The 63,456-nt window shown below is 42.6% G+C and overlaps 1 protein-coding gene across 2 annotated transcripts; it reads right to left on the reverse strand.

Moving 5' to 3' along the window:
• Positions 1 to 1,519: 1,519 nt before the first annotated feature.
• LOC115461133 (alcohol dehydrogenase 1-like) lies at positions 1,520 to 56,576 on the reverse strand. Of its 2 annotated transcripts, none has more exons than XM_030190728.1 (9): positions 56,375 to 56,576; positions 36,304 to 36,405; positions 33,846 to 33,987; positions 28,119 to 28,206; positions 27,816 to 28,032; positions 26,770 to 27,030; positions 21,719 to 21,854; positions 5,264 to 5,402; positions 1,520 to 2,149 (listed from the first exon to the last, which is right to left on the reverse strand). In XM_030190728.1, the coding sequence occupies exons 1-9, from the start codon at positions 56,405 to 56,407 to the stop codon at positions 2,125 to 2,127; spliced, it is 1,143 nt and encodes a 380-aa protein (XP_030046588.1). In that variant the 5' UTR covers positions 56,408 to 56,576; the 3' UTR covers positions 1,520 to 2,124. The 2 variants fall into 2 exon arrangements, with proteins under 2 accessions (XP_030046588.1, XP_030046589.1); XM_030190729.1 differs by lacking the exon at positions 56,375 to 56,576 and adding an exon at positions 54,910 to 55,050.
• Positions 56,577 to 63,456: the final 6,880 nt, after the last annotated feature.

A 63,456-nucleotide genomic window follows, 5' to 3' on the forward strand; every position in this document is an offset into this window, starting at 1 on the left:
CTGTGGGAAATGGAAACACCTGTATTGACTGTTAATCATTACCAGAGTAACAATGCACAGAATAGTAAAAGCCTGGAATGATCAACCAGAGTGACTGAATGGCCTCCAATTCTTTACATTGAAACCATTACTGCCGAAGCGGCAATACAGGGCATTCCAACTCCAATCCATCACATCTGCTCTTTCAACACAAGCATCAGAAAAAATGGCAACAGTTAATTTATTGTGGCAGATGAGGTGTGGTAGCCATGTTAGTCCACTCTTAAAGGTTATCAATAGAAATCAAACAAAATAAAACATGGAAAAGAAAATAAGATGATACCTTTTTTATTGGACATAACTTAATATATTTCTTGATTAGCTTTCAAAGGTTGCCCTTCTTCCTCCCCATACAATTTTGGGGTAAGCTTACAGCTACAATGAGCACTGTAGAATCATGAGCACAAGTCAGTACCCCAGCACAGATTTCCGATCTGAGGAAGAAGGGCAACCTTTGAAAGCTAACCAAGAAATGTATTAAGTTATGTCCAATAAAAAAGGTATCATCTTATTTTCTTTTCCATGTTTTATTTTGTTTGATTTCTTGTGGCAGATGGAATGATCTGTATTAACAGTGCAGCGCAGTTGTCATTAACTTGTCAAACACAAATTGTTCAAGTGACAGTACAACACAGCTGTTGCTGGAGAGGTGCCGATGCAAGTCGCAGTTCTCGAAGATAACATAAACACAGCGAATGCAAGGGACGTTATTTTAATCAACATAAATTAACACAAGAAGGTCTTCAATCTCAGTCTGAGCAATTTGTTTTCCTGGCCTAATTTTGTCAGTGGATATTTTAAAGTAGCTATCCTGACCCATGCTGTTAACATGAGTTCTGCAGGTCAAAAGTTTTAGAAACCAAGAAGATGACAGTTCAGTTGGTGATGTTTTAATGTCACTATGATGGTTACAGGGGCAAAACAAACATAAGTATAAGCTTTGGGCTCTTCTTTCTTTCTTTTTTTCAGTCTGTAAAAAGCAGCTTTAAGCAATACATGAATACAACTGTGAATCCTTTTAGTGTGATGCAACTTCAAAAGGTTAGAGACTGGAGAGCAGTGGCATTATCAAATAGGTATACCTAGGAAATATCCAGGTATGGCCTCTACACTCTTGTTTTCTGCAGGCTAGCTAGAAGGGGGCTAGAAACAAAAGGAAGAGGGGGCTGGAATAGTGTGGCTCTTTCCTACTGTCGGCTTCAGACTCACCCTCATTCTTTCCCCTCCTGTACCTTGAAGCTGCCTGGGAGAGGATGGAAGGGACAGGAGCAGAAAGCTGGTCTCAGCTAAATGAGATTTTGGGGCATGAGCCCTGTGTACCCGGGACCAATGAGGAGGAGACTACTGGGGGTTAGCAAGGGAGGAAGGGGAGGAATGCTGGAGTTGGCACTGAGGAGTACTGTGGTCATCCCTAGAGGGGAGAAGATAAAGAGAGGTGTTAAAAGAATTTACCAATACTCACGAACACCACGAGACCAAGTCAGGCTTAAAGCAGCTTTATTACTTGCAAGGAGACAACAACCAGGAGATTAATCCAGCACACAAGCAGGAGGTTGTTGTCTGACTCTATACAAATTCCCCTGTTATTTTATACCTTCTTTCACCATTAGATCAATTCCCATCCTGTTTGTCCAATTATCTATTCCCTTATATGGTCTATCTGCTTAATTTCCCATCTACATTTCTCCATGTCTTACCTCATCCTGCACCTGCATCATTACTTTTCATTTTCCCAGTAACCTCTTTTTAGATGAACTTCATGATCCATACAATTAGTACATTCTTGTACTTCTACCTTCTAAGCTTGGATAAACATGTGTTGTAAGCTAGCCAAAAGCATATCTAAGAACAAACTAGTGTTTCTTGTCCAAAAGCTGTATATATAAAAAATGATTAACCCAATACTTTCCCCTTTAATAAACATAATTCTCATATTTGTTTCATTTTTTCAATTTAGATATGCTGTACAGCTCTGGGGATGATGAGGTATCCAGCTCTTCAGAAAGATGAATCTGTATTCCAATTCGTGAAACTCTAAGGATGTAGACTACTCCAGAGGAGAAGCAATCGGATTCTGAAGGCACCTTAAAATGTCAAGATGGTACGAATACTGAAACAAATATGAAGCAAAATAAATAAGTTAGCAAGCAATGATTCAAGAAAGGATTTACATATTAGTTAACATATAACTACAGAAACCCATGAGATCAAAACTATACTTCATACTGTAGCTAATAACCTCATGGTTATGTGACAGAAGACCCACTAATTCTCTTCCTCCCTATAAAAAGAATACGGCATGTCTAAATATGTTCAATATCCTTATCAACAAAAATGTGTTAAAGGAATATTGTGATTGATAAATATACAAAAATCAGGAAATTAATTTATTTTGATTTTAGCTCACACCTTTTCCTTGGTAGTTCAAAGAGAGTAACATTCAGTCATGTCCCTATCTGGAGAAGGCTTACAGTCTATAGGCTACATTTACTTACACAAATAAATGCACTTTCCTCCTAATTTTATAAAGTCACTAAAAATTGCACTCACAATTTAATTGAATAATGAGCTAATCAACTTAACAGGCAATTATTGGCACTAATTATTTAATTGAAGTGTACGTGCATAAATGTAGGCACAGGATCCGTGTCTACATTTTACATGCAAGTCAAAAAAGGGGGTGTAGAAATGGGAGGCTCATGTCATGGGTGGATCAGGGTATTCCTTTTTAAGTTATGCATGTAATTAGATAATACGGGTATGTGTGCCTAAATTTATGCATGGGTACTTGCACCACATTTTAGTTGGTGCAAATGACCATGCTTAAATTTAGGTGCAATTCCCAGGTATAAGCATTATTCTATAAACCCCACTTACCTTTATGCAAATTTTATATAATAGCACTTTTTTGGCACAGATTCTTTTAGTGCCATATATAGGGGCAGATATTCAGACCATGGGAGGTAGGGGCAGATATTCAGACCATGGGAGTTAGACCGGCTAACTCATGTGGTCTGCGCTAAGCCTGAATATTCAATGCTGTTGAGTGGAGGAGTTTGCCTAGTGGTTAGAGTGGTGGACTTTGGTCCTGGGGAACTGGGTTCAATTCCCACTGCAGGCACAGGCAGCTCCTTGTGATTCTGGGCAAGTCACTTAAACCTCCATTGCCCCATGTAAGCCGCATTGAGCCTGCCATGAGTGGGAAAGCGCGGGATACAAATAAAACAAAATGCTGGGCTGTTTCCGGCATTGGACAGAGGAGTGATGACTATACACAGGGGGAGAGGATAGGGACATAGAGTGGTGAAGATGATTGCAGGGAGATGGACATAGGGGAGATGCTGGATAGGGAAGTATAGAGGACACAGAGAAGGGAGATGCTGAACAGAGATAGAAGATGAGCATGGAGAAAGAAGAAATGTCAAATGGGCAGCAGACCCTAGCAAGTGAGTTGAGAAGACAGAAGGAAACAGAAACCAGAGCCTGGGACCAACATGATTTGAAAAATAAAATGACCAGACAACAAAAGATAGAAAAAAATGTTTATTTTCTAATTTGTGATAAGAATATATCAAATTGAAATGTGTATCCTGCCAGAGCTGGTGTTAGTCGTGGCTAGGGCCCAGTGCAGAAACTTCGGAGGTAGAGTTACCACATGGCTCCAGAAAAAGGAGGACACATCGATCCAGTCTGGCTCAATCTGTCCTCCTTTTTCTGGAGCCATATGGCAACCCTATTGGGAGGGGACCTCAAAGCCCACTACCAGGCCATACCTTCTTCAGCTTCCAGCAGGCTTAGGGCTCTCTCTAGCCAGGGGGCAGTTGTCCTAGTTGCATGCCCCTAACACCATCCCTAGCATGTGTGATTTTTATATTGTGCGCGGTATAGGAGGGAATTCATCTCTTTCTATTTATATGGTGTGGCTTCATGGGGTTTGGGTTTAATATATGTTTATCATTTCTGGTCAGATATTATGTGTTTGGCATTGGTGTCTGTCTGTGTGACCGAGGTATTCTGTTAGCATGAATTTATATGTAGCATTCTGTAGTAATTTGGCTTGTTCGGTTTTCAAAATAGTGGAAAGGATATTTGTGAGAGGGGAGGGAAGACAGGGTTTAAAAAAAATCTGTGTTCTGTATTGGTGGTGATCTATAAAACGACAGCTGTACAGAATATTATTTCTTTTTATACTTTAATAAAATGATTCAAATATAAAATCATAATGGTTTGAGGCTTCTGCAGATGGGATCAGACAGAGCTCGTGGGGATGTGGACAGAGCTCATGGGGATGGGGACAAACTTTGTCCCCACATCATTCTCTATATGTGCCATGTAAAATATGCACGTTTACAGTATGTTGTTGAGGCACTTATTTGGCATTATCATACCTATGTGCACACAGGTCAGACCTGTTTCAACACATACAAACATACATGCCAGTATTCTAACCATTTATGTATATAACAGGGGTGTAGATGTTGTTCACTGAGTCCCATCCTCGAGGAAATAGGAAGTTATATCAGAGGGTGGGACTCAGTGAGTGAAGGGCCAACGACGAGATGGTTTTCTTCATTTAAAGTCAGCAGTGCTGCAGATTGGAGGTGCCGGCCGGAGCTCAGCTGGTAGGCAGGTGGGGACTGTCGGGGGGAGTGAGAGGTGCTGCGCCGGGGGGGGGGGGGGGGTTAGGGTCCATACCAGGGGTGGTGCCGACGCCAGGGGGGGGTGCAGTTCCACGCCGGGGGGGGGGGGGCGCTGTGTTGCACTGCACCCGAGAGTGGTGCGCGCAGCGGCGATCCGCCCCGGGTGTCAGCCAAGCACGGAACACCACTGCTCAGATACTGTGATTTGACAATCTGAATTCACAGATGGTACAGTCTACCTCTTGCTCAGTTATAAATGCTCGTGGGCCCACTATTATTTGTCTTTACCAATTTTCACCTTGGCACCCATAGAAGATCTTGAATATTAACTCAATGAGAAAGCTGCAACAGTGGGGGAAGTGTAGAGCTTGCAAGAGGGACTTCTTAGTGCAAATGAAATATTCTAGGACTGTAGCGTCACAGTTCTTGTATTCCCATCTGAGAAGCTGATTTACGGAACAAGCTTTCTCTTTCTAGCATCTTTTCTGAGTACACCAGGAAAGTACTGATATAAGGGCAATTCATTGCAAGTGGAGGCTTACAGAAGAAGGCCTCAAACTTTGGGAATATAGATACATTCTCACCTTTTTCCAGCACGCAGAAGTTCAAACCCTTCATTGATTTTTTCAAAAGGTAACGTGTGGGTCACCAGTTCGTCCAGGCTAAATTTCTTTGCTATGCTATCGGAAACCAGTTTAGGGATCCAATCTTTGCTCTTCCAGCCTGAAAAACAAACAGTGCACAAGCAACAGCTAACGTATCATGCCTTCATTTTATATCAAAAGACAAAGCTGAAGTACAATGAAATATTTTTGCATGCAGCTGTTAGAAAACCCCAGGACATGAACCCAATGTGTCAGGGCATCAAAAACAGGAGATATAGTCATATTGAATGCTTAATAGATCTGATAATGCACCTTTCTAATTCCAGCAGCAAGAAGGTGTTCAATAACAAATAAAAACAATTCAAGACAAAAGCCTAGAAGCCCCAATACTCCCACAACCATAAGACCACAAAGGCAGTGAAAGGAAAGCTCTAGGAAAAAGAGATTGTAGCAAGAGTATAGTTTTGTCTGGGATGCCATTGAAATTGCCCCTTAAGGTTATTTGTGTTTGGAGAACATCCAAGGTCTACTGCGAAACTCTTGGGTAAGACCGCTCGGAGACTGCATCCAGTCTCATTCACAGGAGTTTTGGATAGCCGTTCTGCACTTGGGTTCAGATCGACTGGTACATTGGGTGGTAAGTAACATAATTACTCTCTATCCTAGCCACCGTACCTCACAATTATAGTACACTAGTGTCTCTCCTATTTACTATCCACCAATTGCACCTCATGCAATTGCCTAGCCATAACGGGTAAGTCAGGACCGAGTCTCTTCCCCCTACTACGGAATTCTCAGACCTGCAACCTAAGACAGCCTGGAATTGCAGCACAAATCATCTGCTTGCTGAAAACACACAGATCTTGAGGTGTGAATATTCACCTAGAAGTAGGACTAGGTGTCATATAAAAAACACTGGTAACTCCCATCTTTGGTGAAGGTCTTGCTTACGAAGACCTTCAAGGGAGGAACTGTTTATATGGGACATGCAGGTCATGAACCATAAAATAACTTTACAACAGTAACTGAGAATTATGAGCAAAGCTAGGCCTCTGTGAACAGGCTATGGACAGGTTAAGAGTCACTGAGAAGCTAAATAATAAGAATTACACAGAATGTGAATCTCATGTCAGCTTTCCCTTCTGTTGGAGAGACGGGCAGATATGGAGTCATAACAGAGATATGTGTGGCAGGAGAATACTGTGCATGAATGTAGTAATGTAAAGGAAAATTTGCTGCTGACCATGAAAGCAGATAATGAAGAGCTCCTTGTGACTCTGGGCAAGTCACTTAACCCTCCATTGCCCGCCGCATTGAGCCTGCCATGAATGGGAAAGTGCGGGGTACAAATGTAACAAAAATAAAATAAAAGAGACACAACTTTGGTTGCTGGGAATATGGTTTTTGCAAAGTAGGATAACCTTACTGACATTACTTATGATAAGCAAATATGTTATGAAGAACTTTGCTTCTGTAAGATAGAATTTACTAGAATATGCTGGAATATGTTAGAATATGCTGACTTTGTACTTCCAATACTAGCCTATGAGAGAAAAGGGTATAAAAGGAGAATCATGGACAGAGGCAATCAGAGAGCTAAATTAGTCAGAGGCCACGTTTGTGTCCTGGTTGCTGTCTCATATGATAATTAATTAATTATATTACATATTCTAATTGTATTCCTGATTGGTAAGTGTAATAAACAATTAATGATTATTCTCATATTACTATAACCTTCTGTGTCTTTCTGTCTCTCCACCTGGTGGCATCAGGACCTTAATCCCTGGAGTCCTGGACATTCCAGGTTACAGGTAACTAGTACCTTTATACCTGGGAGAGAGCAGAAAGATAAACAAGCCTTAACAAGTAACAGGATAAAGGGCTCAAAGGAACAAATAGGTCTTTGTGATACAATGACTCACTTGCTTGGTTCCTGACTTCTGAATCTCCTCACCTAGATCCTGAGCCATAGACTACCATATTCAGTCCCTGAGTTCGGTCTCCATTCTTTCAACTTTAGTACTGTATGATCCGTGTGGATGTACATGGTGCCTCTGCCTCATGGGTACTTTGGCAAATTTTAAGGGCCACCACTCTCTACAATCCTTCAGCCGTAGAAGGAACTGATACCAGTGTTCGCAAGGTGCCATCATTCCTTAAGCTGGCCCTGCAACCTTCGGTACATCTAGTTTGTTGATGGCTGTGTTCCTTCTTCACCCTCCCAGCCACCCATTTCTACTGGACCTTGAAGTTGAAGCCATTTTGTGGAAGTAGGGTATAAGGAAATCTTGCTCTGAGACCACCTACAGCTCAGTGGAACCTGAGGGAATCTTGAATGGAAAGAAGAGCTCAGACTATTGGAAGATATTTGTGATCCTGGCATAATGGACGAGTCATAAGATTTCCAAGGCACACTGTGCTAGAAGGCATAATAGGCCCTCAAGAAAACTGGATTCCTTGTAGACCAACATCCTGCTTACTGGACCAATATAAGAATTATCCATGGATGTACTTGTACACAAGCTTTGGAGAGCAGCTGCCCCTTTCCAGATGTCCTTTGCTAGATCTGAAGAGTGGAACTACATGGTCTCACAACATCTTAGGATAATTCTTACACTAACCTGCAAATAAGTCCTTACTAGATTTCTTGCTGCACTGTGGAAGTGTTCCAAAAATACAACTGGTCCATTTCCTTATAATAAATACAGAAGCAAAAGTATCTTCCTGGAGAAGTAAAAGAAGCAGCTGGAGGTACCATGGATAGATTGGTGGCTCTAGTAAACTCATTCTTAGAGTAGGGTGTGCTGGCCTGGTCTAAAGAGGTCAATAATTAAACCACAGTTGAAGAAGTTGTCCTCCACAGTTGCAATGAGGTGGAAGTAGCAGCCTGCATGGACCCTAGGAAGGAGGAAGACACAGTATGGCTTATTTAGGTAGCGGAGAGAATAAAAGCACAAGAGGTGAGATGGTGGAAAGGAGAAGGGTGCTGGAATTGGGTTTGGGATGGAGTAAGAGTGTGCTGGCAAAAGTGGAGGGAGGAGTGTATTCATAGTGTCAGGGAAGAGGAGAAGGCTAAGGGGAGGGGGAAGAATGCTGCAAAGAAGCAAAAAAAAGGAGAGCTGTCTGGGATTGGGAACAGGAGAATGTTGATTGGGCTGGGGAAGGTGGGGGAGAGACAATATGTTTCTAATTCGATAAGGAGATGCCTAATTTCAGGCAGCAATTACCTATATACTCAACTATAAGCTGAGATTTTTGGGCCCCAAAAAAGGCTAAAAATTGGGATCTTGGCTTATAATTAAGTTGAAGGAAATTTCTGTGCTTCCTGAGGTGACTGACACTTCTCTCTCACTCCTCCCTCCCCACTCACACACACATTGACTGACATTTCTTACCGCTCCCTCCTAAATGCTGCTGCTGACAGGGAAATGAATGCAAGCTGGCCTGTGTGGAGCCTTGAGCATCTGCATATGCTCAAGGCCTCACGGTTTCCCTTGAGCATGCGCAGATGCTCAAGGCCCCATACTGGCCCAGTTTTATTTCATTTCTGTGTCCCAGGAGGATGTGGCAAGATATGTTGGTTACCGTGAAGGGGAGGGGGGGTGGAAGTGAGAGAGAAGTGCCAGTCAAAGGGAGAGAAGTGGTGGTCACTTTGGACAGACGGGGAGGGAGAGGGCAAAAATGCTGCACATCAAGGGGGAAGGGGAAACGGAGAAATGCAGGATACCACAGGGGAGAAAGGAATATACTTGAATATAAATCTCCCTGGCTTATACTCGAGTTAACAGTTCTCCTTCTTTTCAATGAGGAAAACCGTTAACTCGGCCTATACTCGGATAAGCTTATATTCGAGTATATACGGTAAGTGCCTGAATGGAAGTATTCTAGTCATATATACATGTAAATAATCTCTGATAAACTAACAATTAGTGGAAAAATACACACTGTGATTCGATGGCATGAACTTTGCTGGCAGGTTTGCACATGGGTGGAGTTGGAATGAACTGTGAGCAGAGCGCACAAGTACATGTGTAAATTACAGAACTTTGTCATTTGCATGCATTCTTACTAACATCTAAGCAAGGGCATGTACGCCAGCCATTGGGCCGGGGTAAGTGATCGGGCCTTAATAATGTATGCACACTTTTAGCCATTTGTGCTAGGATTCTATAAAGAAGCTCCTTTGAGCAGGGACTGTCCTTCTTTGTTAAACTGTACAGCGCTGCGTAACCCTTCTAGCGCTTTAGAAATGTTAAGTAGTAGTAGTAAAAGTAGACACCACATTTTCTTTATCAAATTGGCTTAAAATAGGCACCATAGCCAGCGCCTTTGTTAGGCACCCTGTTATACAGTTACCCTCTACTAGGGTAACTCTAAGAAGCCGCCTACATTTGGACAGCAAGAATGCACATAAATACCAGTATTCAAGTCATATACGTACATATAGACACACATACAGTACAGTTAGTTTTTTTATATTCCGCTAATGCCATTTACATAGTTCACAGTGGATTACAAAAAGAGCACTAGACCCTAACAAATGTTGATGTAACAATAAGGAGAAAAAGGAAAAAGTCAGCAAAGTGTATATCACAGAGGCGATGAAAAGGTGCAAATCATACATATTTCTAGTTTTTATTTTAATATGGCTATTTTGCTTTTCTTGGGAGCAGACCTGGAATTGCAAGACAGCTAGAAATGTAAGGCTGTAGAAATTTGTGGTTTGACATTTGGCCTATGCTAATTTATGCTAACTTGTGATAAGTAGATGGTCAGCAACTAAGAGCCAGAGACTCCTATGATTAAGGACACCTGCAGTATCCAGATATACAATTAGAAGGAGAAGTAAGTGGGTGTGGATGACATTGTAACTTCAGCAAAAGGGTGGGGAGGGCTAGCATAGTGACTAGTATAACAAGGACATAGGTCAACCCATTATCTAATGAAAACTTTTGCTTATGTGCATAACAGGCCCTAACTGTCAAACCAATGAGGGAATAAATGATAGAAGCTGATGGAACGTGCTGGAACAAGCTTCGCCATAACAGGAAATAGAATATTCTCGAAAGATGCATATTCATTAGGTAGGAAGGGTAATTATAATTAAGATAATGAAGAAAGGAAGAAAAAAGTATTTAAGAGGAAACAGAACTGAGGATGGCGAGCCTCAATGTGTCTACATTAGCAGGTGGACATATTGACAGCTCCCAGGGGAAACTCTGTTCATTATTTGCTATATTATTATATTCTATTGGGATTTATTTGTTGATATTTCAATAATTACTGATTGGCTTCTTTGACAATTTGAATAAACATTTAGTATTGGGCTCATTTTCGAAAGAGAAGGACGTCCATATTTTGACATAAAACGGAAGATGGACATCCTTTTCCCAGGGACGTCCGAATCGGTATAATCGAAACCTGATTTAGGACATCTCCAACTGCACTCCATTGCAAGGATGGCCAAAGTTCAAGGGGGCGTGTCAGAGGCGTAGCGAAGGCAGGACTTGGGTGTGCCTAACACTTGGACGTTCTTGACCCATAATCGAAAAAAACAAGGACGTCCCTGACTAACACTTGAACATTTTCACCCGAACCTGTTTTTCTTATGTCTAAGGCACAAAAAGGTGCCCGAAATGACCAAATGACCATCGGAATCTGGGATGACCTCCCGTTACTCCCCCAGTGGTCACTAACCCCCTCCCACCCTCAAATAACATCTTTAAAAGTATGTCGTGCCAGCCTGTATGCCACCCTAGGATGTCATACTCAGGTCCATGACAGCGCATGCAGGTCCCTGGAGCAGTAGTAGTGGGTACTGCAGTGCACTTCAGACAGGCGGACCCAGGCGCATACCTGTTACATTTGTGGCGGGAACAACGAGCTCTTCAAAACCCACCACAAACCCACTGTACCCATATATAGGTGCCCCCTTCTCCCGTAAGGGCTATGGTAGTGGTGTACAGCGCTGCGTAACCCTAGTAGCGCTTTAGAAATGTTAAGTAGTAGTAGTAGTAGTAGTGTACAGTAGCTATGTTCCTGGGCGCAATTTATGAAGTCCACTGTAGTGCCCCCTAGGGTGCCCGGTTGGTGTCCTGGCATGTCAGGGGGACCAGTACACTACAAATGCTGGCTCCTCCCACAACCATATGGCTTGCATTTGGTCATTTTTGACATGGACGTCTTTGGTTTCGAAAATCGTCGAAAGTCAGAAACGTCCATGTCTAGGGACGACCAAATCTAGGGACATCCAAATTTAAGGATTTGGATGTCCCTGATGGTATTTTCGAAACAAAAGATGGACGTCCATCTTGTTTTGAAAATACAGGTTTCCCCGCCCCAGGATTTCGCCATTTTGCAAGGACGTCCAAATCGCAACTTGGGCGTCCCTTTCGAAAATGCCTCTCTACGTCTAACACTTATTTAGTAACCAGAGTTTTCCTTGCCTGGGGTTTTTGCCTGGGGGGCAAGGGTCCACCCTCCAGGAGACCTTCAGAAGGTTACTCCTGACTCAGAGGCAAAGACAGAAGTATACAAAAGCTAACACACTCTTCTTTTAGAAAACAATAAAGTTTTATGACCTTTCTTATACACATCATAAGATGATAAAAGACGTAAATTGACAGGTAAAACTCTCCAGAATTTAGCTACCTGATACGAAAACAATCTTATAAAATATATAGAATACCCTTAGGACTTGGAAAATCAAATAAAAGAAATTTATGATTGTTATATGATGTGCGATCTAACATATAACATACAAGTGATGTCATATAAAGTGGCACTAATCCATAAACAATTTCCATAAAAAAGCATCCGAGTTTGAAAGTTATCCTTGCCTCAATAGAAAGCCAATGAAGCTTTCTAAAGAAAGCTGTAAGTTTGTCAGATTTCCTTAAAGAATAAATCAGACAAATCGCAACATTCTGAGTCATCTGCAGTTTACACAATAGATATTTAGGCAAAACCCAAATAGATAATATTACAGTTGTCCAACCGACTAAGAATCAGTGATTGGACTACGAGGCGAAACTGATCAGTGGATAAGTATTCCTGAATAGCCCTCAATTTTCTCATGATATAAAAAGACTTCTTAATAAGTGAATTTATCCGAGGTTCCAAGATCAGTCTACTGTCCAAAACAACCCCCAATATCTTTATAGATTGATCCAGATTAAAGTTTTCACCATCAATAATCAAGTTAGTTGGCTTCTGAACCTGTTTAGTTTCTATACACATATGTGCATAAACGATTATTTTCGGGATACATGCTATTCTGTAACTACGTGCCAATATTTGATGAAGTAAGTGATTATGCTTAAAATATAGGCACATTCTTGACCCGTTACACTAGTATTCTATAAAGAAAAGTAGGCACCTACTTTCCTTTATAGAAAAGGCTCCAAAATAGTTGCATTCTCTTTATTGAATTATCCTCTACAGTTAGCATAATATGTCAAATGCGTGCCCAGAATTAAGGTGTGATCACTTACACCAGTCACATCTAAATCACAAAAGAATGCAAGTAGATTATTGTATTCTATAATCTATATGTGTAAATGTGTGCTCTGTCCACACATTGCTCAGACTCATGTAAATGCCCACCTGCAAATTACATACCAGCACATTTAGACACCATGTTATAGAATAGCGTGTAGATGGAAAATTGGCATTGATTTGCCTCTGTGCACACATTTATGCATATATACAAGTATTCAGGTCATTTACATGCCTACATCTTGGCATCTTCTTTATTCCATAATTGAATGTACATCTTAATTGGCAAATGAGCAGTTAATTTGCAATAATTGGGTGCTAACAAACCATCATTGGCGCTAATTGTCAACAATTTGAATTTATGCACACATCTTTGTAGTCATCGGTATTCTATAAAGATGCACGTGTAAATTTTACACATGGATATGAAAAGGAGGCATGGCTGTGGGAGGGGCATCGGCTGGTCAAGGTGTTTCTAGAATTTGCACATGGTGTCATAGAATAAGGCAGATCCACTCCATGCCATCATTCATAGTGCACTGGTCCCCCTGACATGCCAAGACACCAACCGGGCACCCTAGGGGGCACTGGACTTCATAAATTGCTCCCAGGTACATATCTCCCTTACCTTGGGTGCTGAGCCCCCCCAACCCCCCCCCCCCAAAACCCACTACCCACAACTGTACAACCCTACCATAGCCCTAAGGGGTGAAGGGGGGCACCTATATGTGGGTCCAGTGGGTTTCTGGTGGGTTTTGAAGGGCTCACATTTACCACCACAAGTGTAACAGGTAGGGGGGATGGGCCTGGGTCTTCCTGCCTGAAGTGCACTGCACCCACTAAAATTGTTCCAGGGACCTGTATACTGCGCTCAGGGAGCTCCTCCCATGACCAAATGGCTTGGATTTGGTCATTTCTGAGACGGGCGTCCTCGGTTTCCATTTTGGCTGAAAACCGGGGACGACCATCTCTAAGGTTGACCATCTCAACATTTAGGTCGACTATCTCTAAGATCGACCTAAATGTTGAGATTTGGGCGTCCCCAACCATATTATCAAAACGAAAGATGGTCGTCCATCTTGTTTCGATAATAAGGGTTACCCCGCCACTTCGCAGGAATATCCTTAGAGATGGACGCCCTTAGAAAGGGTCATCCCCGTTCCATTATGCCCCTCATAGTCTGTACTATAATACAGAAATGGATTTGGTCAAGTAGATGTTTCATGTGCCGGAGAAGTTTTAATTTGAAGAAGCTTTTACTTATCAGATTATTTATTTGTGAGGACATATTGAGGTGTGAGTCTATCCATACTCCTAAGAGTTTGATTTCATTTTTCAGTGGGATTGTTGTTCCCTGCCAGCTTAGGGCATATGACTTACTGTCTTGTTTCCCACCCATAGTATGTTGGTTTTATCAGGGTTAAAATCATTCATAAAGCATCATGAAGACTTCTTTCATTTGTGAGTATATAGATGGGTTTGTTCCTGGGAATAGAAAGATAATGTCGTCTGCATAGGCATAATATTTGATTTTGTAGGGAGTTAAAATTTTTCCTATGTCTTCGAGATAGAAGTTGAAGAGCATGGGGAGAGCGGGGAGCCTTGCAGAACACCATGTTTCATGAGCCATGGTTGAGATAGAGATTGTTGCCATTTAACTTGAATTAATCTGTGTTTTAGAAATTCTGAGAACCAATTGAGAACTCTATCTCTCATTCCTACTTCTTCGAGCATTGTTAAGAGGATTTCATGGTTGACCAGGCTCAAATGTAGTCGAAAGGTCTAGTTGTATAATGAAGATTTGTTGGTCTTTATCCATAAGGCGGTGTAGTTCCGAAAACCTGCCATTACTGTTTCTGTGCTGTATGTAGAGCAGAATCCTGATTGCATTGGATCCAGTAGTTGGTGTTGTTCCATGTATTCTTGTAATTGGGTTTCCAACATGGCTTCAATGATCTTGGCTATGGTGGATATGTTTGCTACTGATTGGTGGTTGTTGGGAGACTTCTTGTCTAGTGAATGTCCTTTGATCAGTGGTTTAAGTACTGTTCCTCCTAGTTCTTTTGGGAAACAGCTTTTAGTTAATTTAGGGGCATATTTTCAAAGCACTTTGGGAGGCTAAGTTCCATAGGTTTCTATGGAACTTTGGGAGGCTAAGTGCTTTGAAAATGAGCCTCGTAGTGTCTACTAGTGTGATTAAGTGGTTTAGTATCTTTGCTAGACTGTTCTGTACAAGTCCAGAGTGCATTGTCCTTTCGAGAATTTTGTTTATAGTGGGTTTGAGACCTAGGTAGCTTGTTTTTGTGAAGTTGGACCATTGGCGTTCAGCGGGCCATTTGTCTTCCAGTGTTTCTGTTTCTTCCGTTGTGTGTTCTGGGGCTGTTATCTGGGAATAGCGCCAAATAGTTTTTCCGTCTTCTCCTGAAAGAATGTTGTGAGGATTTTTGCTTTTAAACTGGATTCTTAATTTGTTTGTGTTGGTTTGGTCAATGATTTTACTAGTTGAAAGAGGGAGTGGGTTGAATTGCTGCTTTCAGTCACCATTTGACTGTAGTATTTTTTTTTTAACTTTTATCTTTTCTTTGTATATTTCGATTTGTGCTCTCCAGGGTGTCTTTGTGTTGGGTGTTTTGGGTTTTCAACCAGGTTCTTTTTAGTTTCCTGCATGTTTTTTTCAAGTTGTATTTTTTATTTTTGTTGTGCTCCATGGATTGGTCTTTAATTTGGAAATTATTTTTTCTTGTAGTGGGGATATTTTATCCAGTGTGTCTTGTATTGATTTGTTCCATGTTGAGATCATCTTGTCTGTAGAATTGTGGGTGATGTGATTTGTCTTCAGTTTTTCATCTACTAGTTCCCGTAGTTTTGGTTCATCTATTTTTCCTCTTTATAGAACAGTTTTTCTCCGTGGCTTCTTTCGATTGAATGCCCAGATGCCCTTTCACTGATTAGCTTCCTTCAGGAACTATACCTCAGACTAGTGAACACTGGCCCATCGCACAAGGAAGGACACCAACTTGATGCTATCTTTGTCCCAAAATACACACTGAACATGACAAAAGCAAGATGGACCTCATCACCCATCATCTGGTCAGACCAACACCTATAGGAATTTAATATTCCCATAACTCACCTCAATCAAAGGAAGCCATGGAGAAAAACAATTCTATCAAGAGGAAAAATAGATGAACCAAAACTACGGGATGAACCAAAAAAGGAGGAGGAGTCTCAGTAATATACCGCTCTAACCTCTCACTTAAACTAATCTACACCACAATAAACAAAGGCCTTGAAGGGATCTTTCTAAACTTTAGATCTTACCCCCCACTCACATACCCATGGACTAATAATACTATACCAACCCCCAGGATCATGGCAATACATCATGGAAGAACTATACTCTTTTATAACACAAAGCCTAGTGACCATCCCCAAGACCACCATCATGGGTGATTTCAACCTACCTCTAGAAGACGATGAATGCCCAGATGCCCTTTCACTGATTAGCTTCCTTCAGGAACCAGACCTCAGACTACTGAACACTAGCCCATTGCACAAGGAAGGACACCAACTTGATGCTATCTTTGTCCCAAAATACACACTGAACATGACCTCATTATCCTTTTTTTCACTTCTGTGTTTTGAATAGTTCTGGGGGCACAGTAACCAACTATCACCAATTTTTTCATGCTGGCCATGCCTCTTCCCATATACCCAATCATCCTTCTGGCTTTTGCTCTGTTTCTCTACCTATTTGGCTACTTTAAATATTATCAGATACAATCACCGCCAAATCCCACTCTATTTCATGCACGGAAGAAGTTCACCCTCTATACTAGTGATCTTTGCTAATTTGTAAGTTGGGACCATTTTGTGTCCAAAAGGCATGAAGGAGAGCTGACAAATATTTAATATTCTTGGTCTTATTTTGCATCCCTCTCCTAATAATTCCTAGCATCCTGTTGGCTTTCTTGGCTGCTGCCGCACAATTGGCAGAAAATTTCAGTGTATTGTCTTGAATGCTGACTCCTAAGGTGGACCCCAGCATCAGGTAACTATGATTCAGATTATTCTTTCCAACATGCATCACTTTGCATTTGTCCACATTACATTTCATCTGTCATTTGGATGCACAGTCTTTCTAAGGTCTTCCTGCAATTTTTCACAATACGCACATTGTTTTTACAACTTTGAATATTTTGTGTCATCTGCAAATTTAATCACCTCACTCATTGTTCCATTTTCCAGATAATTTATAAATATTTTAAACAGCCCTTAACGCTACCCATTGATCTAGCGGTAAAGGCTCACTCGATACAGCGCAGTGACCGGTTGGCATGCACCAAGTGTCGATTACTGCCAGAACTGGTGCGCGTAGGGGGAACTAAATAAATAATTCATCCACGTGTTATGAGTGCGTAACAAATCTGAAATTACCACCAGGAGGGTACACTGGCCACACGGTAGTCTGATTTAGGAATGTGCTGCACGAGCGTAGAGCCTACCGCGGCTTAGTAAAAGGGCCCCTAAAAGTATTAATGTAGACAAAAACTAAATGGAAACCCTAAAATACCAGTCTCTGCATGCAATGCAACACCAGAGAAATAGAAAAAATGCATTTCCTGTTCTAAATTATAAAGATATCATATGTAAATTCTCAAAACTGACATATTTCAATCACAAAAAAATCACAAAAAAAAGGTATCATCTTATTTTCTTTTCCATGTTTTATTTTGTTTGATTTCTATTGATAACCTTAAGAGTGGACTAACACGGCTACCACACTCCTCTACTTAATCACAAAACTAAAACTAAAATCATTTTTCCTACTTGTCTTGTGATTTTATTTTTCTAATCATCTTGTTCCGAGTCTCTGGTTGTATTTCCCTCTGTCTGTGCTCTCAACTGTTTCCAGGGCCTCCTGTCCATTTGCTATTTATTTTCTCTCCTTTCTTCTTCACTTTCTGTTGTACATCCATCTTTCATTATTCAATACCTGTGATCCACCAGGTCGCCCGATTGTGGCCCTATGTAATACCATTCTGGAGCCCTTGTCTAAGTTCTTAGTTGTTTTTTTTAAATCAGCAACAACTCAAGTACCATCATATCTGCAGGATACAACTGATTTTTTATGATGACTCTGCAGGACCAATCTATTTTGGTTACGGTGAACGTTACGTCCCTATATACCGTAATTCCTCAGACCGACGCTTTGCAAATAATAGCAGAGTATTGGATAGACGCCCTCCTTCACAACGGATCCCCAATCACTTCTTGATGCAACTAGCTCATCTGGTTATAGAAAAGAATTATTTCTTTTTTCAAAATGAATTTTTTTAACAGATTCAGGGGGTAGTGATGGGAGCTTCTCTAGCACCTTCCATTGTGACTCTATATTTAGCGAAATTTGAAGAGCGATTTGTATATGCTGCTGAGGATTTTCGATATGTCACGATATGGAAACGCTTCTTAGATGACATTTTTTTCATCTGGAATGGGACAACTTGTCAGTTGGAAACCTTTATGGCAAAGGTAAATTCTTTTCAGTCTAATCTTAAATTTACATCCCATCAAAACACTCAAGAAATCGAATTTCTGGATGTTTGGATATATAACGCTGAAGGGCAGCTACAGACCTCTTTGTTTCAAAAACCAACTACACGCAATACGCTGTTGCACTTTTCCAGCTTCCATCCGCAACACTTGAAAGCCAGCTTACCCATAAGCCAGTTTTTGAGATTGAAAAGAATTTGTTCTACTCATGTATCTTTTGAAACACAAGCAGCAAAATTAATGACACAGTTCTTAGTGAGAGGGTACCCTCGCCCCATAATTAAAAAAGCGTATTTGCGAGCAAATTATTTCCATCACATGTTTTCAAGAGCACCCTATTTGTGCTTTTAAACGTAGAAAAACAACTGGTGAAATGTTGATGTATAGACTTGCAGATTACATCGCTGAAGTTTCTAATGTTTTAGGTCATGTGAAATGCGGCTCTTGCCAATGGTGTATGAGCACAATAGAAGGAATCACATGGGTACCTCCAAAATCTACATATTCAATCTCCTTGCGTCTTCTACTAATTGCAGTACTCACAATGTAGTATATGCAATTGTCTGCCCATGTCAGCTGATATATATAGGGCGATCTAGTCGCCCTATTAAACAACGGTTAAATGAACACAAGTCGAGCATTAAGAACCGGATAATAACCGCCCCACTAGTACAACATTGGGTGGACTGCCAACATCAACTTGAAGATATCCAATGGCGAATTGTTGATCAGGTCCAGTTGGGATGGGAGGGTGGAAATGCTGGGCGCTTATTAAATTATAAAGAACAAAGGTGGATTTTTCATTTACAAACTTTGCATCCGGGGGGGGGGGGGGGGGGGGGGGGGATTGAACTCAGAAATTGATTGGTGGTCGTTGATTTGATTGATGATAGCCTGAGATCTATGGCCCTATCAGAAATGAGCATTATGCTCAGCTGGGAGCTATTTAAAAGATGAAGTCCGTGTCAGGCGCCGTGGCCATTTTTTTTGCATTTGCAAGAGCAGACCATGAGTTGTTAGAGTTACAGTCCTTACAGAAATTAGAAAGTGTGTTTTTTTTTGAGAGGATAGCAACAATTTACTAACTTTATTTTCTTTCACAGCAAACCTCTACCCTAATGAAGAATTACGAAACCTGGCCATGTCGGCAGAGGTTTGACTCGGTGGTATACCTGCTGCCAAAGTTAAGTACAACTAATTGTAGTTTAAAAGCTGTAAGTTTTGGAATGAGTGTTGAAGATTGTAAAAACAAAAAAAAATTGAAAATATCGGGTAGATCTATGAAGATGTACACAGTGCCATAATTGTATGGGACGCTGTGCCCAAATGGGAAATGCTGTTGATTATTCTGATGATCCCCGCTCTTCAAAAAAACGTATTAGGTAAATGGAAAAATATGAAGTATATGTGAATTTGGACTGTGGAATATATAAAATTGCAGATGTTTGGGACATAATTAAAGCATAGTTTGAAGTTAGTCCCCACATCAACATTGTTAGGTCCTTTCAAGTTGCAACATCCATCTTTGGCACTGATCTTTCACATTTACTTTTCTTCCATTTTCTGCCTTGTTCTCAAATCAATCTACATTTCCATCTCTTTCCTTTCCCTTTATCCATGCATAGCATCTTCTCTATTTCACTTCTTTCCCTTCCCCTCCATCCATGTGCATCTTTTCCTCCCTCTGCCTCCCTTCCATCTAAGTGCAGCATTTCCTTCCTCTCTTCTGTTCACTTCTGCTCAATCCAGCTTCAGACTTCTTCTCCCTATCCCTCTCCTGTGTCCAGCATTGACTCTCTGTCTCCCTATCCCTCCTTTTCCAGCATTGCCCCCTGTGTCTCTGTCTCTGTGCTCCCTCCCTGTTCAGTATCTCTTTACTGCATTTCTGTCCGTCCTCATGTCCAGCTTCTTCCCTCTCCCATTCCTTCCTCCTGAACCAGCTACTCTGGGGCCAGCAACTCCCCCTCTCCCCTGCCCCCTCCCCCACCATTGTCCAGCATCTCTCATTCTGTCCCTCTGTCTCTGAATCCAGGGTCTATCCTCCCCTCTTCCCTAACCAGTCCAGTCTGATCTATGCTGCCCAGTACAGTCTGGTCTCTCTCTCTCTCCCCCCTCCCCCCTCCATTCCCTTTTCCCGTTGTGGGTCCAGCATCCCTCCCTGTCTACCTCCCTCCTGTCCCTTCCCCCCCCCCCCCCCTCAACTGGCAGTCTTACAACTTGCTTGTGTTTCCGACAGCTATTAAGTAATTAGGGGGCCCTTTTACAGAGTGGCAGTAAGCCCAACACGGGCTTACTGCTCACTCTTCTGGAACTACCGCCGGCTCAACACTGCTGCCAGTGGTAGTCCTGCCCTGAGCGTAAGCCATTTCTGGGGGAAAAAGAAAACCCCCAGAAATGGCTTCCATGGTGATAATCTTGCGATAATCGGGCATCGCAGAGCGCTGCCTGGTTACCATTGAGTTAGCACGGGAGCCCTTATTGCCAGCTCAGTAGGTGGTGGTAAGGGTTCCCCACCGCATGACTATGTGTACCTGGGGGCTTTTTATCCACTGCGCTAAAAAGGGCCCTGGCATGCAGGAAAAACAACCCCTGCTGCTAGCAAAGGGCCCTCCCCCCCCCCCCCCCCCCCCTGCAGCTTGGTAAAAGGACCCCTAAGTCAGACCAGCCCCAGTGGCTTTTACTGTGCTGCAACTTTTTATTGCCACATGGGTGAAGATATGTAGAGGGAAGGCCCTGGGTGCTAGCCAGAGTGCTGAAGGGAAGACATGCAAGTTTGTGAGACTGCCAGATGGGGGAGGTGGGAGGAAGGTAAAGGCAAGGAGAGATGCGAACCCACAGAGGGTGTGAGAAAGAAAGAGAGAGACTGAATTAGCCTGAGCAGGAGGTAGAGGAAGAGAGGCTGGGCTCAGACAAGGATAGAGTGAGAGATGCCAGGCTGCGGGTTGGGGGGCTTAGGAAAAATGTCAGGCCCGTGAGAGGGAGAGAAAGTAAAAGAGAAAGGTCCTGGGAGTTTTGCATAGCAGAACACTGCTGTATACATCACCATTCTCTTTGGGTTGTTGCTACCCAAATACACGATCTTGCATTTTTTTAGCATTAAATCTTAGCTGCCATACTCTAGACAACTTTTCAGAGCTTTGCTAATTCGCTTATCATGTTATCCATATGTTCCAGGGGGGTCTACCCTATTGTAGATTTTGGTATTATCCACAAACATTTCCCAGCAGCCTTTTCACAATATTGGTTACTAAAATGCTGAAAAGAATGTTAAAAAAAAGTTTTCAGATGTGTATCATTTTCCCTCGTCTGCTTTTCACTATAAATTAATGTGCCCTTCCCCACATTTCATAGAATTTTTAAATATTATCATGCACTTCCTGTTACCTCCAAAAAAGGCTCCTTTCAAGGTGCGTCCTGTGAGCATTAGCATGGGATCAATGGCCATTTTATCAGTGGAAGGAGCTACTCCAACGATCACAGTGGTTCCAAATCCAAAATTGGAGGACTGCAAAGCGCCTACCTAATACACAAAGAAATATAGAAAACAGCATAGGCTGTAATTCAACCTCTACATAAATATTAAAACCCAACAGCCTTAATTAAAATCATATTGTGAGTCTTAAGATACATTTTAACACATTCCTTTTCTTCTTCCAGCAATTAACAGAAAAGGAAATACATTTCTATCTACATTTCAAGGTTTTAAATTTAGTAATATTTTTTCTTATTAAGCAAACACCTGTATTCGCCCCTCTCTCTCCAAAGTACAATCCTTAATCAGGTATGCTGTAGATGACCTTGAAATGCAATCCAGCCAATATTCAGATGATGGTGGCCAACCTTTTTATGTTTGCCACTAACTGTACTCCTGTACATTTAATGCCGAGCCCTGTCTGGGCATTGAATGTCCGGTGTATGTTGCTGGCTAAAATTTATGTGGTAATCAGCACTCAAGAAAAAAATCTGGGTGTCGTTGTATACAACATGCTGAAATCTTCTGCTCAGTGTGCGGTGGCAGCCAAAAAAGCAAACAGGATGCTAGGAATTATTAAGAAAGGGATGGTGAATAAGACTGAAAATACTATAATGCCTTTGTATCGCTCCATGGTGTGTCCACACCTTGAGTATTGCGTTCAGTTCTGGTCACCGTATCTCAAAAAAGATATAGCGGAATTAGAAAAGGTTCAAAGAAGAGCAAACAAAATGATAAAGGGGATGGAACTCCTCTCATATGAGGAAAGGCTAAAGAGGTTAGGGCTCTTCAGCCTGGAAAAGAGTCGGATGAGGGGAGATATGATTGAGGTCTACAAAATCCTGAGTGGTGTAGAACGAGTAGACGTAAATCGATTTTTTACTCATTCCAAAAGTACAAAGACTAGGGGGGCACTCGAGGAAGTTACATGGAAATATTTTTAAAACAAATAGGAGGAAATATTTTTTCACTCAACGAACAATAAAGCTCTGGAACTCTTTGCCGGAGGATGTGGTAACAGCAGTTAGTGTATCCTGGTTAAAAAAGGTTTGGACAAATTCCTGGAGGAAAAAATCCATAGTCTGCTATTGAGACAGACATGGGAAGCAACTGCGTGCCCTGGGATTTGTAGTATGGAGTGTTGCCACAATTTGGGTTTCTGACAGGTACTTATGACCTGGCTTGGCCGCTCTTTGGAAAACAGGATACTGGGCTAGATGGACCATTGGTCTGACCCAGTATGGCTACTCTTATGTTCTTTAAGTGCAATATTCAGCCCATAAAGATAGGACTGCGTTTTATGCAGCCCAATCTTATGCAGTTAAGGGTGAAACGCCCACAAATTAGCCTTTTTCTGCTTAGGTGTTAGATGTGCATATTCAGTGACACTAACTAGTTAAGTACTGCTGAATGTTTGTGGTTTGGCCCTAAACAAGTGATTTAAACAGCCAGAAGCCTCTCTAGGCCGTTTAAATTGCTTTGAATATCAGGCGGATTATATCTATTCACATTTAGCTCATACCTGTTCAGTAGTAGTTCAAAGTGTGTTACATTCAGGTACAGTGGGTGTTTTGCTGTCCTCTTTGGAACTTACTATCTAGGTTTGAACCCGAGACAATGGAGGGTTAAGTGACTTGCCCAAGATCACAAGGAGTGTCAGTGGGATTTGAACCTGGCTTCCCTGGTTCTCAGCCTGCTGCTCTAAACATTTGACTATTTCTTCAATCTCAAACAGTGGCATCCCCCCAAAATTGATTCCTCAGCAGTCACCAATGGGTGTGGTTTTCTGGATAGTCAACATGGATATTTATGAGCTATATTTGTATACACTTTGGCCATAAACCAGAATAATTTCCAAGGTAAATTTGTATGTTGGCAGTACACTTATTTGAGGGTCATGAGGACCAGGACTGGTTATTGATGCACAAAATAATTAAAGGTTATTCATATAATAAGATTAGTCCTCTCTGACCATGCATGAGCAGGATTTACAGAGCTCAGAAATAGCAAAGTTCCTATGGGTATCTCAGTGTTAACAGTCAGCTGATTTCTACCGCAAGCTAAAAACGGTACCGTGGCTCAATAAAAGACCCCCTTAGAGCAGATTCCTACGCCTAACGTTAGCCATCAGCATTTATGCCTGCTAAAACCTGGTGGAAATGCTGGTGCCTAAGTTTTGGTAGTTGAGCGTGCAAATCATAATATTCGATAACGTGGCACCTAACTTCTAGGAATGCCTCCCAATCCATCCAGATGCCTGCCATGGTTCATCCCTTTTCAGTTGCATGCTAGAAAACTTAGGCATAGATGTTATAGAATAGGGACTAGGGCAGATGCATGCACAAAATCCAAACTGGTGCCAATTAAGTCCAATTATTAATTGCTAATGCCTCGTTAACTAATTGATTTGTGCACATCTGCCCAGCATGCGCACATTTTGGTGACCTATATAGAATCCTTGGGCATGTGCATAAGTGGCAGCGCCCAATCATACTCCGCCCATGTATACACCCCTTACATTTATGCACTATCACCCGGATTCTATATAGCGCGCCTAATGTTCTGCGCCAAAATCCAAGCATATTCTATAACAATGCACATGTTAATTGGCTTAACAAACTAATTAGCATTGATAGGTCTTAACAAGTAATAATGAACACTAATTGGCAATAATTAGAATTAATGTGCACAACTCGTTATACGTATTCTGTAACGAACTGCACCTAAATTCTAATGTGTGCTGCCAAAAAGAGACATGGTTATGGGCAGAGAAATGGGCGTTTCATGAGCGTTACAAAATTTATACTCACTGTTACAGAATATGTCCCAGTGTACCTAAATCTACATGCCGGCATTTATGCCACGTTTCCCTTGGGGTAAATGGATGCATGTAGTTTTAAGCACTGTGATATCAACTTAGTGTATGCTACATACCATGCATAAATATAGATGCTGCTTACAGAATACACTTAGGTGTAAATGTATTCCGTACGGGGTTTTGAGGCACCATATATAGAATCTGGCCCTTTGCCACTGATGCATGACCTTACAGAATAGTGCTTAAGTGCCCTGTCAGCACTTGCATGGGTAAGTATATATGCTCTGCCACCTATAGGCACAAGTGCTAGTATTCTGCAGTTCTGTGTGTTAAGGTACCATAAATACAGGCACCCAATTATAAAATTGTTCTTCACATATTTAAAAAATCATGTGCCTCTTATTCATGTATGTGAATTTTCTACAAAGCTAAATGGATTGGCCATAATCCTATATAATAATTCTCACCTCCAACATTCTGAGGCTGCCTGGAACCGTGGTTTCCGGCCAGAGTTAGATGGAGTAGATAAGTGACGTCAGGGAGAGGGGAGGAGCCGTGAAACAGGGAGCAGCAAATCGGCTGCCCCTGGGGAGGAGCGCAGCGACGTCAGAGGGGAGAGGAGGAGCAGCTGCAGAGACGTCAGCCAATATGAGATGGCTGTCTACGGAGGTGCGTTTTAGTTGTAAGATTTTTTTTTTCTTTTTTTCGTTATGTACGGGCTGCTGCTGCTCAACAGGAGCAGCAGCAGCAGCAGCCGGACAGAGTTAGTATTTGCGGCTAAGGGTGCTGAGGGGGTTGATGTGAGCGGGGGGGAGGGGCTTGGTGATGCGCCGGGGAGGAGGAGGGTGATACGCCGAGGGGGGGGAAGGGGCTTGGTGATGCGCTGTTACAACATACCCAAACAATGCCCTCTTGCCACCTACAGGGTTCCACACTCCTCCTCTCCCCGTGAAAGCTGGAAGCACCTGGTTCCTGGGAGTGTTCCATGTGAAAAACAAACAACCCACACCGTCACTGTTTGCCAACCAAGGCCCCCCCCCAACTAACAAGATTCCTCCACCTCTCATAAAAACACACTGCAGCAAACCCCTCCAAGTTCACCACACAACCCCCTCCCTGTTATATTGTTACACACACACACACAATATAAACTCCACACACACACACAAACACACACACACACACAAATTCTCAACCCCACACACCAACTTTGACACACTCTCTATCACATCCACACACACAAACACTGCCACCCCCCTCAAAACCCCAGCAAAAAACACTCAAACACACATACACTGATGCAGAACATGGAGAGATGCACAGTCACTCTCTCTCTCTCTCTCTATATATATATATCACCCCTGCAACAATAACCACCCTCAAAGACCCCCTCCACTTCCTCCCACTTTGCCAGCATGGCACCCCCCCCCCCCCTTGAACCAAAAAAAAAAAAAAAAACACACTCCAGAAAGCACCACACTAATACCAGACAGCAACAACACGGCCAACCCCCCACCACCAGCAATGCTGACCCTCCTCCAAGCCCCCTACCACACCCTCTCAGTTCACCACCACACACTCACTCACTCTCTGTCTCTCACATACACTCTCTCTGACACACTCACTGTCTAACACACTCTCTCTGTCACACACACACAGTCTCTATCTCTTTGTCCCTCTCTCTCACACAGAGTCTCACACACACACACACACAGACACTTTGTCTCTCACACACTCTCTCTCTCACACAAACACACACACTCTGTCTCTCACATTCTCTCTCTGACAGACACGCTCCATCTCTCACACACGCTCTTTCTGAAACATACACTCCGAGGAAAACCTTGCTAGCGCCCGTTTCATTTCAAACAGAAACGGGCCTTTTTTACTAGTTATGCATAAATCATGAAAAGAGGATAGGGGCGTTTCATGGAGGAGGGCCTAAATCTGTACAAATAGTAGTGGTACTCAACCTTATAATAATCCATATAAGTCAGATGGCAGAACTAGCAATCTTAACTTGGATAAATTATATATAGAAAGGTAGGGCTACATATTCAACAGTCTCTTACATAGATACCTTCACTGAATATCTGCATAAACTTATATGCAAACCTTTTACCCTATGTGTTTGTGGCAACATACCATGGAATCAGTTCGCCCAATGCATTCAAACGAATAGTCCACTCCGCCATTAGTCATTTCAGTCAGCACTTCATGAATGGGTTTGTCATAATCGTGAGGGCTGATGCAGTCAGTGGCCCCTAATTCTTTTGCCTTTGCAAACTTGGTCTTGTTGAGGTCAACTGCAATAATTTGGGCAGCTCCAGCTACTTTGCAGCCAATGATAACTGAGAGGCCCACTCCTCCCAAACCAAACACAGCACAGGTAGAGCCAGGTTGCACCTAAATGATAATAATCATAAAGAGTACATTACAAAAAAGCAAAGAGCCCATAGTAATTGAAGTTGGCAAAGAAGTACATAAGTACTTATGTACTTTGCCAAATGGCTGAAAACATCAGAACAAAAAATAGATCCCCCCCCCCCCTTGATATTCAGCCAGCGGCAGGCACTGCTTTGACTGCCCACCGCCTGTGTTCAACCCGGATTTTCAAAGCCGGGCCATTTCCGTCATCTGGCATTGAATATCCAGTTCTTGCAATACCGGCTAGTGCATGACCAGTTAAGTCAACATTCAGACTTATCCAGTCATGGCTTAACAGGCAAAGATAGGACTGCTGTTTATGTAGTCTTATTTGCCCATTAAGCCTGGTCAGTTAAGTTATGAACATCGGAACTTAACTGGTCATGCCCTCGGAATACCCCCAACATTGCCGGATTTATTTTCAGTGTTAACCGGGCATTTTCAGCATCGATAAATGCCACTGAAAATGACCAATTATCTGCCAAGACATGAGTTAACTGGCCCCATCCAGTTAACTCGCACTGAATGTTGGCTGGAGATTATCTTTAGAAAGAAGCAGAATGCAGGTTCAACAAGGGTAAAGGGTAATGCATTTTGATATACCATCTTTCTGTGGTACAACTAAAGTGGTATTATATATAGGTACTTTATTATTATAATAAAGATAGAGAGAACTAATGAAGGGAGATATGTGCTAGTTGAGGATCATCAGTTATATCAAAGGGAATCTGATCTCCAGTTGACACTGGCCTAACCATCCTTACCTTGGCAGTATTGACTGCAGATCCATAACCAGTAGAAAATGCACAACCAATCAGGCAGACTCTATCCAGAGGGGCCTTAGCATCAATTTTGGCAAATGCAGATTCATGCAGAATCGTGTATTCAGAGAAGGTGCTTATATTCGACATTCTGTGAATCTGCTTGCCTTTGCACATAAATGTGACTATCCTATCCTTCGGCTCTTCAGATTTACCAATACTGTTAAACAGACAAATCAACAGCTTTAAGTAACCGATCTAAATTTATTGAGAAATAATATAGAAATTGAAAGCAATGACACTCACCTACAGTTTACACACATATTAGTGTTGGGATTGCGGCAGTAGACACACTTCCCACACTGTGGCATAAAGAGTGGGATGACTTTATCGCCTGAAAAAAGACAAAGGAAAGTAAACAGTGTTTAATAACCTTCCAAAATTTAGAAGTGACACTTGCCACAAAACTCTAGTGTAGCTAGTTACTAAGCTGAAGTAAAATTCACAGTTTTACCACAGCAAAATTTACAGCCCCATTTTAAAAAGAAAGTAGAAGTTCAGAATTGAGACGTCGGACATCGCAAGTTTCACTAATATTTTAGACAAGAATTTGCTGATGTAAAGGCTGTTCTAAACAACAAGAGAAATGGACATTTATGTGCTGAGTGAAAATTTCAATAGGTTGAAAACCAGCACATAAATGTGTTTGTGCCAGCACATGAACATTTATCTTAGTCATTTTAGAAATATAAATATGTATTTTCTTTATCCAGTCATAGAGACCAATATCCCATGCCAGTTTGGCTTTGTGAGGGGATAAAAATCACAGGTGGATTATGGGGGCAACCTCCCCTAATACCTGTAGTGGAGTGCTGCTTAAGCAGAGTAATTTACCAAAACCTAAATGTGCTTTGCAGCAAGTGTAGACCCTAACATCAATCTGTTAGGATAGTGACGTTTATTCACATTTATTCCCCTTCTAAAATAAGAAATAAACATTCTCTAGTCCCTCCCAAAATATGCCTAGACCACAACCTCTTATCATTTTCATGCATTTTGGTTCTTGACATGCCTATCCCAGCTTTGTAAAATGAGAACTTAGATGTTTATGCAAGATAAAATTTTAAAAGCTTTCCTCCTTAAAACAAATTTTTATAAATAGAAAATGATCTCCCAGCATAACTAATTCTGTTGTTAATTTTGGCTATTAGGAAACTGTGTGGTTCAACAGATAATTTCAAATTGGAAGCCAAACAAATGGACAATAGGTTTAGGGAACGTGGTTACCCACCCAAATTATTGAAGACCTCTTGGAAACGAGCATCGAATACTCACCAACAATGGCTACTCAACCCACGTGAAAAACATTCTGGTGGCAAACAAGAAAGGTTCCCGTGCATTTTACTCCACTCAATAAGAACAGCTTCAGTCCATCAAACATATAAACGGCAAGTGACCGACTCAACTGCAAATGCGCAGTAGTACTACTACTACTACTACTATTTAGCATTTCTATAGCGCTACAAGGCGTACGCAGCGCTGCACAAACATAGAAGAAAGACAGTCCCTGCTCAAAGAGCTTACAATCTAATGCGCAGTAGAGACTTCCCTCTCTGTCCTGCCCTCGCGTCAAGATGTGATGACGTCAGAGAGCGGAACAGAGAGGGAAACGGAGTCAGAGTCACTGTCGGACGCTGCCGCCTAGAAACGAACATCGCGCGCACCAACCTCCACCCTCCCCCCCATCCCCGCCGCCGCTCCCGCCCTCCTCCGCATCGGGCCCCCTGAACTGACCTGACAGCGCCTCTCACCTCCATGTGGAAGCGCTGCAGGCAGCAGCACAGCGATCTGCTGCTGCCTGCAGCGCTTTCACACGGAGGTGAGAGGCGCTGTCAGGTCTGTGCAGGGGGCCCGGCACGGAGGGGGAAGGGAGTGGCGGCGAGGAGGGTAGCTGGAAATCTCGCCCGTTTTTACGGGCTTAACGGCTAGTGGGATTATAAAACAACATTGGCCTATACTCTCTTTATTACAGTTTAATTATTTCCCACTATTCACAAACACCAGAGCAAGAAACATGGGTGAACTATTAAGATCAAGGTCCCATTTAGAATATAAGGTGGGAAGAGAAGCTAGAGGGGGCCATAAGCCGTGCATGAGATGTGTCTACTGTAAATATGTATGGCAAACTGACCAGCCTGCTTATAATCGAACGAGAAAAACGCCCAAGTTCCGACCTAAATCGGGAGATGGACGTTTATCTCACAAAAACGAATAACGCGGTATAATCAAAAGCCGAATTTGGACATTTTCAACTGCACTCCGTCGCGGATGTGGACAACGTTGATGGGGGCGTGTCGAAGGCATGGTGAAGGCGGAACTGGGGCGTGGTTATCTGCCGATCAGAGATGGGTGCCTTTCGCCGATAATGGAAAAAAAATATGCGTTTTTAGCGAGAATTTAGGGCACTTTTCCTGGACCCTGTTTTTCCACGAATAAGGCCCCAAAAAGTGCACTAAATGACCAGATGACCACTGGAGGGAATCGGGGATGACCTCCCCTGACTCCCCCAGTGGTCACGAACCCCCTCCCACCACAAAATATGCCATTTCACAACTTTTTATTTTCACCCTCAAATGTCATACCCACCTCCCTGGCAGCAGTATGCAGGTCACTGGAGCAGTGGACTTCAGGCAGGTGGACCCAGGCTCATCCCCCCCCCCCACCTGTTACACTTGTGCTGGTAAATGGGAGCCCTCCAAACCGCCCCCCAAACCCACTGTACCCACGTGTAGGTGCCCCCCTTCACCCCTTAGGGCTATAGTAATGGTGTAGACTTGTGGGCAGTGGGTTTTGAGGGGGATTTTGGGGGCTCAACACCCAAGGGAAGGGTGCTATGCACCTGGGAGCTGTTTTACCTTTTTTTTTTTTTTTGTAAAAGTGCCCCCTAGGGTGCCCGGTTGGTGTCCTGGCATGTGAGGTGGACCGGTGCAGTACGAATCCTGGCCCCTCCCACGAATAAATGTCTTGGAGTTATTCGTTTTTGAGCTGGGCGTTTTCGGTTTCCATTATCGCTGAAAAACAAAAACGCCCAGCTCAAAAAAAGATAAACGTCCATGTTTTTTCGAAAATACGATTCGGTCCGCCCCTTCACGGACCCGTTCTCGGAGATAAACGCCCATGGAGATAGGCGTTTCTGTTCGATTATGCCCCTCCAGGTAATCCATCCGAAGACTGGTAGACCTTTTCACTTTACCACAGTTACTACTTGTGACAAGTGGTATACGGAATCACATGTCCCTGCACTACATGGTACATTGGATTTATCACTTGGAAGATCAAGCAGTGTATAGCGGAGCATGTCAGCAATCTGCGTCTTCTAAAGAGAGAAGCCCCACTAGTAGAGCACTGGACCACTCAACAACATACCATCTCAGATTTAAAATACCTTGTGTTGAAACAAATAATCACTCCTCATGGAGGAGATGCAGCCAGAATGTTGAAATGTAGAGAACAAAGATTCATATTTCATTGGGATACGGTTGCCCCTAGTGGCCTAAACTGTGAAATCGAATGGTTACACGCATGATGAAATCCATACGTCACTTTCCATAACAGATTTAACTCGCTCGCAGGTGTTTTTTCAGTCAGCCTTGGAAGAGCAGGACGGCATACTCATTAGGTAAGCCTCTAAATTGTTACAAGACATGCCAATGATTAGATGATTTAAAAGCTTATGAGCTAACGGTTTTCAAGTACAATCATACAGGTTATAGGATTACGGCCACTAATGATATAATATCTACCTTTGTATCTAGTTAATCACAGTGGAAGAAAACACTGTGAGTAGTCCTAAGACTAAGTTCACCTGATGACACGATGGTGAAACAGATGGAGGGGCATAATCGAACGCAAACGCCTATCTGCATGGGCGTTTATCTCTGAGAACGGGACCGTGAAGGGGCGGGCCGAACCGTATTTTCGAAAAAATGGACGTTTTTGAGCTGGGCGTTTGTTTGTTTTTAGCGATAATGGAAACTAAAAACGCCCAGTTCAAAAACGTCCTAATCCGAGCCATTTGGTCGTGGAAGGGGCCACGATTCGTAGTACACTGGCCCCCCTGATATGCCAGGACACTAACTGGGTACCCTAGGTCAGTGTGGTGGACTTCAGAAAAAGCTCCCACATGCATAGCTCCCTTACTATGGGTGCTGAGCTCCCTTACTATGGGTGCTGAGCTCCCAACCCCCCTCCCCCAAAACCCACTACCCACAAATGTACAACACTACCATAGCTCTTAGGGGTGAAGGGGGCACCTACATGTGGGTACAGTAGGTTTTGGAGGCCTCCCATTTACCAGCACAAGTGTTACAGGTGGGGGGGGATGGGCCTGAGGCCACCTGGCTGAAGCGTACTGTGGTACCCACTAAAAGTGCTCAAGGGACCTGCATACACGCAGGCCCCTAGGACTTGTTGCTGGCACACCAGTTGACACCTGAAGACTAATCTCTCCAAAAACGTTCTTTATTGGCATAAGCACGTTTACTCACAGTTAACTGCAGATCAGAGGTTGTGCCCCACTGGCAACGAGTCTCCCTGGTACTGAGATTAGCAGTAGGTCAGAGCTGGCAGAATGCTGTACAATGCCCTCTTTCAGCCACATTCAAGGTAAGAACTAAGTTCTGTAACGTGGCTAACAAATGAAAGGGATTTAAAACTGGCTTACAAAAATGGCCACTACCTCATGGACTACCGGAAACAAAACTGGACACACTCTGACCCAGTAGGCAGGGGGAAAAGCACCATGGGAGAAGAGCCTACCAACTACCAATATCGTGAGACTGTAACACAAGCTAATGAAATCACCGAGCCCAATACCCTACACCCAACACAATGCAATGCTGATGTGACCCTTTACTGCACCCGAGAGCCATATCTGACCCAGGGAAAGGCTGTGACAGGATCGAACACATTCTGCTGTCATGGAGGTGGGTACGGCATTTGAGGCTGGCATACAGGCTGGAAAAAAAGTTTTTAAAGTGGGGTTTTTTTGGTGGGAGGGGGTTAGTAACCACTGGGGGAGTCCGGGGAGGTCATCCCCGATTCCCTCCAGTGGTCATCTGGGCAGTTGGGGCACTTTTTTGGGACTTGTTCATGAAAAAAAAGGGTCCAAAAAAGAGACCCAAAATCGTGGTAAAAACGCCTTTTTTTTTTCCGATTATCAGCTAAAGACGCCCATCTCTCCTCGGCTGATAACCACGCCCCAGTCCCGCCACCACCATGCCTCCAACACGCCCCCGTCAACTTTATTCGTTTCTGCAATGGAGTGCAGTTGGAAACGCCCAAAATCGGCTTTCGATTATACTATTTGGGCAAAATATAGGCATTTTTCTCTTTCGATTATAAGCTGGATAGCCTGCTGGTTTTGTGTCCAGTAACTTTGAAGGGAGTTCGATTTCTCAGGATAGCAAAGACAGTCTTTTCTAATTTTATGATCCCTTTTTGGAATGCACTCTCCACTAATATTAGAACAGATGATGATAATTATTCTTCTTTTCTTAAGAAAATTGAGACAACTTATTTCCTTGTTTTAAATTTGACTATGGTGAGATGTAATTGATTTTTAGTATTCATGTATTGTATTTTAGATTGTTTTTATTCTTCTGATTATGTAAACCACACTGGACCCATTTGGAGAGGGAGGTGGTATATAAGTGTGTTTTGACATTGACATTCAGATGGATAGAGTTGATTTATTTAAAGAGCTTTACTCACATACCTAAAGCAAACCTTTTACAGCAAAAAAACATGCATGTTTGTAGACTGAAAAACTGCAATAAAGTTCAAGTTAAAGTCATGATATGAGACTCAAAGAGAGAATGGAGTAGACTCAGAAGTAACATACATACATATTCACAGAAAGAATAGGAGGTATAGCTCCCATTGATAAGGGCAGAGGTGAAGCAAAGTGATGTAGAATACATTTAGAAAGCTACTGCTGCCTTAGTAAACAGTGTGTACTGTAATATTTCATGCCTGGTTTTACACCGGTCACTCCTTCTCCAACACTCTCAACAATTCCAGCTGCTTCATGCCCCAGTATGATGGGGAATTCAGAACCACTGAGGAGGCCATGGATCACATGTTCATCTGAGCGACAAATCCCAGTGGCTACAATCTGCATTGAAAAATTAAAACAAGAATATTGAAGCAAAAATAGAGGGAGGTCCTCACAGCATCCACAAAACGGTCAAGTGAGGAGAAATCCAAATGACCAAGGCAAATAAGTAGTAAGAGTGTCCCAAGAGTTTATTTGCCAAAAAGCTGATACAAGGACCCTAGACGGTTTGTGTTTCGGCTCGAAACCTTCGTCAGGGGTCGTAGCAGTACAAATGTAGTAAGCTTCACAGAGATATTAACTGTGGAAAAGCCCTAAAAGCACCAGAACAAACGTGTGCTATAAAGCAAGGCAATCAAATCCCTCTGCGAAAAAACAGACGTCTGATTGCCTTGCTTTATAGCACACATTTGTTCCGGTGCTTTTAGTGCTTTTTCTTAGTTAAAATCTCTGTGAAGCTTACTACACTTGTACTGCTATGACCCCTGATGAAGGTTTTGAGCCGAAACACGGACCGTGTAGGGTCTATGTATCAGTTTTTTTTTGGCAAACTCTTGGATGCTCATTACTTATTTGCCTTGGTCATTTAGATTTCGCCTCACTTCCACCCCCTGCTGGTGTAACAAGAAGAATGTTTTCATTTGTATATTGTGCTAAGCAATAACTTTCAGTATTCTGAAGACTTTTTCATTTATCACTGGCAGTTGTTTTGAAATGAGGGTGTTGATTCAAGTCCTAAGCACTGAATCTGCAGTTGGTGAATAGTAGCTGACCATTCTGTGTTTTTGTGAATATAGAGTACTATTTGAGGGTGTTTATGAAGAGGCAAAACAGCTGGCTTGGCTGGGCAAAAAGATATTCAAAGGAGATAGAAGTTTATTCCTTTCATGAAGTTAATCTAGGAAGTGAGTTTTGGGATGAAGCTAATCCCCCTGATCTGAAATTAGCTTTTGGATATCTTTTGGAAATTTTCTTAGATAAGCATCCAAGATGTCTGAAAGTGAATGAAGGGAAATGCCCTCTCAATTCTATTAGCAACGAATATTTATAAAGCTGGAATTAATTTGTAGATAACTGGGAATTTTGCTGGATGTTCAAAAGCACTTATGTGGATAGCAGCAGCTGCTATATGGATAAGAGGCCTATTCAGGCCTTATCCATAAATTTTGAACAACACTGTATGGACAGTTTCACAGAAGATTCATATAGACCATCTCACCACTATCCAGATATTGCTGAGGTGGATGGAGGACAATCAACCTAACTCTATTGATAGTCAATGATAATCAGCCACTATCCATACATCTTAATGGTTTAAGTTAGGACAGTGAAAAGGTTGAATATACATATTAATTTATGAGGAGGGATGATACATAAATGGTAGCTGGCAGCAACTGCAAGACAGACATTGCAATGCAGAAACTCAGAGCATCAATGTATTGTACTGAACTGACATTTATCATTTTTCTGTTAGATGGTTGCTCTGCAGTGCTGTTAAATGTATATGTTAAATGCTAGTCCTATTATAAGAAGTCATCAACAATCTCAGCATTCAGTCTCCTTCTCCTCTACTGATAATTCCAGACTCCGTTCCTTTTATCTCGCTGCATCTCACGCCTGGAATAGACTTCCCGAGCCTGTACGTCTAGCCCCGTCCTTAGCTGTCTTCAAATCCAATCTAAAAGCCTACCTCTTTAACGCTGCTTTTGACTCCTGACCACTTCTCACTTGCTTTTGACTCCCAACCACTACTCACTTGCCCTGTGCCTTGTATTCCCACCTCTTTAATTCCCTTACCTCTTAGTTGTTCTGTCTGTGTGCCTGTATTTAGATTGTGAGGTCTTTGAGCAGGGACTGTCTTTTTTTTGTATGGTGTACAACTCTGCATATGCCTTGTAGCTCTTTAGAAGTGATTAGTAGTAGTAGTAGAAGTTCTTAGAAGATGATGTGCTGGTAGCAGGATGTACAGCATCCCCCATGCAAATTTTGCTAGTTGTGACCAGCATGTTTGTTTGTTTTTCAAAAAAATCAAAATATTGTTGTCTGCATCACTCTAACATAAATAACAGTTCAGTTCACTGACAGGCTTCAAAGTAGAAAATGACATGGGGACATCCCCATGGGCTCTGTCCCCATCCCCGCCCCGTCTCCGTGGGATCTGTCCCCACCCCGTCCCTGGGGGCTCTGTCCCCGTGTCATTCTCTAATCAGTGTAAGTCTGTGGTTCACCTCCATGTCTACAAAGTGAATGGAGGATTTTTATGATCACTGGTGAAGTGGTGTGCCACTTTTTACTGTTGACTGTATAAAACATAATAATTTCAGGTCTGGGCTAGAAAGGAAAATCAGAGAGAGATGCATTTCTATACATTTGTACCTTGACGCGGATTTCATGTGCTCTTGGTGCTGGGACTTCCACTTCCTCAATGGAAAAGGGTTTCCCTGTTTCCCAGATGATAGCAGCTTTGCATTTGATAACCTTATAGGAATGAGAGAAAAGCAAACATTAAAAATTGGGCTACAGTGCTGAGTTTACTTAACATTATACTTACTTTAAAAACTGAACAAATCTTTACTGGTCTGGTTTTAGAGGCCCTTTTACTAAGCCTCATAAGCGTTTACAAATGCCCAACATGCGCCAAAATGGAGTTACCGTCCAGCTACCACGTGGCTCTTGCAGTAATTTCATTTTTGGCACACGTGCGATATGCGCATTGAAAAAATAATTTTTATTTTCTGACGCGCTTATTGGGCGCGCGCCAAGTGGCATTTGACGTGCGTAGGTCATTACCGCCTGGTTACCACGTGAGAGTTTTACCATTAGGTCAATGGCTGACAGTAAGGTATTAGACCCAAAATGGACGCGCGGCAATTTTCATTTTGCCACACGTCCATTTTTGGCAAAAATAAAAAAGGCATTTTTTTGCAGGTGCGCTGAGAAATGATTCTATGTGCGCCCAAAACATGTGTCTACACTACTGCAGGCCATTTTTCAGCGCACCTTAGTAAAATTCTTAGTTTATTCTATTTAAACCAGGTTTGGTTGCAACCATTCTCAGAGCTGCCCAACATCAAATAAGTATTTCCTTATCGGTATATTGTAATGCTTCCACCACTGCGGTACAATATTGGTAGACTATCCTGCTTATAATCGAACGAGAAAAACGCCCAAGTTCCGACCTAAATCGGGAGATGGACGTTTATCTCACAAAACCGAATAAAGCGGTATAATCGAAAGCCGATTTTTGGACGTTTTCAACTGCACTCCGTCGTGGATGCGGACAAAGTTGATGGGGGCGTGTCAGAGGTGTGGCGAAGGCGGAACTGGGGCGTGGTTATCTGCCGAACAAAGATGGGCGCATTTCACTGATAATGGGAAAAAAGTATGCGTTTTTAGCTAGAATTTAGGACACTTTTCCTGGACCCTGTTTTTTCACGAATAAGGCCCCAAAAAGTGCCCTAAATGACCAGATGACCACTGGAGGGAATCGGGGATGACCTCCCCTGACTAACCCCCTCCCACCACAAAAAAATGATGTTTCACAAATATTTATTTTCACCCTCAAATGGCATACCCAGCTCCCTGGCAGCAGTATGCAGGTCACTGGAGGAGTTGTTAGGGGTGCAGTGGACTTCAGGCAGGTGGACCCAGGCCCATCCCCCCTACCTGTTACAATTGTGCTGCTTAATGCTTATTAGTCGTCCAACCCCCCCAAACCCACTGTACCCACATGTAGGTGCCCCCCTTCACCCCTTAGGGCTATAGTAATGGTGTAGACTTGTGGGCAGTGGGTTTTGAGGGGGATTTGGGGGGCTCAACACACAAGGGAAGGGTGCTATGCACCTGGGAGCTCTTTTACCTGTTTTGTTGGTTTTGTAAAAGTGCCCCCTAGGGTGCCCGGTTGATGTCCTGGCATGTGAGGGGGACCAGTGCACTACGAATCCTGGCCCCTCCCACGAATAAATGTCTTGGATTTATTCGTTTTTGAGCTGGGCGCTTTCATTTTCCATTATCGCTGAAAAACAAAAACGCCCAGCTCACACATTGTTGAATAAAACATGGGCGTCTATTTTTTTCGAAAATATGGTTCGGTCCGCCCCTTCACGGACCCGTTCTCGGAGATAAACGCCCATGGAGATAGGCGTTTTCGTTCAATTATGCCCCTCCATAGGTTCCTTCTGCTAGGTATAAGGAGACAGGTTGGTAGGTTAAAGGAGAAACTTCTTAACTCTGAAGACTTTGTTTGAGATTTACAGAGTGAGAGACCAAGAGATCTGGTTTAACAGTTGAAATGAGCCCAGCCTGTTACCCTTCTCTGTACAGTTGCAGTGTAAGGATATTAAGGATCTACATTTCAGCTACTTCATGTATGTGTAAATTCCTTACCAAGGGGAGAGATTGGATCAACAGGAGCTGTGAGGTGTTTGTGCAAGGAGGGGATGACAGGGAGAGCCACTCCCAGTCTGGCTGACTGGTGTACCCTAAGCTCCATCTCTCAGCCCCGGAACATCAGGCCAGCATGCCAAGGCATGTAGCCATTGGGACATGACCAAAGGGGCACACCCTTTCAAAGCCCCTTAGAAGCTTTGGGGAACTTTTGAAGTGTTGAGCGATGGGGAAACGTAAAGGATCTCCGAAGAAGCAGGTTACATCTACCCCTAAGATTAAGGGATCTATGTATAAACATCTGACTGCAACAGCACCAATTGTGAGTACTTCTTTTGTTTCATCTGATGGTGTCTCTTTAAGCCCAGAGACTCATGTTCCCCCTGAACAACTCGCAGATAACAGACAGCTGAACCTGAAGGGTTACAGCAGAAAGATGAAATGGAGGAATCCCACCCTCTAGCTCCCTCTGATTCCCAATTGAATTAATTGGAGTCGGTGATTTTTGAACCGGTACTGGACTTGCTGTCACCGATGGTCAAGGAAGGAATGAGTTCCTTAGTAGACATTTGGCGAGTGGTCACCAGAACAGAGGAGATGTTGAAGGGAAAGATTGCTCAGTTATGGGTTTTGTTTTTCAAATGTTGTTGCTTCTCTTTCTGAAATGCAATATAAGATCAGTCATTTGGATACTTGTTTAAATGTACCTCAAAGTCAGGTGAATACTTTACAAGCTGTTCAGGTTTCAGCAGTAAAGGATAGCCTGAAAGTGCATGATAAGATAGTCACTTGAAAATCAACTGCGTGCTAACAGCTTGCATTTTAAAAATTTTTCTAATTCTCCTCTAATATCAGGTGAGTAATTGCTGGAGAAATATTTCAGATAAATTTTAATGCTGGAGAATGTTCACTCTATTATTCCTGTGAAATATTCTTATACTAGTATAAAAGGCCCGTTTCGGTAGGCAATGAAACGGGCGCTAGCAAGGTAATCCCCCCCCTGCAGCGTCCTTCCTGTCTCCCCTGCCCCCCCTGCAGCCACCCATCTGGTCTCAGGACCCCTTCCCCACCAACCCTCCTCTGCCCCTGCAGCCACGTATGTGCAGCGGCCCTCCTCTCTCCCCTGCTCCCCCTGCAGCTACCCATGTCCAGCGACTCTCCTCTCCCCCTGCCCCCCCGCAGCCACCCATGCCCAGCAACCCTCCTCTCCCCCTGCAGCTACCCATGTCCAGCGACCCTCCTCTCCCCTGTCCCCCTGCAGCCACCCATGTCCAACAACCCTCCTCTCCTTTATCTTGCCCCCCTGTAGCCACCCATGTCCAGCGACCCACCTCTCTCCCCTGCCCCCCCCTGCAGCCACCCATGTCTAGCGACCCTCCTCTTCCCCTGCCCCCCTGCAGCATCCCTTCTGTCTCCCCTGCCCTCCCCTGCAGCCACCCATCTGGTCTCAGGACCCCCTCCCCACCTCCCTCTTCCCTGCCCCCTCTGCAGCCATCCATGTCCAGTGACCCTCCTCTCCCCCTGCAGCCACCCATGTGCAGCGACCCTCCCCTCCTCCCTCGGCGCATCACCCAAACCCCAACCACCCCAGCGCATCACCCAAGCCCCTACCCCCCCCCCCCCCCACCCCGGGCACATCAACCCCCTTGCCACCTGCAGCCGCCAATACTAACGCTGACTGGCTGCTGCTGCATCTCCTGTTGAGCAGCAGCAGCCAGTACAAAAAGAAAAAAGCCAAAAAAAGATTTTAAACCTGAAACACGGCTCCATAGACAGCCATCTAGCATTGGCTGTCATCTCTGCAGCCGCTTCTCCTCTCCCCGATGACGTCGCTGTGCTCCTCCGGGGTCTTCCTACATGGGCAGTGACATGGAGGGGAGAGGAGGAGCGGCTGCAGTGACGACAGCCAATGCCAGATGGCTGTCTATGGAGCCGCGTTTCAGGTTAAAAATCTTTTTTTGGCTTTTTTCTTTTTGTACCGGCCGCTGCTGCTCCACAAGAGAAGCAGCAGCGGCCGGACAGCGTTAGTATTGGCGGCTGTGGGTGGCGAGGGAGTTGATGTGCCCAAGGAGGGGGTAGGGGCTTTGGTGATGCGCCGAGGAGAGGGTCTTGGGTGATGCATCGAGGGGGGGGTAGGGGTTTGGGTGCTGCGCCAGGGCAGAGGGGCTTGGGTGTTGCACCGAGGGGGGGGGGGCACTGAGAGCGCGGTTTTGCAAGGCAGGGGCTTGGGTGTTGCGCCGAGGGGGGGCACTGACAGCTGTTTCCCAGGCAGGGGGAGGAGTAGGGAAACACGCTCCACGTGTTTCCCTACTCCTCCCCTTGCCTTGGAATCAGCTGTCAGTGACATCACTGACGTCAGTGCATTCTAAACTGCCTAGCAGACCACCTCCGAGGGAGCCACGGTCCCAGGCACATTAGAACATTGGAGGTGAGAATTATTATATAGAATGTAGTGCCTGGCTTGGGACCAGGAGAATTAGCCACTTCCTTAGAAGATACTCAAATTAAAGTTGCCTCTAGAGCCACCCTTTTGGTGATTTTTGCATCTGAAAGAGAGAAATTGATGGTGTTATCTTACTGTAGAGTGAAAAAGCAGGTGTTTTGTGAGCAGCCTACCCGAATTTTTCCAGATGTGACTAAGGTCACTCAGGAACATAGGGAACAATTTTTGTCATTGACGATTGGAGTAACAGCTTTAGGGGGCTTTTTCTTTAGTTTTTTGCATTTCTCATGTAGGTGCTTGGTGCATCTCAGGGATAAGAAACATATTTTCTATAATCCTACACAACTGGAGAAATTTGTATGGGAATGTGAGAAAGCTTAGATTTAGGGAACTTGAAAGATTTAAGTTCAATTGATAGCAAGGTTATGTTTAATTTTCTTTTGGTAGATATTTCTTTACCATTAAGAAAATAATCCATTCTCTTCTCTTGATGTGTGCTTAAAGTTAGGCATCATCTATAGAACAGCACTTAGCACTGGGAACTGTGACTACACTTAGGTGTTGTACTTTTTTAATTTACTATGTACATATACTTTATGCAAATGTAATTTTATATGTATGTATTTATCAGTTTTTATTGTGATTTTTAGACTCCTGAGGCAGGTACTTTTGCCGAAACATGGTGCCAAGTCAAGTCAAGCCATAATACAGAATAAAATGTATTATCATTTTTCATATTGTCTCCCTTGTTCATTGGAAGAGTCTTGATGACCATGCTACTCCCTTCTCACTGACTTATTTTGTTTGTAGCAGACCCAGTTTCTCCACATAGGTGGTTTTCTTTTACACTTAGGTGTGACCATTTACACCACTGAAGCCTTGGTGTAAATCCCCATGTGTAAATTAGGCTTGGATCCCCTTTATTCTATAACAGCATAAATCAAAGGAATACCCCCAATCTGCACATGACCCTCCCATGGTCATGCCCCCTTCTTGGACCTGTATATGCACAGATCCTGTGCTTAAATATATGCACATAAATGTAAATTAAATCTAATTACCACCAATAATTGCTTGTTAAGATCTCAATTATTGGTGCTAATGGAGGAGTGGCCTAGTGGTTAGGGTGGTGGACTTTGGTCCTGGGGAACTGAGGAACTGAGTTCAATTCCCGGCCCAGGCAGCTCCTTGTGACTTTGGGCAAGTCACTTAACCCTCCATTGCCTGCCGCATTGAGCCTGCCATGAGTGGGAAAAAGTGCGGGGTACAAATAAATAAATAAAAAATTAAATTGTGCACACAAATTGGGTATGGGACCAAATTTGCAAGCATGTCAATATAGACAGATTAGATATTCACACTATTAAAACTAAAAATAAATCAAAGCAAAGTGTCGGCTCCAAGTTATAAAAAGATATGCATGACTCTCTCCTGCGAACATCTGCTTCTCAAAATAGTATGCTAAAGATACAGAGATAGCCACGACCAACCATTTCTTTTAATAGGAGAATAGAATTTTCCAACAACTTTCAGGAGTAGCGATGGGGGCAACAAGAGCCCCCTCCATCACCAATCTGTCTGTGGTGGGTTTTGAAGAGAACATTGTATATTGATTTCTGTACCTTTCTTCTATTGAATGCTGGACTCGTTTTATAGGTGATATTTTCTTTTTATGGGAAGGGTCAACAGCTGATCTACAAGCATTTGTTACCTGGATTAATGGATGTCACCCCGCTTTGAAGTTTACGATACAATCACATTTAACTGAGATGTCATTCCTAGATATAAAAATCTTGACGGGAGATAAAGATTTTTTTTTACTACCATCTTTCGGAAGGAAACGGATCATAATTCTTTCTTATCATATAAAAGCTGTCACCCTCATTCTTTAAGAGATAGTTTGCCTGTATCTCAGTTTCTAAGATACAGACGTATTTGTTCAACAGATGAAGAACTTAAGAGACGTGGAGGGGCATTTTCGATAGAACATCTAAATCAGAATTTGGATGTTTGACAAAAACATCCAAATTCTGAACAGGAAAGAAGGTTGTTTTTGAAAAAGATAGACGTCTATCTTTTGTGTTCAAAAATGCTATGGGCGTCTTGTGATTTGGGCTTTTTTTTTGGTTCATTTTCGAACAAAAAACATCCAAATGCAAGACATCCCAAACAGAGGAGGAGTGGCTTAATGGTTAGTGCAGCAGGTTTTGATCCTGGCAACATGGGTTCAATTCCCACTGCTGCTCCTTGTGACTTTGGGCAAGTCCAATGCAAAAGGGGAATTTTTGGATAACGCATCTAAGTCTGAATTTGGACGTTTTTTGTAAAATGTCCAAAATCAGAACAGGAAAGGTCATTTTCTACAAAAAAAGAGTCTCTTTTCCTTTTGAAAATGCTGTTTGGAAAAACGTTTTGTGATTTAGATGTTTTATTTTTAGGTCTATTTTCAAACAAAAAACATCCAAATGCAAAACGTACAAAATACACAGGAAAATCCACAATGGAGTGAAACCATTCACGTGTTCTTAGTGTGGTAACAACTTTGGTTGTAATGTAAATCTCAAAGTGCATCAGAAAGTCCACATGGGATAGAAACCATTTGCATGTGTAGAGTCTGGTAAAAGCTTTGATCAGAAGGTAAACCTCACAATGCACCAGAGAATACACACCGGAGTGAAACCATTTACATGTCCTGAGTGTGGTAAAAGCTTTGGTTGGAAAGAAAGCCTCACACAGCATCAGAGAACCACACAGGGATGAAATCATTTACATGCACTGAGGAGGTAAAAGCTTCAGTTGCAATGGGACAGGTAATTAGGAAATATACACTCTTGCTATGAAGTATGAAAATCAATAGCACTCTGGTATTTAGATATATGTAATGAGACCTCCTTTTCATCTATAGATCTGAATTCAAAGCCCAAATCTAATGATAAATAATAAACACAAGGCTCAGATGCTATAAAAAAATAGAAAGCTTGGCGTCAGGTAGAATAGTGGGAAAGTGACATCCCAGGAAAGCAATAGGGCATCCGTGAGGGCAATGCAGTGGACTTTATAAAATGCTCCCAGGTACACATCTCACCATTGCTCCCTTACCTTGTCTGCTGAGCCCCCCAAGCCCCAACTGTACACCACTACCATAGCCCTTACAGGTGAAGGGAACACCAATATTTATTTATTTATTTGTTACATTTCTTTGCACTGCCTCAATTCTTTTTACATCCTTAGCAAGATACGGCCTCCAAAACTGAACACAATACTCCAAGTGGAGCCTCACCAGCGATTTCTACAGGGGCATCAAAACCCCCTTTTTTTCAGCTGGTTACACCTCTCTCTATACAACCTAGCATCCTTCTGGCTATGGCCACCACCTTGTAACACTGTTTCGTTGCCTTCAGATCCTCAGATACTATCAGAATTTCACTGCTTTACACATGTCTCCCATGCATTTCTACTCCATAAGTGCATCATTTTGCATTTCTTCGCATTGAATTTTAATTGCTAAACATTAGACTATTCTTCTAGCTTCTGGAGATTCTTTTTCATGTTTTCCACTCCCTCCAGGGAGTCCACTCTGTTACAAATCTTGGTATCATCCGCAAAAAGGCAAACTGTACCTTCTAACCCTTCGAAAATGTCACTCACAAATATATTGAACAGAATCGGCCCCGGCACTGATCTCTGAGGCACTCCACTACTCACCTTTCCCTCATCCGAGTGAATTCCATTAACCACCAACCTCTGGTGTTTGTCTGTCAACCAGTTCACCATGTTTGGTCCTATCTTCAGCCTGTCAAATTTATTCAAGAGCCTCCTGTGAGGAACCCTGTCAAAGGCTTTGCTGAAATCTAAGTACATTCTATCTATCGCACATCCTTGATTCAGTTCGCTGGTCACCCAGTCAAAGAATTCAATGAGATATCTTTGGCATGATTTACCTTTGGTAAAACTATGTTGTCTCGGATCTTGCAACTTATTGGATTCCAGGAAATTCACTATCCTGTCCTTCAGCATTGCTTCCATTACTTTTCCAATAACTGAAGTGAGGCTTACTGGCCTATAGTTTCCAGCTTCTTCCCTATCACCACTTTTGTGAAGAGGCACCACATCCACTGTTCTCCAATCCCACAGAACCTCCCCCATCTCCAAGGATTTATTAAACAAATCTTTAAGAGGACCCGCCAGAACCTGTCTGAGCTCCCTCAATATCCTGGGATGGATCCCGTTCGGTCCCATGGCTTTGTCCACCTTTAGATTTTCAAGTTGTTCATAAACACTCTCTTCCGTGAATGGTGCTATATCTGCTCCATTCTCATATGTACTTTTGCTAGTCAATCGTGGTCCTTCTCCTGGATTTTCTCCAGTGAAAACAGAACATTTGCTTTTTCTTCATCATTATCCACATAGCGGTTCACATCATCTTTCAGTCTCACAATTCCATTTTTAGTCTTCCTCCTTTCACTAATAAACCTGAAGAAATTTTTGTCGCCCCTGCTTACATTTCTAGCCATTTGTTCATCTGCTTTCACCAGAGGTATCTCTTCCTTGGCTTCTTTCAGTTTCATACGGTATTCCTCTCTGTTCTTCTTGAGTTTTTCTGTATTTCATGAACGCCAACTCTAGCCTTTATTTTCTCAGCCGCTTGCTTGGAGAACCATATCAGTTTCCTTTTTTTCTTGCTTTTATTTACTCTCCGTACATAAAGATTTGTAGCCATATTTATAGCTTCTTTCAACTTGGACCACTGCCCTTCCACTTCTCTTATGTCCTCCCAACCCCATCAGCTCCTTCCTCAGGTATTCCCCCATTTTATTAAAGTCAGCATGCTTGAAATCCAAGACTTTGAGTTTTGAGTGGCTGCCCTCCATTTCAGCTGTTATATCAAACCAAATTGATTGATGGTCACTGCTGCACGTGGGCATCCACTCGGACATTTGACACAGTTTCCCCATTTGTGAGCACCAGATCCAGCATCACTCCCTCCCTCGTGGGTTCCATCACTATTTGTCTAAGTACAGCACTTAGAAAAGCATCCATGACCTCTCTACTTCTTTCCAATTTCACAGATGGAACTTTCCAATCCACATCTGGCAGATTGAAATCTCCCAGCAACAGCACCTCTCTTTTCTTTCCCAACTTTTTGATATCTATGACCAGATCTTTATCTAGTTCCTCCAATTGTGTCGGAGGTCTGTAGACAACAACCAATGTGGACAAAGGTTCCATCATCTTTTTTTAAAGTGATCCATATCGCTTCTTCCTTTCCCCAGGCCCCTGTCATTTCAGTTGCTGCGATATCATTTCTCACATACAGCGCTACTCCGCCACCTTTATGACCATCTCTATCCTTCCTAAATAGATTATAGCCTGGTATGTTTGCATTCCATTCATGGGAATCATTGAGCCATGTCTCTGTGATTTCAAACAATATCTAAGTATGCTTGTAACATCAGGGCTTGCAGGTCATGAACTTTATTGCTCAGACTGCAAGCATTTGTGGTCTTCACTTTCCATTTACATTTCAGTGGCATTTTTGTCTTCTGCTCAGTTTTTTTTGTTTAGTCTCACTTCCTGCTGTGTTGGTAAGAAGTGATTTGCTAAGATTGTTGTTTTCATTGCTTTCTTTTCTACTGTCATATTTTGTCTTTAGCTTTAGCTGGGAGCATAGGCGGTTGGTGGCCCAACTGTTTGGGGAGGCTAAAGGGGCAGGGTTAGGGGTGGGGCTTACATCCATAATTGTCTGACAGACCATATGTAGATCCTTCAAGAGGTAGTGTGTCATGATTTAGGCTCTACACCCTTTCTGATGTTTTGGTGCCACCTCAGTAAGGCCAACACACAATCTCTCCACTGCAAAACACTATACACAAATTTGTGCAAAAACACACTCATAACCTTACCAAACCATAACAGCACTAATTCCAAGGACAGGACGAGCTACAACCTTATGTGTGGAAAGGCAGTACTGTAATTACACTGGGCTCTAAAACACCAGTACACAACCTGGTGAAGAAACCCAAAACAAAACAAAAAGGGCTGCAAATACTACATGCTAGTAGAATACTGCACCTTGATCACACATGAAAAACATGGCCGGAACCGTATAATCGAAAAAGATGGCCAGTCATCTTTTTTTCCGATAATACGGTTTAGCCCGGCCAAATGCCATGGAGTTCGCCGGGTTTGAGATGGTGTAATACATGGGATTGAAGGTCAGCTGGGGATGGAATGAGTGGAATGTTTTGGCTGTAATTATGTGTTGATATTCTCTGTTATGGGAAACAGGCTAGTTGTTTAAGGGATGCCAGCACGTATAGGAAAGGCACCTTCAACCTGTGCAGGTCTGGGAGAGTTATTCTCTGTTATGGGAAACAGGCTGGTTGTTTAAGGGATGCCAGCACCTCTGGGAAAGGCACCTTCAGCTTGTGCAGGTCTGGGAAAGGCACCTCTGTTTCACACTATAAAAGAGGGGAGAGCACGGGACTTGCTTTAGAAGCTTGCCTGAACGAAGGGACGCCTTGTTCAGTGATGTCCCTGCAATCTCTGAGGAAGAGCTAGTGCTTCCCTGGTGGTCTTCCCAGATGCTGACTGAATTGCGGGTGCTGTAAGTATCTTGGTGTATGTGTTCACATATGTATCACCAATAAAAGCGATATACCGCATATTGTGTCTGGTGGCTTTTGTGTTGTCATAAGCACAGCGCCCCCTAGTGTTACAGATGGCCGGGTTTGTTTTTCAGCGATAATGGAAAGTTATGTCGGCCATCTCAAACCCCGGCCAAATTCAAGGCATTTGGCTGTGGGAGGAGCCAGCATTGTTAGTGCACTGGCCCCCCTGACATGCCAGGACACCAACCAGCCACCCTAGGGGTCACTGCGGTGGACTTCAGAAAAGCTCCCACGTGCATAGCTCCCTTACTTTGGGAACTGAGCCCCCCCCAATCCCACTACCCACAAATGTACTGCACTCACTAAAACTGCTCCAGGGACCTGCATACAGCTCTAGGATTTATTGCTGCTGTATAACTTTGGCACACCAGTTCACACCTGAAAACTAATCTCTCTGAAAATGTCCTTTCTTGAAATAAGCACGTTTACTCACAGTTAACTGCAGATCAGAGGTTGTGCCCCACTGGCAAAGAGTCCCCTGGTACTAAGATTAGCAGTAGGTCAGAGCTGGCACAATGGTGTACAATGCCCTCTTTCAGCACCATTCAAGATAAGAACTACGTTCTCTAACGTGGGTAACACAGGAAAGGGAACTAAAACTGGCATACAAAAATGGCCACTACCGCATGGACTACAACAGGGCACACTCTGACCCAATTAGCAGGGGGGAAAAGCACCATGGGAGTAGAGCCCAGTACCCTACACCCACCACAATGCATTGCTAATGTGACTCTACAGGGCACCTAACAGAAAAGGTGTCACACTCACCCGAGAGCCACATTGCAACTAGGGAAAGGCTGTCGGAGGATACAACACATTCTGCTGTCATGGAGGTGGGTACGGCATTTGAGGCTGGCATACAGGCTGGCAAAAAAGGTTTTTAGTTTTATTTTTTTAGTTTGGAAGGGGATTGGTGACCACTGGGGAAGTATGGGGAGGTTATACCCCATTCCCTCCAGTGGTCATCTGGTCAGTTGGGGCACCTTTTTGAGGCTTGGTCATGAAAATAAAAGGACCAAGTAAAGCCGGTGAAATACTGCTTAACGCCGCATTTTTTTCCCATTATCGGCGAAAGCCGGCCATCTGGTAGCCACACCCATGCCCGCCCATGTCCCACCTTTGCTAATCTACTGACACGCCCCCTTGAACTTTCGCTGGCGAAGCAACGGGAAAGCGGCGATACTGTAAAAAATGCCGCTTTTGATTATACCGATTTCGCCGCTTTTAAGAAATCGCCAGCCATCTCCTGATTTGTGTCAGAAGATGGCCGGCGATCACTTTCGATTATAAGCTGGTTAGCCTCCCCAAGCCTCTTATACAGGGCACCTATGGCTGGGAGTGATCACCTCGCCTAGTTGGCCGTGGAGGTGGTATTGGGCTACTACTTTCACCCTCTTGTAGATTTCAACCACTTCTTCTACCTCAGTCTCACTGTTTTTCTTCCTTCGAAGTTCACTCCATCCGTCTATTTGCTCCTCTGCCTCTCTGAGTAGCAGTCATTTATCGACCCCCTGATAAGTCCCTTTCTTCCTTTCTCACTGACTTTGATGCTTGGCTTTCCTTCTTTCTTGAACCTTCATCTCTTTCCCTCTTTCTTGGGGATTTTAACATTCATGCTAATGATCCCTCTGACTCTTATGCTTCGCAGTTTCTTGCTTTAACATCCTCTTTCAATCTTCAACTGTGCTCCACTGCCCCCATTCACCAGAACGGCCACTGTCTTGCTCTTATCCTCTCCACTAACTGCTCACTCTCCAGTTTCTGTGCCTCAACTCTTCCCCTCTCTGACCATCATCTGATAACTTTCACACTTAAACATCCTCCTTCCCAATCCCGTCCAATCTTAACCAATACATTTAGGAATCTTCAGGCTATTGACCCTTCTACTCTGTCCTCCAATGTTTCAAATCTCTTCTCTACCACTATGTTATCCAAGTCTGTCAATGAGGCTGTCTCTTCCTATAATACTAGTCTCTGCTCTGCTCTGGATACTCTCGCTCCTTTCATTCCCCGTTCTGTAAAGCGTACCAAACCCCAACCTTGGCTGACCTCTAGAATCCGCTACCTACGTTCCTGTGATTGTTCTGCCGGATGCCTTTGGCTGAAATCCCGTGCCCATGCTAACTTCATACATTTCAAATTCTTGCTGACCTCCTTCCAGTCTGCTCTTTTACTTGCCAAACAGGACTATTACATCCAGTTGACTAATTCTCTTGGCTCAAACCCTCGTCGTCTCTTTGCCACACTGAACTCTCTCATCAAAGTGCCTTCACCTCCAACCCCCCCCCCCCTTCACTTTCCCCCCAGACTCTGGCTGAGTTCTTTCATGATAAGCTTCTCAAGATTAAACTTGAATTCTCAACCAGGTCACCTCCACCTCTCCTTCCCTTAGTCCATTCTCTCAACCCTCCAACCCCTGCCTCCTTTTCTTCCTTTTCTGAAATCACTGAAGAGGAAACGACACATCTTATTTCCTTCTTGAAACTAACTACCTGCTCCTCTGATCCTATTCCCACCCATCTACTTAACACTATCTCTCCTACTGTCATCCCGTTTATCTGTCATATCCTCAATCTTTCACTGTCCACTGCAACTGTTCCTGATGCCTTCACAACATGCCGTAGTCACACCACTCCTTAAAAAACCTTCATTGGACCCTACCTGTCCTTCCAACTATCGCCCCATCTCCCTCCTCCCTTTCCTATTTCCTATCCAAGATACTTGAATGTGCTGTTCACCGCCGTTGCCTTGACTTTCTTTCATCTCAAGCTATTCTTGATCCAATTCAATCTGGGTTTCGCCCCCTTCATTCAACTGAAACAACGCTTGCTAAAGTCTCCAATGATCTGTTCCTAGCCAGATCCAAAGGTCTCTATTCTATCCTCATCCTTCTCGATCTACCTGCTGCTTTTGACACTGTTGATCACAACCTGCTCCTTGATACGCTGTCCTCACTTGGATTTCAGGGCTCTGTTCTTTCCTGGTTTTCTTCTTATCTCTCCCAGCGTACCTTTAGTGTATACTCTAGTGGATCCTCTTCTACTTCTATCCCACTGTCAGTTGGTGTACCTCAGGGATCTGTCCTGGGACCTCTTCTCTTCTCCATCTATACTTCTTCCCTTGGTACTCTGATCTCATCCCATGGTTTTCAGTATCATCTTTACGCTGATGACTCCCAGATCTACCTCTCCACACCAGAAATCTCAGCTGAAACCCAGGCCAAAGTATCAGCCTGCCTGTCTGACATTGCTGTCTAGATGTCTCAGTGCCATCTGAAACTAAACATGACCAAGACTGAGCTTCTTATCTTTCCCCCTAAACCAACCTCTCCTCCTCCCCCATTCTCTATTTCTGTGGATAACACTCTCATCCTTCCTGTCTCATCAGCTCGTAACCTTGGGGTCATCTTCGACTCCTCCTGCTCCTTCTCTGCACATATTCAACAGACTGCTAAAAACTGTCGTTTCTTTCTCTATAATATCAGCAAAATTCGCCCTTTCCTTTCTGAGCACACTACCAGAAGCCTCATCCACGCTCTTATCACCTCTCGCTTAGACTATTGCAACCTGTTTCTCACAGGTCTCCCACTTAGCCATCTCTCTCCTCTTCAATCTGTTCAAAATTCTGCTGCATGACTAATATTCTGCCAGGGTCGTTATGCTCATATTAGCCCTCTCGTCAAGTCACTTCACTGGCATCCTATCCGTTTCCGCATACAGTTCAAACTCCTCTTATTGACCTATAAGTGCATTCACTCTGCAGCTCCTCAGTACCTCTCCACTCTCATCTCTCCCTGCATTCCTCCCCGGGAACTCCGTTCACTGGGTAAATCTCTCTTATCTGCACCCTTCTCCTCCACCGCTAACTCCAGACTCCGTTCCTTTTATCTTGCTGCACCATATACCTGGAATAGACTTCCTGAGCCGGTACGTCAAGCTCCATCTCTGGCCGTCTTCAAATCTAAGCTAAAAGCCCACCTTTTTGATGCTGCTTTTAACTCCTAACCCTTATTCACGTGTTCAGAACCCTTATTTTATCATCCTCACTTAATATTCCCTTATCTCTTGTTTGTCCTGTTTGTCTGTCCTAATTAGATTGTAAGCTCTGTTGAGCAGGGACTGTCTCTTCATGTTCAAGTGTACAGCGCTGTGTACGTTTAGTAGCGCTATAGAAATGATAAGTAGTATTAGTACTTGAAGTGACCTGCCTCCATATGTCATCCCCACCTTCTAGTTTAAATGCCTAGAAACATATTGTCTAAATTTCTCCCCATGGATTATTTTTTCTTGCCATAGTAAGATGGAGCCTGTGATTACAATATAGTCTTTTGTTTTTCCATGTATTGCCCCATCCTCCTGTGTACCTAATACCTTCTAAATTTTCAGTACTTCGCAATCTCTTCTCTCCCTTTCCAAAGATAGGTAATACGTCAGAAAAAGCTATTGTTTGTACCAAAGATTTTAACCCCTCCCCCAGCTCCTGAAAAGCTCTCTGCAGTGCAAGTAAGGTATTACTGGACACGTCATTTTTTCCCAGGTGGATAACAACATTAGTGTATGACTTCTTAGATTCTTCTCTGATTATAGAGATTATTTGTTTGGCACTCCTGGTAGCTGAGGAGCCTGGAAGGCTCTGATGATTGAATCCCCTAGTAGCATCAGTTTCCTGGTATGAATTTCAATATTAGTGCTTTGGGGGTGACTTTTCTCTTTGGGCACCTTCATTGCTTTTTGTTCCACCTTCACCGCTTTTTGTTCTGACTCAGTTCTATTTTCAGGGACATCACAGTGCTGTTTTTGAAAATACTGTTTCTTTTTTTTAGTCGTAGTATTTTTATTAGATGAAATATAGAACAACATAGCATGAACCTATAAGATTACATAATATCAAAAGTTACAGTAGAGAGAGAGAGGAGGAGAGAAAAAAGACCTTCTCAACATGCTTCTTTAAAATAAGACAGTAACAAAGACCACTTCTTCTTATATAAGATAAACCGAGATGACTTTTTAGCAAGGAATGTTTCATATTTGTAAGTTTGAAACACTAGATCCCACCAGTCTTGATGTATAGCTTGGTTCAAAGTCTTCCAGGGCTAAGGTGAACAAAGTATTAACAAGCATGCATTCAGTTAGGTTTAACAAAAATCGAAAACATTGACCATGAAGCAGCACATATTTATACAACAGAGGTCCAGTAAAGTGAAACAATTCTGTTAAAGTATGCCATATATCATTCGAAAATGACTTAATACATACACACTCAAAAATAAGATGTTTAAAAGTGCCTCGTTGAGCACAAGACCAGCATAAGCTGGGGATGTTAGGGTTAATTGCATGCGTCTTTGAGGGGCGTCCATAATGATCTATGTGTAAAGAAATAGAGGGACTGTGTTATGGCAGGAGATTTGGAGCATTTGAACAATGATTTCCATAGCTGCTGCCAGCTTTTATCTGAAATGGGTTGTTGAAGATCCTCTTCTCAACACCTGTGCAGACCCATACATGTAATGGGAGATTTACTTAAAAGGAAAGTATATATATGGGATGCAACATGGCTTGTAGGTTGAAGACTATTGGCTAAACCAGTAAGATCAGGGGAATGGTTCAATTTGTCAATTTGCAGATTGCTTTTCCGTAGCATGAAGGTAAGTTGTAGCCATTGGTAAAAATGGGAATTTAATAAGGAAAAATCAGCCTTCATAGAGGAAAACGATTTCCAAGTGTGAGTATTTAGATCAACAAATTGGCTAAGATTCCATATGCCTGTACGCTGCCATTGAGACCAGGAGACCTGTTTTTTACCAATTGTAAATTTAGGGTTGTTCCAGATAGGGATACATAAAGTAGAGGACCAGGGGATGTTTGCAGCTTGTCAAAAGATGACAGTAGTTTATGTGTAGTATTAATGATCGGATTAGAAACAATACGCTTGGGAAGCTGCATACCCACTAGACAATACTGTTTCTAACAAAGTTTTGTGCTTTGGTCATTTTGTTTTTTGGTCCATTAAAAAAAAAACATCAAAGTGAAAAATATAGAAAATCAAGCCATTGGGATGTAGGAGGGACCAGCATTTTTAGTAGACTGATCTCCCAGACATCCCAGGAAATAAATGGGGCACTGCAGTGAACTTCAAGAACATGCTCCCAGGTGCACATTTCACTGTTGCTTCTTTATCTTGTCTGCTGAGCCCCCCAAAACCCACTGTTGTACACAATAGCCCTTATGGGTGAAGGAGGCACCTATATTTTGGTACAGTGGGTTTCTGGTGAGTTTTGGAGGGCTCACAGTGCCCCCCACAAATGTGACAGGTGGAGTGAGATGGGGACCAGAGTCCCCCATGCCATGGTGCACTGCATTGATCACTACTCCAGGGACCTGAATGCTACTCTAATAGATCTGATTCTAAAATCTGAGGCCGTCATAGAGGTTGCTAAATCATATTTGTATCCACGTTTGTGGTGGGTGGGAGGGTGTTAGTGACCACTGGGGGGTCATTCCTGGCTCTCTCCAGTGGTCATCTGGTCATTTAAGGCACCCTTTTGTGCCTTATTCATTATAAAAACAAGTCTAGCTCAAAACATCTTAGTTTTAGTACTGGGCGGTTTTTTGTTTTTTTTTTGCTCCATTATGGCTGAAAAACATCCTTGTTAGGAATGGATGTGATCCCGTCTTTAATGCACTCCCAACATGCCCCCTTGTGATTTGAATGCACTTCTAATGGACTTTATAGAAAAACATCTAAAAATTGGTTTTTAGTGAGAAAAACATCCAAAGGCAGATTATGGCACTTTTTTTTTTTAATTAGCTCCTTAGCTTGTTTAAGTGTTGGAAAATGAAGTAAAAATTGGTTACGAGTCTTACCACCATTTCTGATAGAAAGAAGGGATACCCAATCCACTAAATATAATGGGGCTTTATCATATAAGATCCGAAATACTAGGGTGCACAATTTAAATTGGAGTCTAGCATTAATAAGCTACCAGTGTAATTTCTGAACACTGAGCAAAATATATCAATCTGACAGCTGCGTTCTGCACCAGTTGCAGATGACCAGTTAATAATTTAGAACAGATTATGTAAATGACATTACAATAATCTAATCTGGACAAAACCAAAGACTGTACCAACAGTTTAAAATTTTCAGGTTCGAAGTATTTACATATTGATCTAAATTTTTATAACATATTAAAGACTTGCTAATCAAAGATTTGACTTGATTAGATAATGTCATAGAACAAACCACATCAACTCCTAAGATTCTAGAACATGAATCCATCACAAAAGAATTGGTGCCAATTGAAAAATGTTGAGGCACCAGCACTTTAATGACAGCTTGTAGCTCTTCTTTCTTTCCTTTCTTATATGCCTGAGTATATTTTAAAATCTGCTTTATAAAGAGTTTCAGTACAGAATTTTATTTATCTACTATAGATCCAATCACCCATTTCATGTAATGTTTTTTAGAATGCAGGCTGCTTACTTTTCCTTTGGTCTCCATGTGTCTCTCTCGCTTGGGGCTGACAGATCTCTGCACCAAACCTCTGGCAAATTGGAAGCTGTAGGTACTGTCAGCACTTCTTTAGAGATGGGAGGGACACACCCACATCTTTCATCCCCAGCACAGAGTTTCCATAATTAGTCAAGAAGCTCCACCCCATCATAACTTTAATTGTGATCAGTAGAAAAGAGATAGCAGCAGAACCTTGCAACTGTATATACTGTACATAAGTGCCCACAAGTCAAAGAACAAGTACACTTATTCAGTAGTTGCTAGTGGATAAATATTTATTTTAGATTGTGCCCACACCTTTTCAGTAGTAGCTGAAGGTGAGTTATATTCAGGTACAATAGATATATTTCCTTGTCCCTAGAGAGCTCACAATCTAATTTTCTACTAGAGACCTGCACGGGAATGGGCTCGAGGGAATCCCACGGACTGAGAGAGCCAACTAATTTTTATTTTTTAGGGGATGGGTGCGGACGGGTTAAATTCTTGCAGGTACAGTTGGGGACAGGTAAGATTCCAGCGGAGACAGGTGGGGACAGATAAGATTCCAGCAGGGATAAGCTAGATTTCTGTCCCGTACAACTCTCTATTTTGTACCTGAAGCAATGGAAGGTTAAGTGACTTAGCCAAGGAGCAGCAGTAGGATTTGAAATGGCCACCCTGGATGTTATGCATGGTTCTCTAACTATGTTTGATTTTCGAGGTGCTCGGACAAAATGGGCCACAGTACTTAAAGAATAAGTTAGCCCTTTACCTTTAAGACCTCTAAGGTCCTCTCAAGGATCATCACTATCTGAACCTTTGTCAAAAGAAATGGTACTGTGTGATATCCGCCAGCGAGCCTTCTCAGGAGTAGCCCCTATGCTCTGGAATTTACTCCCAGAGGGGCTACATATAGCTGAAGACTACCTCTACTTCAGGAAGCAGGTGAAGGCCTGGCTCTTCTCCCAAACCTTTAATACATAGGGCGACTGACTATACACTCATTCTGCACTTGGACTAGCTTGCTACACACACTAACTTAGATTATCTCTTGCTTAACTATCCAATGAACTTGCCTTGAGTTTAGCTAACCACAAAATTATCCAAAATGACTCTGTACCACACATCTTGTTCCCATCACATATGTGCTCTTATTCCCTCAGCTATATGGTAAACCGTATTGTAGAAAATCTCTAGCATCATATCTTGGTTGAAAGTTCTAATCCATGCTTATTAGGTGTATCATTAGTATTATGCTAACATTGTATTATATTTCTGGTATTTGAATTCCAGTGCTGTTAATGTGTATATTTTTGATACTGTTTCACGGTAGTTCTATTATTAGGTTTTAGTTTACAATTTAAGTTTACCTCATTTATTGTATTTATGTTTATTCTTGGTTGTTTTACTATTGTTATGCTGTTAACAAAATTGTAAGTTTTATGTTAAACTGTACCTGATGTACACTGCCTTGGGTGAATCTCTTCATAAAGGTGGTCAATAAATCCAAATAAATAAAAAACAAAAAACACTAGGCTGCTCCTCCATCATACAGTCTTCTTAGCAGCACAATCAAATAATTTCACTATGCTGATCTGAGCTGATGCATAGGGCTAACTTCCAGGGAACCCAGTTGCAACCCTAAACTCCTTATCAGGTAGACTGGATTAGGCTTTATGTTCTATCTGCCACCATCTACTTTACTGCTATGTCACTACATAAAAAGCATCAGGAACAGAGAAAACCTTAGGCAATGATTAGCCAAGTCTTTGTGCACTATGCACCCCTCTTGTACTCCAACATGTACAAGGCTGTGCCCCTTCCAATAGTACAAGGCTGATGCAGCAAAAAGTTATTTATTTATTTGTTACATTAGATGACTCAAGTTCATAAAGTTACGCAAACACAACACACACACACACACACACACACACACAGAGCCCTGATTTCCTCACATAGGCACATGCACACACCCTGATTTCCTCACACAGACACAAATACATATACCCAGATTTCCTCTCTCACACACACAGAGATCCCTGATTTCCTTACATAGGCACACCCACAACTCTGATTTCCTCCCACCCACACAAACAGTTAGGTCTCTTACAGCCTACTAATACCAGTTTCGTAGTTCACACCGGGTTACAACTAAGAAGCTAGAAAAATAAATCTAGGATGTAACAAAACAAAAAGAAATAAAAATAACTAGAATAATCTACTGACAAAATAAAGCATAATACTTATTGAAGAGCAGGATCTTCAGACTTTTCTTGTTTAAAGTAAATTTTATTAAAAAATTAAGGATAACATCCAATACAATACATGATAGCAATGCTTTCCAACTTCCATTCCATATGAGAATGTATTGATAATAGAACAATACATATAACTGGATGAAAAATGAATAATGTTACGGCAGTTCAAAAGTTTGAATTGAATGAATACACAATCTCAACAAATATGCAGATGAAATTAACATACACTTTAATGGAAGTTATATGAATTTTAGGTTTAAAAAAAAGGGAGAAGTACATATAAAACAAAACAAAAAAAACCTTGGATGTTATGCTCAGTTTAGTTGGATTTGACCCCAAAAATTGTTGTAAAGGTGACCAAGAGGGGCAAGTTTTGCTGAGGCCATCCTCGCAAAACGTCCTGGCAAAGCGCAGGGAAACCCGTATTATCGAAACAAGATGGGAGTCCATCTTTCGTTTCGATAATACGGTCAGGGACACACAAATCTTGACATTTAGGGGGGGTGGGCCTGGGTCCACCTGCCTGAAGTGCACTGCACCCACTACAACTGCTCCAGGTACCTGCATACTGCTACGATGGACCTGAGTATGACATTTGAGGCTGGCACAACATATTTTTAAAGTTGTTTTTTGAGGGTGGGAGGGGGTTAGTGAGCACTGTGGGAGTAAGGGGAGGTGATCCCTGATTCTCTCTGGTGGTCATCTGGTCAGTTCGGGCACCTTTTTTTGCCTTGGTCATAAGAAAAACAGAACCAAGTAAAGTCGTCCAAATGCTCGTCAGGGATGCCCTTTTTTTTCCATTATGGGTCGAGGACGCCCATGAGTTAGGCACACCCAAGTCCCGCCTTCGCTACGCCTCCCACACGCCCCCGTGAACTTTGGTCATCCTCACGAATGAAAGCAGTTGGGGATGCACAAAATCAGCTTTCGATTATGTTGATTTGGGCGACCCTGTGAGAAGGATGCCCATCTTCCGATTTGTGTTGAAAGATGGACGTCCTTCTATTTAGAAAATAAGCCTGCAAATTTTATGATTAGATGTGTGAAAATTACCAGCAGTGGCTGTACAATATCTGTGAATTTGTAAGACATTATTCCACCAAAAATGTATATTAACTTGTGAATTATCTTTCCAATTGGATAGTACGTATTTAAGGGTAATTGCTATCAATGCGTCAAAAAGTATAGATTTGCGAATATATAAAGAATGGTCTAATGTCAATGAACCAAAGATAAGCCCTTAGGGATGAAGGGGGGCATCTACATGTGGGTACAGTGGGTTTTGGGGGTTTTTTTTAGGGCTCCCATTTACCACCACAAGTGTAACAGGGGGGGTGGGGTGGGCCTGGGTCCGCCTGCCTGAAGTGCACTGCACCCACTACAACTGCTCCAGGTACCTGCATACCGCTACGATGGACCTGAGTATGACATTTGAGGCTGGCACGACATATTTTTAAAGTTGTTTTGTGAGGGTGGGAGGGGGTTAGTGAGCACTTTGGGAGTAAGGGGAGGTGATCCCCGATTCTCTCTGGTGGTCATCTGGTCAGTTCGGGCACCTTTTTTTGCCTTGGTCGTAAGAAAAACAGGGCCAAGTAAAGTCGTCCAAATGCTCGTCAGGGACGCCCTTTTTTTCCATTATGGGTCGAGGATGCCCATGAGTTAGCCACACCCAAGTCCCGCCTTCACTACGCCTCCGACATGCCCCCGTGAACTTTGGTCATCCCCGCAACGGAAAGCAGTTGGGGATGCCCAAAATCAGCTTTCGATTATGCTGATTTGGGCGACCCTGTGAGAAGGATGCCCATCTTCCGATTTGTGTCGAAAGATGGGCGTCCTTCTCTTTAGAAAATAAGCTTGCAAATTTTATGATTAGATGTGTTAAAAATTACCAGCAGTGGCTGTACAATATCTGTGAATTTGTAAGACATTATTCCACCAAAAATGTATATTAACTTGTGAATTATCTTTCCAATTGGATAGTACGTATTTAAGGATAATTGCTATCAATGTGTCAAAAGTATAGATTTGTGAATATATAAAGAATGGTCTAATGGCAATGAACCAAAGATAAGCCCTTAGGGATGAAGGGGGGCACCTACATGTGGGTACAGTGGGTTTTGGTTTTTACCACCACAAGTGTAACAGGTGGGGGGCGGATGGGCCTGGGTCCGCCTGTCTGAAGTGCACTGCACCCATTAAAAACTGCTCCAGGGACCTGCATACTGCTGTCATGGAGCTGGGTATGACATTTCAGGCTGGCGTAGAGGCTGGCAAAAAAAATGTTTTTAATTTTTTTTTGGGGTGGGAGGGGGTTGGTGACCACTGGGGGAGTAAGGGGAGGTCATCCCCGATTCCCTCCGGTGGACATCTGGTCAGTTGGGGCACCTTTTTGAGGCTTGGTCGTGAACAAAAAGGGACCAAGTGAAGCCGGCTTGGTCAAATGCTCGTCAGGGCCGGCTTTCTTTTTTCCATTATCGTCCGAAGCCGGCCATCTCTTAACCACGCCCCCGCCCCGCCTTCGGTACACTGCCGACATGGCCCCTTGAACTTTGGCCGACTCGGCGACGAAAAGCAGTTGAAGCCGGCCAAAATCGGCTTTCGATTATACTGATTTGGCCGGGTTTAGGAGATGGCCGGCCATCTCCCGATTTGTGTCGGAAGATGGCCGGCCTTCTCGTTCGAAATTAAGCAGGATTGACAACTGCCAAGGGTGACAAATATTGAAGGCACCACATTACTGACTTAAACAGGAGCCTGGATTTCCTGTTCAGGGCCATAAAACCTGCACTTCCCACTTCCCACTGTTCTCTGGTCCTGCCTCTTATTCAGACTTCTCAAATCCAGCCCTGACCTCTCCTTGAAGCCTGCTGTAGGTGTCCAGTACTTGTAAAAGAGTATTTTCTCACACTGGGCAATCACCAGTGAAGTGTTTTCTAACTTTTTCAGTCACTAGTGAAAGTGTTTTCTCACATTCTTTGTGTAAGCTTTGTTCCCTTCTACTTTATATCATGACCCATTGTGCTTGAGCAGTCTTTCTGTGGAAAATGCTATCTTCCTGCACTTTATTGAGGCCTGCTAAGAATTTGAATGCTTGTGGTGTATCCCTTCTTTCCCTTTTTCTAGGGGGGTTTATCTTTGCCTCCTTTTATCTTTCTATGCTTGACTTACTCTGCATAGGTTAGAAATGCAGGTTCCCCTTCTTTGATCGCCATTTTTGGAAGGAGCTTAACTCCAGTTGCAGTTTTTGAATACCAGGGTTCCTGACGAAGGATTGTTTCCGAAATGGAGATCTGTAGAGTCAGCACTTTCAGAGTTTATGTTTTGCAACTTCTGAACTTTGACTTCAGTTTCAGATAAGTGTCACTTTTTTTATGACTGCTATTGAAAACAAGAGCAAGGGTGTTTGTGATACAGACTAGAGTATCTAGAGTATCTAGTGATGGAGTCCACGTTTATGTTGGGGATACCAGACTTTGTTGCAGTGGAAGTATATATTTTTATTGTTGAATTGACCGCACACAGCACATTCACTTTGATTATGGTCTCCTCTGGGATGTATCTAGTATCTAGGCATCAGATGAGACCCCCATATGGTAAATTCATAGTTCTTGATTGACTGAGGAGCCTTAGGTGTGGGAGCACCACAGCTTGGATAACTGAGAGGAGCCATTATTCAAACTAAAATTTATTTTATAAGTGATACATCCTCTATTTTTTTGTTTTGCACAAGGGAGTTTTATCTATTAGAGATTAGAAATACAGCAGAGGCAGTGCCAATCATTGTACAATAGCGACACCTAAAGAGAGATTAGAGTACATGCATGCTATCTACTCAAAGACATCACTGTTAAATATGAAAGAAATTCCAGGTTGTTGTGAATGAAAGACTGTGGTGCTGGTATTTAGTAGAGCTTGATATCAAAAGGAACTAGAAGAAACAATGGTCTCTCCACTTCCACAAAAAGAACACTGCTAATTGTAGGATAATTTTCAAAAGCATTACTCTAGGTGATTATAAATGGATCTGGCTGAAAATGACCCTTTTTCAACCATGTGTATTGTTAACCACATTAACAGGAAACATTTTTTAGCCTTATGTACTTCAGTTAGGGGCCACATATGTGCTGAAATGTCCTTTCAAATGCTTAATCAAATGTAAAGATGGCTCCTATGTTACTCAGCTAACTTGTTTTTGAATGAAATGTTTTTACAAAAGGACTAATCTTAAATTATTTCTGCCTTTGATTTTGATTGTCTCTTTTCTATGTAAATAATTTTCTCTCCTTCGGACATCTTATATTTCTTTTATGGGCCTATTTTCCTTAGGTAGTATAACCTCTCCCTCCCGTATTGAGCACTTGGGTTAGTTATATTTTTTGGATGGGATATGTGGAGTCGTGTTTTGGCTGCTCAGGCCTGCCTCAGGAGTTCCTAAAAACAGTACACAACATAAATGTGACAAAGCAAAACATGTATATGTCAAAGTTTTTAAATTAAACATAACATAAGTCTCATAAAGTGATAAAACATTGTGAAAGACCAAAATGAAATTGTAAAACAATAATAAAATGCACATATAATAAAAAAAATATATACAAAATATGATAAATACCAAATGATACAAAATATAAAATAAAACGCAAATAATATAAAGTCTAGTGCATATATAGTATTATAAAGAACAGTACATATATAATCAAATTGATTAGACTAGTACATATATAATTCTATACAAGAGAGTACATATATAATTTGGCAAAAATGATACAAAAACAACCTTCACATATTCTTTAGATAAATGCACCAAAGATACTAAAAAACTGATAGTAAAAAACTTTATTGTCTGGGAGGTACCTGCGTATTATTGCTAAACTGATTTCTGGAAGATGAAGACATCTTCTGAAAATGTCTGCTCTTTTACTTGGATTTCACAGGTCTCCCACTTAGCCATCTCTCGCCTCTTCAATCTGTTCAAAATTCTGCTGCACTACTAATATTCTGCCAGGGTCATTATGCTCATATTAGCCCTCTCCTCAAGTCACTTCACTGGCTTCCTATCCGTTTCCGCATACAGTTCAAACGCCTCTTATTGACCTATAAGTGCATTCACTCTGCAGCTCCTCAGTACCTCTCCACTCTCATCTCTCCCTACATTCCTTCCCGGGAACTCCGGTCACTGGGTAAATCTCTCTTATCTGCACCCTTCTCTTCCACTGCTAACTCCAGACTCTGTTCCTTTTATCTTGTTGCACCATATGCCTGGAATAGACTTCCTGAGCAGGTACGTCAAGCTCCATCTCTGACTGTCTTCAAATCTAAGCTAAAAGCCCACCTTTTTGATGCTGCTTTTAACTCCTAACCCTTATTCACTTGTTCAGAACCCTTATTTTATCACTTAACCCTTATTCACTTGTTCAGAACCCTTATTTTATCACTTAATATTCCCTTATCTCTTGTTTGTCCTGTTTGTCTGTCCTAATTAGATTGTAAGCTCAGTCGAGCAGGGACTGTTTCTTCATGTTCAAGTGTACAGCGCTGCGTACGTCTAGTAGCGCTATAGAAATGATAAGTAGTAGTAGTAAAGGAGATAAATGAAAAGTCCCAATAAGCACAAAAATAAAACTAACAGAGGAGGTTAGAACTTTGGCGATATCGAGCACCGGTATGATGTCAAATAACAGACGGCTTAAGGGCAGCTGGAAATGTCTTTACACAAAACAATAATATAGAACTACTGTTATTTAAAGTGCCAAACACTGTTATTTGAGATTCCGATATTGATAGCCACAACGGCTAATGTACTGTTGTGATGTCAATCAACAGACAGCACAGGTAAAGCTGGAAATATCTCCTTGCAAAGCAGTAGTATTAAAACTGCCCAAAGTAGTAGTCTTAAAACTCTAATGTTTGAAACTCCAACGTTGACAAACTTTGGTAACTAGACCAAGAACGGCAATATTAAAAGTTCCGATATTCATCACCTTACCAGTTAACTCACTTTGGTTTCTAAACTAAGACTAACATAGATAACTTATTGTAACTAATTATAGAGAGAAATGTATAAAAAATATAAAATACATCACACCAGCCCAGGAGTGCTGGAATCTTCCATACTTAAAGGCTTCCAAAAACTGGCGGGAAAAAACTTTATAAACATTAGCGGTGTCAAAGACAGTATCATTTACAAAGATAGAGGGTATGGAAAAAAAAAATATATATATATATGTATATATATAAAGACTTACATCCAAACAATGTGCATGTTGGTAAATCAAAGTAG

Source organism: Microcaecilia unicolor, chromosome 2 (genome assembly GCF_901765095.1).
Source record: "Microcaecilia unicolor chromosome 2, aMicUni1.1, whole genome shotgun sequence".
NCBI classification, from domain to species: Eukaryota; Metazoa; Chordata; class Amphibia; order Gymnophiona; family Siphonopidae; genus Microcaecilia; species Microcaecilia unicolor.

Bases quoted from the DNA above. Each gene is read 5' to 3' on its own strand.
- LOC115461133 (XM_030190728.1), bottom strand. From the start codon at position 56,407: ATGAAGAGATTCACCCAAGGCAGTGTACATCAG. The intron at 33,988-36,303 runs GTACAAATGTAT...TTTTCAATGCAG, and splicing joins CACATGAAATCCGCGTCAAG to ATTGTAGCCACTGGGATTTG. The intron at 2,150-5,263 runs GTGAGAATGTAT...TATTTGTTTCAG, and splicing joins CTTCTGCGTGCTGGAAAAAG to TATTCGTACCATCTTGACAT.